The sequence below is a fragment of the Amblyraja radiata genome, chromosome 11 (genome assembly GCF_010909765.2).
Source record: "Amblyraja radiata isolate CabotCenter1 chromosome 11, sAmbRad1.1.pri, whole genome shotgun sequence".
In the NCBI taxonomy this organism is placed as follows: domain Eukaryota; kingdom Metazoa; phylum Chordata; class Chondrichthyes; order Rajiformes; family Rajidae; genus Amblyraja; species Amblyraja radiata.
In genome coordinates, this window is record NC_045966.1 from 15,669,640 (window position 1) to 15,740,880 (window position 71,241).

Consider the following 71,241-nt stretch of genomic DNA (forward strand, 5'->3'; position numbering starts at 1 on the left):
GACATTCCTAGATACATGGAACCCTTTCTTAAAACGTTTTAACTCTCTCAACTTGACCCCGGACTCGGAAGAGGACCGAGTGCTCTCCACCATTGTTCTGCTCTACTGCAGCTGCTCTCCCCTTAACGCCCCCCCCCCCCACCCCACCCCACCCCCCACACACACACACACACACATTTATTTAATTACTTACTTATTTACTGTTATTAGTGACCCCCTTTTTTTAAATTTTTTTTTTAAGTACTTTTTGTTTCGTTTATCTTACCATATTTGTGTGGATGTGTATGTATGTGAGTGTTGTTTGTCCCCGTTTGGTTCCGACCTGATTCGGGTAGGTTGAAGGTGGGTAAGGGTAAGGGCTTTGAGGGTCGCTTACATACTGTTGCACAATTATGCCTTGACTGTCACTGTCTGTTATCATTGTATGTATGCAAATTGCTGTGAAATTCAAATAAAAAGATTTAAATCAAATCGATACAAATACGGATTTTCTTTTAAGCGACAGTGCATTGAGAGCAAACGCATTTTCCCTAGAGTTGGACTCTATAGATGGGAATAATGTAAAGTTTCCCGAACAAGAATAGGCAACTTACCACCCTGGCCACTTTTCGATTCATCGCATCCACAGTTGTCGAAGTCACCAAGACTGCAGTTTCTCGTCAAGGTATACATGACCCCTGCAGAACTTATCGCATGCACAAAAGAAGTTTCTCTCGTGGCTAATGGAAATGGATAGGGGATGAGTTAATTGGAAATTTAAATTATCAGTTGCAAAATAAAAATTCCCGAAAACAACACGGTGGGTGTCAGGTCCTTACCGCTGCGGAGGCCATTGTGGGTCGACAGTTGCAGTGCGCTCTCTGGACAATTCCAGCGTTCCCAAGCGAACTGGTGCTTACATTCGTCAATGCCAGATTCCGCTCCGGCAGCCAAGCTGCTGGAGTAGGTGAGGAACGCCTGAAATCAGAAGTTAGACACAGCCAGTTAGGCAGGTGATTGAGTAGCACTTGCACCCTTCCATAGAAACATAGAAGATAGGTGCAGGAGGAGGCCATTCGGCCCTTCGAGCTAGCACCGCCATTCATTGTGTTCATGGCTGATCGTCCCCAAACAATAACCCGTGCCTGCCTTCTCCCCATATCCCTTGATTCCACTAGCCCCTAGAGCTCTAGCTAACTGCTTTAAATCCATGCAGTGATTTGACCTCCACTGCTCTCTGTGGCAGGGAATTACACAATTTCACAATTCTCTGGGTGAAAAAGTTTTAGGTGGGGCATAGAGCCAGGTGGGGTTGTTGCCAGATAATCACTACTATTGATACTGCATTCCCTTTTAAATCTTTACCTTTGGAAGCTCCCAAAAAGGTTGATGAAAGTTTTTTTTAATCTTATCCCACTAAAAGTATTATGGATAGCAAAGGGAAAGTGCGACCGATTACATTTACCAAGTCTCTGTCCCCTTTGTACAAACAGGCTAGTAATTCCAAAATATTATCTGACTCCAGTTGTTAGTGGAAACGCGAAACACCTGTGAATCGACTACACCAAATACGCACGGAAACGCAAATAATCACTTCCACAATTATTCCGAGATTTAAAAATATTTAAAGTTCAGTTCAGAATGTTCAAAACGGATTTTTAGAAATTTACCAAATTGGTTAAAGAATTATAAATATCACTCACCTTGGGTCCAGTCATCAAAAAGTTGTTTACGGACCTGTGAAGAAAAAAGGTGGAATATTGTAACTTTACATTTAATTTAGAGATGACACTTTTCCCTCACACTTTTGAGCCAAATCCTGTGAAATAAACTTACCAAGACGCGGCTGGAGTAATTATAACGCAGACAAACACAAAACGAGGAAATATTTGGGTGAATTTCATCATAACGGTGTCCATGGCATTCTTGAGTTATTTTAGCACTTTTTATTTCTGCCTCTGGGTTCAAAGACTGGCCGTGGGTTTGAGCTGCGAGGGAGTTGCTCCACTCTTTATACGGGGTGCCCAGCGGTCAGGAAATATACTTTTGTTGTAAATTAACTAGTTCGGGCCCGAGCAACGTGTAAACAGACACTCCAACCAATGGTTGACTAGAAAGGTGGAATAATGAATTTCAAAAGGATTGTTGTTAACACTTATCACCAATAGTAATTTATTGAATACTTCCACAATTAAGTTAATCTATGCCCTTTCCCGCATACCGTGTAATCCTTAATTAAATAACTCACCTTGAGGGACATTTATTTCAACTTTAAAAATTCGGCAGGGAGCTTTGCCCGTATTTTTTGTTGTTGTTAAATATCGTAATGACTTAACCACGACAGTTTGTGGTTCTGGGTTCCTAATTACCTTTGACAGATATATTGTTAATTGGGAATCATCCAACGAACGTGTAGACGGTTGATTTAATTTATATCTGGTGAGTGGAGCTGTGAATTACTTGTTTCAGTTTCGATTGCACCGTAGAGACTTTGTTCCAGCCGAAAAGGATTTGGGAATTTACATTATGTGACATACCACCCGTCTGAGAATTTTGTATATTTCCATGCTTCGTATTTATTCCATCACTGGCGCTCACTTTGAAAGGAAAAACGTAACATTCCAAATACGTGGTGTTTCCAAATGCTATAATACTTAAAGGCAATTTCTGCTCAAATTAGTTCAAAGGCGCCCATTTGGGATGATAGTTTGTGGCTTTTTTTGGAAGTATTCAGTTATTGTACCGAAATGAAAGCGTGATACGAAGAATTCACACAAATCAATTTGTTTATTCAACTGAATATTAATGGTGTCAGAGCACAATTAAAAGATTGTGCTGATCAACACTTATCTCAATCAACAAGTGGCTGTTAAATTAAGGGGCTGTAAAAAGTAGTTTGCGAAAATTGGCCCTTAGCCCCTATAGTATCACTCAATGATGGATCCGATTGCGAGTTTTGGAGCATTGAAACGTTAGGCGTTTACATGAAGAGGTTTGTGTAGGAAGGAACTGCAGGTGCTGGTTTACACCGAAGATAAACACAAACTACTGGAGCAATTCAGCGGGTTAGGATTAGCTGCTCTAACGAATTTGAAAGACTATACGAAACGTGACGTTGAGCGTCGTGTCATGCGCGGTTGTATTTGTTTACATTAATGCCTTACGGTTATGGCAATATGTTGCCAATTTCCCATGAAAGATCGAGCCGAAACGCTGATGTTGCTTCGCTTCTCGGATGCTGCCTGATTTGATTAGTATCTCCAGCACATTTTTTTTACTCGTTCAAATGCGACTTAAAATTTACCAAACGGCGCGAGACTATTCCAAGAAGTTGTCTCACACAATTTGACTTCACGCTGGCTGCGGTACAACTGTGGCACATGTGAAAGCAATTACAACGCTACACTCGATATAATTGGACCACGGTCCAAGTGCTGCTATTAACGAGTAGTGCGGGCGATGAATTTTCAGCAAATTTAGTCAGTTATCGGGGTGGCAGACCAGGTATGTGGGTTCCTATAATATCAGGAATGAAATGGAGTTTGTGGAACTTGGACCCCAGTTGGGCCGCACGTTATTTTCTGGAGAGACGAGTGATGTTTAAATGGGTATTAGGTTAGCAGCGATATACTGCCTCGGGCTGGTCTGGCGGGATCCAGTCACACTGATGAGATAGGTATCCTAGTCCTTCCAAAGATAGAAGCAAAGAACTGCAGGTGTTCGTTTATCAATTCACGCTCCAGCACCATATAGCCTGCCAGCTTGTGATAATATTGATAGCCGGCGTTTCGGGTTCGGACCCTTCTTCAGTATTGACATTCATTATTAAGGAGGAGGTTTCGGGGTACTTGGAAGCACACGATAAAATAGGCCGGTCACCATGGTTTTGATCTTGCCTGACACGTCTGTTTGAATACTTTGAGGAACTAACAAGCAAGATAGACAAAGGAGAGCCATCGTATGTTGTTTACTTGGACTTTCTGAATGCCTTTGATAAGGTGCCGCAGGTGAGGCTGCTAAACAAGATAGGATAGCAATTCTGGATTTAGTATGTAATGAACCGGGTTTGATAAGGGAACTCGAGGTAAATGAACCATTAGGAGGTAGTGACCATAATATGATACGTTTTAATCTGCAATTTGAGAGGGAGAAGGTAATATCGGAAGTGTCAGTATTGCAGTTGAACAAAGGGGACTATGGAGGCATGGAGGAGCTGGCCAAAGTTGACTGGAAAGGGACCCTAGCAGGGATGACGGTGGAACAGCAATGGCAGGGATTTCTGGGAATAATCCAGAAGATGCAGGATAATTTCATTCCAAAGAGGGAGAAAGATTCTAAGGGGAGTAAGAGGCGACCATGGCTGAAAAGGAAAGTCAAGGACAGTATAACAATAAAAGAGAAGACGTATAACGTAGCAAAGATGAGCGGGAAGCCAGCGGATTGGGTAACTTTTAAAGATCAACAGAGGGTGACTAAAAAGGCAACACGAGGAGAAAAGTACAAAGGTAATCTAGCCATGAATATAAAGGAGGATAGTAAAAGCTTATTTTGGTATGTGAAGAGGAAAAAAATAGTTAAGCCAAATGTGGGTCCCTTGAAAACTGAAACAGGTGAATTTATTACGGGGAGCAAGGTAATGGCAGACGAGGTGAACAGGTATTTTGATTCTGTCTTCCTTATTGAAGACAGAACCAATCTCCCAGATGTACTAGGGGGCAGAGGACCTAGGGTGATGGAGGAACTGAAGGAAATTCACATTAGTCAGGAAATGGTGGTGGGTAGACTGATGGGACTGAAGGCTGATAAATCCCCAGGGCCTGATGGTTTGCAGCCCAGGATACTCAAGGTGGTTCTAGACACATTGGTGATCATTTTCCATTGTTCTATAAATTCTGGATGAGTTCCTGTAGATTGGAGGGTAGCTAATGTCATCCCACTTTTTAAGAAAGGATGGAGAGAAAGCAGGGTATTATAGACTAGTTAGCCTGACATCTGTGATGGGGAAGATGCTGGAGTCAATTATTAAAGATGTAGTAGCAGCAGCGCACTTGGATAGCTGTAATAGGATCGGTCCAAGTCAGCATGGATTTACGAAGGGGAAATCATACTTGATTAATTTTCTGGAATTTTTTGAGGACGTAACAAGTAAAATGGACAAGGGGGAGCAAGTGGATGTAGTGTACCTGGACTTTCAGAAAACCTTTGATAAGGTCCCACACAGGAGATTAGTGGACAAAATTAGAGCACATGGTATTGGGGGTAGGGTATTGACATGGATAGAAAATTGGTTGGCAGACAGGAAACAAAGAGCAGGGATTAACGGGTCCCTTTCAGAATGGCAGGCAGTGACTAGTGGGGTGCCGCAAAGCTCGGTGCTGGGACAATAGACAATAGGTGCAGGAGTAGGCCATTCAGCCCTTCGAGCCAGCACCGCCATTCAATGTGATCATGGCTGATAATCCCCAATCAGTACCCCGTTCCTGCCTTCTCCCCATATCCCCGGACTCCGCTACCATTAAGAGCCCTTTCTAGCTCTTTCTTGAAAGTATCCAGAGAACCGGTCTCCACTAGGCAGAGAATTCAACAGATTCACAACTTTCTGTGAGGGAAAGTGTTTCCCCGCCTCCGTTCTAAATGGCTTATCCCTTATTCTTAAACTGTGGCCCCTGGTTCTGGACTCTCCCAACAATCCACATTATAGTAAACAACAAAAAGAAGTTCAATATATAATAACAAGCAAACAATATAGTGCAAAGACAAAATCGAAGCCCCAAGTCCCTAGTGCAATCAAGGCAGTTTATACTTTGGCTTTTAGTTGGAGGTTGTTGCATTTAATAGCCTGATGGTTGTTGCAAGAAGCTGTTTCTGAACCTGGACGTTAGTTTTCAGGCTCCTGTACTTTATTTCCGATGACAGGAGTGAAATGTGAGCGTGGCCAGGGTGGTGTGGGTCTCTGATGATGCTGGATGACGTTCTGAGGCAGCGACTCCTGTAGATCCCTTCGATGGTGGGTAGATCAGAACCCGTGATGGACTGGGCATTGTTCACCACTTTCTGCAATCTTCTTCAATCCTGGTCCTGTTGAGTTGCCGATCCATGGCTTGATACAACCAGTCAATATGTTTTTTACCGTACACTTGTGGAAGTTCCAGAGAGTATTTGTTGACAAACTGAACATCTTCAATCTTCTAAGTAGGTAGCAGTGATGGGTTTTCCTTGTTATCCTATGTTATCCCTCTTTCGCATCCACTTCATACACGCAGGGGGCAATGTACACAGGGCCAATTAACTTGCAGATATGGGGCCCCAAGAGGACCACAGCTATTTATAATATACATTTAATAATTTAGATGAAGGAATTAAAAGTAACATTAGCAAATTTGCAGATGAGACAAAGCTGGGTGGCAGTGTGAACTGTGACGAGGATGCTATGAGAATGCAGAATGATTTGGACAGGTTGGGTGAGTGGGCAGATGTATGGCAGATGCAATATAATGTGGATAAATGTGAGGTCACATTATCACAGAAAGGGGTGTTGATGGGAAGATGTGGCCAGTAGTGGGATCCTGTTGGAGGTGGTGAAAATGTTGGAGGATAACATGCTGCATATGACGGCAGGTTGAGTTGTTAGTAAATATGGCATATTTTTTTTATTTCAAAATATACTTTATTCAATTGGTAAATATATACAATTTCTGAACCATTCAAACAAAATTCATCCGACATTTTCGGAGACTATACAAATTTTTCCAGTACAATTTTTTTACATTTGTCAAATTTCACCAAACAGTCCCCCACCAGTGCCACTCTGTGGCCCCTGTCCAAGTAATAAATATATACAATGTGTACACAGTGCGAAAATTTCCATCTGACATTTCAAGTTCCACAAAAAATGTCCCCCACCCGTGCCACTCATGTGGCCCCCTGGCGTGGGATACCTTCCCTTAATTTAATTTGAGGGGCGTCTCCACCATACCGTGCCCCCCATGTCCAGCAGCGGAAGGACCCTAGACTGTGGTCCTCCCCCACCGAGCCTTGGCGTTGGCTGCACCAAGCTTCAGCGAGTCCCTTAGCACGTACTCCTGCAGTGGGCCAGTCGGCAACATTCCCTGACTGACATCTCGCTCTGCTGGGTGGTGAGCAACGCTCGGGCAGACCAAAGAGCGTCTTTCACCGAGTTGATGACCCTCCAGCAGCACTCGATGTCAGTCTCTGAATGTGTCCCTGGGAACAGTCCGTAAATCACAGAGTCCTCTGTGACGGAGCTGTTCGGGATAAATCGTTCCAGGGACCCTTTCATACCTCTCCAGACTCGTTTTGCAAATCCACACTCTGCAAAGAGGTGGGCAACCGTCTCCTCTCCATAGCAACCGTCCCGGGGGCAGCGTGCGCTGGTAGTGAGGTTCCGACGGTGCAGGAAGGATCTAACTGAGAGGGCTCCCCTCACCACCAGCCAAGCCAGGTCTTGGTGCTTGTTGGTCAGTTCTGGCGATGAGGCATTTTGCCAGACAAGCTGGGCAGTCTGCTCTGGGAACCACGCCACCGGATCCATCGAGTCCTTTCCCTGCAGTGCCTGCAGGACATTCCGTGCTGACCACTGCCCGATGGACTTGTGGTCAAAGGTGTTGGTCCGGAAGAACCTTTCAACAGACGTCAGATGGGGCGGCAATGTCCAGCTGACTGGTACATTGCGTGGCATCTGCGCCAGGCCCGTCCTTCGCAACACCGAGGACAGGTAGAACCTCAGCAGGTAGTGGCACTTAGTGCCCACGTGCCTTGGCTCTACACTCCGCCTGATGCAGCCACACACAAAGGTGGCCATCAGGATGAGGGCGACGTTGGGCACGCTTTTACCCCCGTTGTCTGCCGACTTGTACATTGTGACCCGTCGCACCCGGTCCATCCTTGACCCCCAGATGAACTAGAAGACGGCCCGGGTGATCCCCGTGGCGTAGGAGGGAGGGACAGGCCACACTTGTGCCAAGTACAGCAGACCCGAGAGCACCTCACACCTGATGACCAAATTATTCCCGGTTATGGAGAGGGAGCGTTGCCTCCACAGCTCCAGCTTCCTCCCCACCTTGGCTATCCGCTCCAGCCAATTCTTGTTACTCGACTCAGCCCCCCCGAACCAGATCCCCAGCACCTTCAAGAAGTCAGGCTTGATGGTGAAGGGGATGGAAGATCGGTCGGGCCAGTTGCCAAAGAGCATGGCCTCGCTCTTCCTGCGGTTCACCCTGGCTCCCGTGGCCGACTCAAACTGGTCGCAGATGCTGATCAATCTGCGGACCGACCTTGGATCCGAGCAGAAGACGGTGACATCGTCCATGTACAGGGAGGTCTTGACCTGAATGCCCCCACTGCCTGGCAATGTCACTCCTCTTATGCTCGCATCCTTCCTGATGGACTCGGCAAAAGGTTCAATACAGCAGACAAACAAGACAGGAGAGAGAGGGCAACCCTGCCTGACTCCAGACCTTACAGGGAAACTGTCTGATTCCCACCCATTGATTTGGACTGCACTACGGATGTTGGTGTAGAGCAGTTTGATCCAATTTCGGATTCCCTCCCCAAAACCCATTTTGGAGAGCACGTCCCTCATGTACGTGTGCGATATCCTGTCGAAGGCCTTCTCCTGGTCCAAGCTGACTAGGCAGGCATCCACCCGTCTGTCCTGCACGTAGGCGATGGTATCTCTCAGCAGCGCTAGGCTGTCTGAGATTTTCCTGCCAGGTACAGCACAGGTTTGGTCCGGGTGGATCACCCGTCCCAGAGCAGACTTGACCCGGTTGGCGATGGCCTTAGACAGGATCTTGTAGTCTACATTCAACAATGTTATGGGTCTCCAATTCTTTATATCCTTCATCTCCCCCTTCTGCTTGTAGATTAGGGTGATGCTGCCCTTCCTCATGGAGTCTGACATGCTGCCGGCTAGAAGCATGTCGTTGTACACTTCCAGCAGGTCCGGGCCCACCCAGTCCCACAGAGCCGAATACAACTCGGCCGGTAAGCCATCGCTTCCGGGAGTTTTACTCGAGTCAAAGGAGCGGATGGAGCCAGTCAGCTCCTCTAGGGTCAGTGGTTGGTCCAGACTCTCCTGCTTGCTGTCCTCCAAGACCTCCGTGATAGAGGACAGGAAGTTCTGGGAGGCGGTGCTGTCTGTGGCCTTTTGGTCATACAATTCCGAGTAAAAGGATTTGCAGACCCTCATCATGTCTGTCTGCGAGGATGCTACCGAGCCGTCCTCCTCCCTAAGGCTGTTGATCACAGAGCTCCCCCTGTGAACCTTATGGAAGAAGAAACGTGAGCACGTCTCATCCTGCTCCACATGGCGGACCCTGGATCGGAAGATGATCTTGGAGGATTCAGAGGTAAAGAGCCGAGCTTGCCGGTCCTTCACCTCTCTAAGTTCCTCCCTCACATCCACCCCCCTCGACTGCAGAAGGAGCAGTTGTTGCAATTCTGTCTGGAGTTGGCACAATTCCCTCTGACTCTGTCTTGCTCTCTGAACCCCTTTGGCTATGAAGAACCTCTTAATGTTCTCCTTGGTTGCTTCCCACCAGAGTGTCGGGGAGTCAAAGAGGGGCCTCACCGTTCTCCAACGTGCGTAGTCCCTCTTTAGCTCCTCAACGTTCTCTGGGGTCAACAGCTTCACATTTAACTTCCACGTCCCTCTGCCTGCCTTCCGGTCCTCCTGTAGGTGACAGGAAGCCTGAAGGAGGCAGTGGTCAGAGAAGAACACCGGCGTGAGGTCGGTGTGTCTCACCGTGACGGCCTTCGTGGTGAAGACGAAGTCTATCCGGGATCGGGCTAAACCGTCCGATCTCGACCAGGTGAACCGCGGCTGGGACCCGCCTGCAGGGTCGCTGAAGGCGTCGTGCAGCCTTGCGTCTTTTACCGTTTCCATCAGGAACTTGGACGTGCTGTCCAGTCTGTTGTCGGCACTGCCGGATCGTCCAGCCGCATCAATGATGCAGTTGAAGTCACCGGCCAGAACGAGCTGCCGGGACGTGGCCAACAGCACTGGGAGCTGCCGGAGCGGAGAACCACGGTACATTACATCCACCACGAGGAGACGCCCCGCAACCACCTCCCTGACCTCAGTGATGGCGAAGTTCCCTCCCCGCAGCAAGATCCCCAGGCCGGAAGCACGACAATCGTTGCCCCCCGACCACACCGACAGTCCGTGGGGCCACCATCGCGACCACCTCCGATAACAGCGGAGGTGTGGCAACCCGCACTCCTGTAGAAAAGTCACATCTGCCTTGACCTTGGCCAGGTACTGTAAGGCATTAACACATCGCGCAGTGCTCTTCACACTGCGCACGTTTAAGGATGCCAGTTTGAGCTCCATTGTCCTTTAGAGTCACTGGCCATTTTCCTGTTCCCTCATGCCCACCGCTTCGGTGAATTGCCTCACCTTTCCTGGGCTCAGATACCCGGCCTCCTCAACGGGTTGGGTTTCCCCTGTGGTAACCCGAGGTGTCGTTGGGGGGGGGGCTGCTCGTTTTACCCCCTTCTGGGTGCGCCGCTTCCCCCGTCTCTCGTGGCTGGGGCTCAGTGACAGGCTTACTGCTCCCGGAAACTCGGAGCTGAGGCCCAATGGCCGCTGCACTGCTCCCGGTTGCCCGGAGCTGGGGCCCATCGGCCGCTACAATGCTCCCGGTTGCCCGGAGCTGGGGCCCAACGGCCACTGCACTGCTCCCGATGCCCTGGGGCTGGAGCCCCTCGACCGCTGCACTGCTCCCGATGCCCTGGGGCTGGAGCTCCTCGATCGCTGCACTGTTCCCGTTGTCCTGGGGCTGGAGCCCCTCGACCGCTGCACTGCTCCCGTTGTCCTGGGGCCGGAGCCCCTCGATCGCTGCACTGCTCCCGATGTCCTGGGGCTGGAGCCCCTCGACCGCTCCACTGCTCTCGGTCTCCTGGTGCAGGTGTACAATCGGCCTGCACCTTCTCCTTTCCGCCCCGGTTTTCTTCTTGTGGGGTTTCCCGTTCGCCTCATCCTCCGACGAGGAGGAGAGGTTGCTCCCTTCTGGCAGGGAGAGAGACCGTTTTTTGGGGGGTTTTTTGGGCTTGCCATCCCCCTCTGGCCTCTGCTCCGTGTGCTGACCCTTCTGGTGTTTTTTGTATTTTACTGTAGTCCACATTTGCTCTCCCCCCTCCTCCATCGACTCTCCCTCCTGGGCTTGGTGCTGGAGTTCTCCTGGCACTTGGGGGCTCGAGGTGGTTGAGGTGGTTGGGCTGTCCTCATCCCTGTTTCCCCTTTCTGCTGGGGACTTGGCAGTGGTAGTGGGTGTCTCACCTACCCTGGGGGTGCTGGGAGCCGCCCCTCTTGTTGCCTGTGCATATGTACAGGCTCTTTTTGGGCAGGCCCTGTAAAGGTGGCCTCCCTCCCCACACAGGTTACAGTTCTTGCTGGCTTGACAGTCTTTTGTCTCGTGGCCCTCCGTTTTGCAGTTTTTGCAGACCACTGCATTGCATTGGGCCATCACATGTCCAGGCTTGTTACATTTTCTGCAAACTCTGGGCTGCCCCACGTAAATTAAATATCCTCGGTTTCCTCCAATTGCGAACACCGATGGAGGGTGGAGGAGAGTTCCTTCCTTGTCCACCCTCAGCTTTACCTTGACCTGCCGCTTGCTCGTCCAAATCCCATGCAGATCCTTCACGTCCACGCTGTTCCCTGCTCCGTCGACGTAGCGAGCAAGGAAGGTGAGGACATCCACTACGGGCACATGTGGGTTGAACATATGCACCGTGATCGTCCTTTCTTTTTGGTTTGGGAGGGTGAAGAGTGGCTGCACCTTCAGCAACGACAGCGGAGCTTCATTCCCCTTCTCCTGGAAATCCTTTAACAGTTTTTGCCATCCTGTCGGAAGCACAAATGTAACGTCGAAATAACCGTTACCCGGGAAGTCCTGGAGGCAGTAGATATCCCTGGGCTCGAACTTGCAGGTCTCCAGCAAGACCTTCTTTACAAAGGTATCTCGACTGAAGGGCATCCCCTCACTGAGATCCTTGACACTAATCCTGAGGGTATTGCGGATACCCTGTCCTCTAGCTCCCATTGCAGCTGCCATTGCTACGATTTTTAAATCGCAATCTGCAGCTCCTGTCCTTAATGGACCGCCAGGACTGTTCTAACAAGAACAGATCCCTTTCCCTGTTCTAACAAGAACAGACGCTCTCTTTTAGCACTCTTTTACTGACTGATAAGAACAGATACTACACTTGATCTTAGCCAAAAGGCCGAGAAGCGTCATATATGGCATATGCAATGTTAGCATTCATTTCCAGTGGACTAGAACATAAAAATAAGGATGTAAAGCTGACGCTTTATAAAGAGCTGGTGAGGTCACATTTGGAATATCGTGAGCAGTCTTGGGGCCCCATATCTGAGGAGGTACTGGCATTGGAGAAGGTCTGGAAGAGGTTTACCAGATGATTTCAGGGGATGATTGGGTTAGGTATGAGGAGCCTTTAATAGCTCTGGACTTGTACTCGCTGGAATTTAGAAGGATGAAGGGAATCTCATTGAAACCTCCCAAATAATCGAAGGCCTAGATAGAGTGGATATGGAGAGGATGTTACTACTCCACATCTCCTACCCACAAGTAGAAGAGTCCAGGAGCAGAAGGCACAGCCTCGGAATAAAAGGATGTACGTGCCTTTTGGAATGGAGATGAGGGATTTATTTAGCCAGCGGGTGGTGAATCTGTGGAATTCATTGCCACAGACGACTGGAGGCCAAGTCATTGAGTATTTTTAAAGCGGAAATTGATAGGTTCTTAATTAGTAAGGGCATCGATGGTTACGGGGAGAAGGCAGGAGAATGGGGTTGAGAAAGAATAAATGGATCGCCCATGATCGAATGGCGAAGCAGACTTGGTGGCCCAAATGGAATCATTCAGCTCCTATGTTTCATGTACATTTATTTAAACCGATTTTAAAACAATGTACCCGTTGTTTGAAATTATATCAAACATATTGCTTCAAGCATTATATGAACAAAATGTTTACCAACTGTAACACTTTTTACATTGCTGCCCTCTGAGTTGATTCAAAGGGGTCATTAAGAATGTTAAAAAAAAGGTTTGCATCGAGTGATGAATCATTGCATTTAAAATCAGAAGGGTTGGTCTCTCCGGGAATTTTCTCATTGTAGCCAACTAATTTAAAGTAGTGTAGGAAGGAACTGCAGATGCTGGTTTAAATCGAAGATGGATACAAAATGCTGGAGTAACTCAGCGGGACAGGCATCATCACAAGAGAGAAGGAATGGGTGACGTTTCGGGTCGAGACCCTTCTTCAGACTGATCTTTGTTGGGGTCCATTGCAGATCTGGGTGTGGAGCCTGGAGCGGCGGGAAAGTCAGAGCTGTTAAAATTAAATCCTAAATAAAACTTTTTAGAAAGATAGAAAAATAGGTGCAAGTATAGGCCATTCGGCCGTTCGAGTCGGCACCGCCATTCAATATGATCATGGCTAATCATGTAAAATCAGTACCCCGTTCCTGCTGTTTCTCCATATCCCTTGGTTCCTTCAGCCCGAAGCTAAATCTAGCCCATTCACATTTATATCTTTGCCATATTCAGACACAGATTTTCCAAGAGCTGAATTTATACCGATTAATTAATTCCTCGCCTCTCAATGAGGCTCGGCATTTCCCCTGATACTTTCAGGTCAATTACAAGCCGGCGCTGAACTCGCTGTTGGAAACTAATTAGAGACGCCAAACTTTCGGCGCTTCAAGTGAATCGTAGATCCCGAGAGCCCCCGAGTGTGCCTCAAACAGCACTTTTCTTTAGATGTGTGAATTTCTGATCTAATCCTGTTAAAAGCCAAGAAATTCGCTCGACCTCAACTTGCACCGACGTAAGAGACAAAGGGGCAGATTTGAAACTTTACACCGGCGAGTGAATAAAAGGCAGTGAGTTCCATCGTGGATCAACAGCCGAATTTAAATATAATACCACATCTACCGGATCTTTCCAACCGGAGTGTGTGTGATTGAAGGACGCAAAGTGCTGGAGTAACTCAGCAGGTCAGACAGCATGCTTGTAGAACGTGGAAGACGAAGTTTCAGGTGAGACCAAAGATCATAGAACTAAATACTGAGATAATAACTTATTTACATTCAAAACAGAAACTTTTGGGAGCATTCAGCAGGTAAAGCTACAGAGTTATTTTTTTCAGGTTGAAGTCTCTATCTGAACTGGAGAGATTAATACAGCAAAGTGAAGGATTGGTCGCGGTCGCTGTGGGAATAGGTTGTTGGTGAAGGTCGTCGAGTTGATAGGTTAACGAGGTATTACAGAAACCAGCAAAGATCTTAGAGCGGATCTTTGGGTGAGACCCTTCCGAGATTGCTTACAGATTAGTCATAAAAGTAGATGAATAAATGTTTGATGTTACTGCAATCAGAGAAAAGTAATCTAAATGGAAATTTTAATATGCACTGATCTTTTCAAAATGTTAATTTATAATATGTAAATGCCTATATTTTGTTGAGAAAATAAGCACTGATACAAATTAATAATTCATTACATTTTACATCCATAAAATAAGTTACCAATAGCCACGAACGTATACGCAAATGCAGGAACCGATTATTCGAAATATTAGTCTATCCATTTTATTATAACCATATAATAACCATATAACAATTACAGCATGGAAACAGGTCATCTCGGCCCTTCTAGTCCGTGCCGAACACCTTATTCTCACCTAGTCCCATCTACCTGCACTCAGACCATAACCCTCCATTCATTTCCCGTCCATATACCTATCCAATTTATTTTTAAATGATGAAATCGAACCTGCCTCCACCACTTCCACTGGAAGCTCATTCCACACAGCTACCACTCTCTGAGTAAAGAAGTTCCCCCTCATGTTACCCCTAAACTTCTGTCCCATAATTCTCAAATCGTGTCTTCTTGTTTGAATCTTCCCTACTCTCAATGAAAAAAGCTTATCCACGTCAACTCTGTCTACCCCTCTCATCATTTTAAAGACTCTATCAATCCATTATAATATTGTTATAAATATAGATTCGAAATATTATTCCTATCCATTTTCTCCAGGGATGCTTCCTGACCAGCCGAGTCCCGATGTTGGGGGAGTCCAGAACCAAGGGCCACAGTTTAAGAATAAGGAGTAAGCCATTTAGAACGGAGACGAGGAAACACTTTTTCTCACAGAGATTGGTGAGTCTGTGGAATTCTCTGCCTCAGAGGGCGGTGGAGGCAGGTTCTCTGGATGCTTTCAAGAGAGAGCTAGATAGGGCTCTTAAAAATAGCGGAGTCAGGGGATATGGAGAGAAGGCAGGAACGGGGTACTGATTGGAGATGATCAGCCATGATCACATTGAATGGCGGTGCTGGCTCGAAGGGCCAAATGACCTACTCCTGCACCTATTGACTATTGTCTATTGTGTTACTCCAGCATTTTGTGTGTATCTTTGGTGTAAAGCAGTATTCTCAGTTCTTTTTTTAAAATTATATTACGAAATATTAGCCATTGTTTTTGTAATACAGAAACACTGTTATTTTCTCTGCAGCTGGTGGTGGCTTTGACTTAGTTCTAAAGGTGTCAGTGACCTTATCTAGTGCTCGCCGCTTATTGGATCGGGGATCCCACAAGGCTGCGTGTCCAAGACCATGTCTCCTTTTAATTGTATCCCAGAAATGTTCGCCGTCTTGAGAGATCAGGGTGCAGTCGTGCAAAAGTATGCGTTACACGAATGGTCCCGAGTCCCGAACCGAAATGTAACCTATCCGGAGATGCTGTCTGACCCGCTGAGTTACTCCAGCGCTGGCTTTGTGTCTATTTTATGCATTACGCAATGCTGTTGAGAGGACAATGCATTGCTGCGCAGCGCCATGCATGAAACAGATGATCGACACAAAGTGCTGAAGTCCGCCGGTCAGGCAGCATCTCTGCGTGACGTTTCGGGTCGGGACCCTTCTTCAGACTGGTGGTGACAGAATCGGGTGTATTTTGGCGAGGACAAGGTTACAGGAGCGATAGGTTCCCAACATCATCGCCGACTGGGGCTTGTGACGATTTGGAGGAACCAGATTTGGAGTGTTTATTCAGCCAATGTATCGATTCGGCTGATTTTACAGGCGTAGTGTCAGTCCAGACTCGGAGATTTACACCCAGTCAACATATTGCTGGTAGCCACAAGGAACTGCAAAATAAGACACAGTGCTGGAGCAGCTTAACCGCTCAGGCAGCATCTCAACAGAGCTTGGATAGGTGACGTTTCGGGTCGGGACCTTTCTTCAGATGAAGGGTCTGGAAAAAGGGTCCCGAGTCGCGACCTATACGTAACGTTGGAGGTACTTTCTTTTGGATAAGATGTTAAACAGCGGCACCATGTGGTAACTCGGATGATTATGCTCCAACTCCGATCGACACAGCATCAGTGGAGGGAACGGACTGACGTCGTTTCTTCAGATAGACCTGACCCGCCGAGCTCCTCAAAGCACTTTGTGTTTTGCTCAAGATCCCAGCATCTGCAGTTTCTTGCGCCTCCGGGGACTACATCCAGAAGTGAGCGGTGTCAAGGTGAGGTTACCTTTCCAAGTTCCCAATTCTTATCATTTTTAAGGCGAGTCTTGTTTCACCTGGAAAACCGATACAGAAAAAGAATACTAACAACCGGAGTGTCAAAATTGCCATGGTGGGAATTTTAAACAAAAGTAAGGAAATGTGTTTTATAAACACAAATAATAAAGCAAAATGCGAATTGGACCAATAAAATACAAGTAAAGGAAACTTCAATGTAATAACAGAAATGGGAGAAATAACCAATGACTACTTTACTTTGTAATTTCTCCAAAAGAGAACAAAATATACACTTTAAAGCATGCAGAAAAACGTAATATTGATAGAATGGGAATAGAATGGGGGAAAAAAGTAGGCCAACTAGAACCATCATAAGATGCAATTGAAATGCACTTTCACACGCTCAGAGGTCAGGAAGAAATAAGGGTGTATAGCATTGCATTCTTTAGATTGGGTCAAGTCTATTGTCATATGCATAAGTACATAAGGTGCATGCAATGAAAATCTTGCTTGCAGCAGCATCAAGGCACACAGACTCAGACAAACAAATCCAAAATTATACATACATAATTCATAAATTACACATAAATTCTACAAGACAGTGAAAAGAAAAGGACTGCTAAATAAAAACAAAACATTGGTGCAAAAAGACACAATTAGAAAACGAGTCAATGGTAGTGCAAACGGTATTTTGTGGTGTTCCATGGCCAAGGTAGACAGGGTTGTGCAGGTCAGTCCATGAACCTGATAACTGGAGAAAAGTAACTGTTCCTGAACCTGGTGGTGTGGGACTTCAGGCTTCTATACCTCATGCCCGACGGTAGTATCAAGATGAGGCCATGGTTTGGATGGTGGGGATCCTTGATGATAGATGTTCCATAATAGAAACATAGAAACATAGAAATTAGGTGCAGGAGTAGGCCATTCGGCCCTTCGAGCCTGCACCGCCATTCAATATGATCATGGCTGATCATCCAACTCAGTATCCCGTACCTGCCTTCTCTCCATACCCTCTGATCCCTTTAGCCACAAGGGCCACATCTAACTCCCTCTTAAATATTGCCAATGAACTGGCCTCAACTACCCTCTATGGCAGAGAGTTCCAGAGATTCACCACTCTCTGTGTGAAAAAAGTTTTTCTCATCTCGGTTTTAAAGGATTTCCCCCTTATCCTTAAGCTGTGACCCCTTGTCCTGGACCTCCCCAACATCGGGAACAATCTTCCTGCATCTAGCCTGTCCAATCCCTTAAGAATTTTGTAAGTTTCTATAAGATCCCCTCTCAATCTCCTAAATTCTAGAGAGTACAAACCAAGTCTATCCAGTCTTTCTTCATAAGACAGTCCTGACATCCCAGGAATCAGTCTGGTGATCCTTCTCTGCACCCCCTCTATGGCAATAATGTCCTTCCTCAGATTTGGAGACCAAAACTGTACGCAATACTCCAGGTGTGGTCTCACCAAGACCCTGTACAACTGCAGTAGAACCTACCTGCTCCTATACTCAAATCCTTTTGCTATGAAAGCTAACATACCATGTGAATGATGTTTCTATCTTTCATCTCAAGGTGTATTGGGTCACATTTTCACATGTGGAAGTTGATTTGCATGGTTTACAAGGATTAATGCTGAGAGCGTTGTTATTAAATAAGACCAAAAATTAAATAGAAAAAATAGAGCATTAAACAGAAACTCTTAAAGTTGAAGGCCACTCTACAGGAAAAATCTGATGAAACTGGAGAGATTGCAGAGAAGTATTTTGCTTGGATTGGAGGCCTTACGTTATAAAAAGAGATTGGATAGTTTGGGTCTATTTTCCCTGTAGAGGTAACCTGATAAAATAAATAATCTTAATTATCAATTTCCATATCATTGGTATCTTCCGTGCATATGACTTTGTTAGTAAAGAATCCTATAGTGCAATGCAGAGTAAATGATGTAAAGGACACATTTACAGCATGCCCTCTGCTCCCTTTTTCATCCTAAATTATCTCCACCTTTGATTATATTTTATCATTAATATATCTAGACTTTGAGTTCCATTTAATGATTAGTCTGGACATTTTAGTCATTACTGTTCCATTACTATCTTGACTACCAGTTTTTTCAACGTGGCTGATTTTTTGACTAATTCATTTTTCTGCTTAATTAATATTTTCCTGATTCCTTTGGTGTCAAAAAATCTTTAAATATCAGCCTTCTGCAATCTGCCCTCAAAGCTTGTTTTCATACATGGCTTTACTGTCATTAGCAAACTTCACCATTTTACCAACCTTTTTAAGTTTTGTCCATTATATATGTCATCAGCAGCGGTGAGCCCATTACTGAAACTTGCAAAACTGCAAAAAAAAAGTTACTGTGTAGAAAGGAAATGCAGATGCTGGTACATACCAAAGATACACAGAAAGCTGGAGTAACTCAGTGGGTCAGGTAGCATCTCTGGAGAAAAGGGATGAGTGATGTTTTGGGTCAGGACCCTTCTTCACATTGAAAGTGAGTCTGAAGAAGGGTCCTGACCCAAAACGTCACTCATCCATTTGTTCCAGAGTTGCTACCTGACCTGCTGAGTTACTCCATCACTTTGTATATATCTTTTAAAAAATTGTATATATCTTCAAATAACTGTATATATCTTCAAAAAAACTTCCTACTCTTTGTTTCTATCATTTAACCAAAACCTCTATCCATGCTGCAAATTCTACATAGCTTTATTATGTAGCACCTTATAAAATGATTTTTGAACATTCAGATGTATTGCATCAACTTGATTTGCCCTTAAGTAAACTTCTAGTTACATCATCAAGAGCATTCATAACTTTATTTTCCTTGAGGCCACTGTTTATTAAAGCTCAGGATGCTGAATGCTTTGTGGACACTTCTATGCATATGTGCCTCTTGAATCACTTTTAGAATTGTCTTCTAGTTTATGCTGCCTCTTATTCTTCCTGCCAAAATGTAATGCTTAACTTTTTTTCTTCATTAAATTTCATTTGTCACCTGTCCATCCATTCACCAACCTGGCCTCCGAATGCATTCCTATCCTCCACGCAGTTCACAATGTTCCAAAGTTTGGTGTTAAGGTCATAAGGTCTCAAGGAATAGGAGTAGAATTAGGCCATTCGGCCCATCATGTCTACTCCGCCATTCAATCATGGCTGATCTATCTCTCTCTCCTTACCCTATTCTCCTGCCCTCTCCCCATAACCACTTACACCTGTACAAATCAAGATTCTATCTATCTCTGCCTTAAAAAATATCCACTAACTTGGCCTCCGCAGCCTTCTGTGGCAAAGATTTCCACAGTTTCACAACCCTATGACTAAAGACATTCCTTATCTCCTTCCTAAAAGAATGTCTTTTAACTCTGAGGCTGACCTCTAGTCCTAGACTCTCCAACTAGTGGAAACATCCTCTCCACGTCCACTCTATCCAACCCTTTCACTATTCTGTAGGTTTCAATTAGGTCACCCCTCATTCTTCCAAACTCCAGGGAGTACAGGCCCAGTGTTGACAAACACTCATCATAGGTTAACCTACTCATTCCTGGGATCATTCTTGTAGACCTCCTCAGGACCGTCTCCAGAGCCAGCAACCCAATCCTCTGATATGGTGCCTGTAGATTGGCTATTTCATACTAGCCAATGATAGTGTTTGTTAGTAGTAACTCTGCCTAGTATGTGCTTCATGTTATAAAGAGCCTGCTTACGTTAGTTAGAATGAGTAGCAGCTCGGAGATGTGATGACTGCAGATATTTGCTGTTGCAGATTTAATAAATATGTGTTGTATCTTGATGTATGATCGAGTCGACTCGTTACAGTGCCCAATATTGCTCACAATATTCCAGATGCGGCCTTACCAGCGTCTTATAGAGCCTCAACATTACAGCCCTGTTTTTGTATACAAGCCCTCTTGAAATAAATGTTATACGGAAACATATAAGTTGTGCTCTGCACATCTAATTCCAAATCATTAATGTACTTTAAGAAAAGCAGTGGTCATAATATTAACCTATGGGAAATTCAATTATACATTTCCTTGACATACTAGATGTTTTTAAACAGTCCATTTACAAAGCATCACATATGTGCTGAATATAGGAACACAACATCAATGAAGCAATCCACTTTGATAGCCAAGAGTCATACAGCACAGAAAGAGGCACTTTGGCACACTGACGAAGATGCCCCATCTACACTAGTCCCACCTGCCCTCGTTTGGTCTGTATCCCTCTGAACCTTTCCTATCCATGTATGAGTTTTTATTTTCTTATTTCATATTAACATCATGACTCTGGTTTCTGAGGTAGAATTTATCCAGGATCATTGGACTTACAATACAATGCAATACAATTTATTTGTTGTCATTTGAACCTCATTGAACCTCAAACGAAATTTGGTTTCTGCAGTCATACACACAAGAAAAAGAACCAAGACACAACACAATTTACACAAACATCCATCACAGTGAATCTCCTCCTCACTGTGATGGAAGGCAAAGTCTTATCTCTCCCCTGCACTCCTCATTCTCCTCCCGATGTCAGAGTCAAAGACTTCAATGGAACCAAGTTTCAGATGTGGAGTACTGTTACTGTGTGTATGTCATTAGTACAACCTATCCCACTGTGGATTAATTTCTGCCCATTGCATATAAAATGCATGAAAGAAAAGACTGCTAGACTAGGTAATCTGGCAAAATGTGGAGACAACAGACTGCAAATGGTGGGAAATTGAGCAAACAGACAGCTGGAGGAACTCAGTGGGTTAGGCAGCACCTGCGGAAGGAAATGGACAGATGATGTTTTGTGTCAGGATAAACTTATGAAGTAGAGGGGAGGTAGAAAGAGGTGAGGGGAAGGGATGGAACAGGAACTGGCAAGTGATAAGTGAGTCCAAGTGGAAAGGTTGGTTGGCAGATGAGTCAAGTAGGGGAAAGAATAGGATGGAGATGGTAATTAAGGCGGGAGGTGATTGGCAGAGAAGACAAATGGGCGCAAATAATGGAATCTGATTTTTAAAAAACGATGGGGAGTAAAATAGAGAAACAGGGAGGGATGTGAGGTAAACGGAGAGAAGAAAAATGGGAGAAGCAGAGTAGAAATGAATGGTTGGAGGAGGTGGAATAAGGGAATAGTAGTGGGGGACGGAAGAGCAGAAAGATGTGTGGGATGGGGCTGGGTAGAGAAGGGGGAGGTGTTTCCTCACAACTAGGTTTACAAGTTTAATTCCCGGGATGGCGGGACTGTCATATGCTGAGAGAATGAAGCAGCTGGGCTTGTACACTCTGGAGTTTAGAAGGATGAGAGGTGACCTCATTGAAACATATAAGATTGTTAAGGGTTTGGACTCGCTAGAGGCAGGAAACATGTTCCCGATGTTGGGGGAGTCCAGAACCAGGGCCCACTGTTTAAGAATAAGGAGTAAGCCATTTAGAACGGAGACAAGGAAACACCTTTTCCCCACAGAGAGTGGTGAGTCTGTGGAATTCTCTGCCTCAGAGGGCGGTGGAGGCAGGTTCTCTGGATGCTTTTAAGAGAGCTAGAAAGGGCTCTTAAAAATAGCGGAGTCAGGGGATATGGGGAGAAGGCAGGAACGGGGTACTGGAATGATCAGCCATGATCACATTGAATGGTGGTGCTGGCTCGAAGGGCCTACTCCTGCACCTATTGTCTATTGTGTAATCTATAATAACTGAAAATTTCATTCAGTTCTCTTAACTTTTAAGAAAGTTATGGGCTTTTGACTGTCCTCGATCACAGCTTTTGCGTTAAGTCAATGGAAAAGCAATAGGGAACAAGATGCTAATTTCAGCGTATGAAAATGGCCATAACTTTTTTTAATACTGAAGATATGAAAGTGAATTAGGTACCAAATTAAACTTATTTTTATGCTTTATCTGATGGGATAAATTGCAGCCCTGATTTTTTTAATCTCAACATTGTGTAACATTGCTACCACAAGTCCCACTTCCACAGAGTGATTCTGAAACTCCAAGAAACTTTACCCAGTGACTGGAAGCGGGAGCTCCCTGAACAAATGGAAGGCACCGATATTGAATCATTGACAGGCTGAAGCAATGAGAGCTCGGTTTACAGCGCAGTGGAATGCACCGCCCCTATAAAAAGGCCGCAAAGCGCGCCGGCTCCACAGTGCGAGGTGGCGGCGACGACGAGGCGCGGTTCTTTCGCCAACCACTCCGATTAAAACTATAATCCTATTCTATTCCCGAGGTAGGCCGGCCAGGTTGAAAATGACTGACGTGGAGCAGCAGCAGCAGCACCCGAAGGGTCCCCAGAACGGTCATTACGAGGAGGGAGAGGGGCTGGATGGCGGCGAGGAGATGGTGGCGGACGGAGCGGAGGCCCCGGTCAACCCCGACACCGAGGGCTCCAAGATCAACGCCAGCAAGAACGAGGAAGACGCCGGGTAAGGAGGCCGAGGCTTAACGACACCACCATCCTCCTCCCCTCCCCTCCCGCCGGCTGGGATTGGAGCGGGAAGCCGAGCGCATGCGGCCTAGTGGCGGGTCGGGGCCTCCGGCGCTACTTTAGGCCGCCATTCGGCCCAAGTCGCCGCGCTCCCCGGCTGTTTACATCCCGTCTATCCCCGTGAACGAGCTTCTAGACGGGTTGAAGCGGAGATGAGGGAGGGAGGGGAGGGGGTTTCCAGACCTACAGGAGCGGCGGTGCGTGGCCGGGGGCTCGGCCGCCGCTCCTTTGTTCCCTCGCCGATCCGCCGCCGCCGCCTCTGCGGCTTCAGCTTTGTTCGCGCCATGTGCTCCCCTGGCCGGGGGGAGGGGAGCAGCACACGCTGACAAAAGGTTCGACTTTTCTCCCTCTCGCAGGAAAATGTTCGTGGGCGGTTTGAGCTGGGACACCAGCAAAAAAGACCTGAAAGATTATTTTTCCAAATTTGGCGAAGTTGTGGATTGTACGATTAAGATGGATCCCGCCACAGGCCGGTCGAGGGGGTTTGGATTTATCCTCTTCAAAGATTCTTCATGTGCCGACAGGGTAAGTTTGAGACGGGCTTTGCTTCTATTTTACATTTGCTCCAACCTCCCGAGCACGTCGGTGAAAGGATCGTGGTGAAATGCAATAGATCTGCCAAGGAAATTGGATTTGGGTCGTGTCGTGGCAGAAATCAAGTGTTATACGCGTGCAGAATGATGCAAGCGTTAAAATAAAGTTGGCGTACAATTCTTAAGATACAACATAGGATGTTAATGGAAAGATAAAATGCAGTGTCATAGACTCAATGACAATTTATTATGCAGAACATCCATGCTTGTTTAATAAAAGTCATTTGACCCAATCCCACGTTTCAGCAATAGATCTATAACATTACAGGTCGTGGCTGTGCTGTTACATGTCCAGGTATGCTAAATTGTAAGTACACAAAAATGCTGGAGAAACTCAGCGGGTGCAACAACATCTATGGAGCGAAGGAAATAGGCAACGTTTCGGGCCGAAACCCTTCTTCAGACTAAAATGCTAAATTGTAATGAAGGTTTTTGCCTCTACCACTGTTGGCAATATGTTCCGGATTCCTATTGGTGTTTGAACTATTTTCCCTACGATCTTTCTACCAGTTAGTTGAAATCTGTGCTCTTGATATTTGGCTTCTGTTAAAGGAACGAAGACGAGGGTGAAGGATCTGTCAAGTTGTTCCATTTTCCAAAGTGAACTTCTCTAACCTTAATAATAAAACATTTCCAATGAGGCAAAATTCTTGTAAAATAATGATTGTCTTGTAATGTCATGACCAGAACTGTACACAGTACTCTGACTGTGAACTAGCACAAAATTTGCACTTGTATTCTGTGCCTTGACTAAAGGAGGGTATCAACCTGTAGATTTGTCATGCTGCCTTTAAAGATCTTCAGGACTCGAGGGTCTGAGCTATAGGGAGAGGTTCAGTATAATACAATACAATACCATTTATTTGTCATTTGAACCTCACATGAAGTTCAAACAAAATTTGGTTTCTGCAGTCATACAACAAGAAAAGAACCAAGACACACACCAACACAATTTACACAAACATCCATCACAGTGAATCTCCTCCTCACTGTGATGGAAGGCAAAGTCTTGTCTCTCCCCTGCCCTCCATTCTTCTCCCGATGTCAAAGTCCAAGTCCGCGGCCATTTAAAGCCGCGCGGGGCGATGTAAGGCCCTGCTCCGGGTCTTGATGTTGGTGCCCCCGCGGGCGCTGGCAAGTCCCGCGGCTGTTTAAGCTGCGCCGAGCAATGTAAGGCCCTGCTCCAGGTCACTTTCAACCCCGCATTTCGGGCGGGAGAAGTTACTGTTGCTGGTGCTCCATAAAGCGGTCTCCCACCGGGGTCCCGCGAGCTCCCGGTGTCACCATCCACCGGAGTCGGGTCGCAGTGGCGCGCCACCACAGCTCTCCACGCTCTGAAGCCGGCCAGCTCCATGATGGTAGGTCCGCAGCTCCGCCGGCTCCGTGACTTGAGCCCCCAGGTCGTTCCAGCTGGAAGCCGCTCCACGGTGCTAGGCCCCAACGACAAACGAGACCCGACAGGGAAAAGGTCGGGTCCCCGTACAGGGAAGAGATTTAAAAGTTCCCCCCCAGCCCCACACACATACACAGTTAAAAACCCACTACAAACAATACCCTCAACGGGACAAAAAAAAGAAAAAAAGACAGACGGACTGCAGAGGCCGCTGCAACGTCAGTCGTGCCGCTCACTTGTGCTGTGCAGTAGGCTGTGATTCTATTCCTTAGAGCGCAGGAGGATGAGAGGTGATCTTATAGAGGCGTCTTAACATCACCAGATTAATAGATCAGTAGATGCAGAGTATCTTGCCCAGAGTAGGGGAATTGAGGACCAGAGGACATAGGTTTAAGATGAAGGGGGAAAGATTTAATAGGAATCTGAGAGGTAACTTTTTCACACAAATGGTTGGGTGTATGGAACGAGCTGCCAGAGGAGGTAGTTGAGGCAGGGACTATCAAAGTTTAAGAAACAGATGGGTACACGAATAGGACACCTTCAGAGGGATGTGGGACTAGTGTAGCTGGGACATGTTAGCCAGTGTGGTCAAGTTGGGCGAAGAGCCTGTTTCCATGCAGTATGACTCTTATGAGTGGACACATCATTGGCTTTGTTCGCAACTCCAGGAATTTCAATGAGAATACACCAATAGTTTAAACAATAGCCATAAAAATGATGTGTACATGGATGTTACGTATAACTCTTCTGTAGACTTGATAAAATTCACTCTGGAGAGACTTGGCTAAAGATATTGGGGTTGAAAGGAACACGGGCTTTTATTCCTTTGTGGAGGGCAATGGGTTGCTAGATGTTTATTGCTGTACTTGATGCAAGAGACAACACTAGATATTATTGGAAGTATAACTATCCATTTCCTTAATGTTACTTAATGCTTGATAGCATTTTGGAGATCCATTGAATGTGATTGTCAAGCTTATGTCTTGTCATTTGAGCAAACACTGGTTACACTTCTCTCCTTCGTTAAATAAACTTTAACTGCCACCTCTTATAATGCACAAAATGCCACATTCTGATTGACTAGACTTTCAATCATTTTTGTTGTGCAAAAATTCTGGCCTGTCTAATATTGATATCAGATTATTATCGTCACATATGCTGGGATACAGTGGAAAAATACACGTTTGTCTGGGCAAATCATATCATACCCGAGTACATCTGGTAGGGAAAAATAGACAATAAAATGCAGAATATAGTGTTACAGCTACAGTATAGATTTAACAAGTGCAAGGATTGCAATGAGGTAGATTGGAAGTTCATCCATAGCATATGAGTTCCCTTCAAGTATCTGATAATAGCAGGGAAGAAGCTGTTTTTAAGTCTGGTGTACATGCTTTCAAGCTTTTGTATCTTCTGTCTCATGAGGGAAATTGAATAATAGAGATGTGACTGACACTTAATTATGTTGGCTTAGATGGTTAATTTGTGGGGAGACGGGTTTGTGTGACTGACTGGGCAGTGTTCACAACTCTGCCATTTCTTGCAGTCCTGGGCATGGCAGTTGTTGTCACATGCTATGATGAATCCAGATTAGATGCTTTCTATGGTGCACCTGTAGACATTGGTAGTAGTTGGAGACATGCTAATTTCCTTGGTTTTCTGGGGAAGTAGTGTTGTTGGTGTGCTTTCTTGTCTAGAGCATTAATATGGTTGGACAAGGACAGCTCTTGTCCATCTACTCTTAACCACCGTTGATGTAGACGTGTGTGTGTGTGGGCCCTCTTCCCCACTTTCTGAAGTTGATGACTAGTTCCTCTGTAGGGAGGTAAAGGGAGACATTACTAAGCTCCCTTATCTTCATGTATTCTGTCTCATCGTTCTTTGAGGTCTGTACCACTGTGATGGTGTCATCTTCAAACTTCGAAATTGAGTTCGAGCAGTCTGTGCAATTGTGAACGTATAAGGAGGATGGCATGGGGCTGAATGAATCTCTTGTTAATGAGATTACTAGAATATTGGCCATGCAGACTAATTTCAACTTTAATATTACTTTGATAATGTTGATCCCGCCATGTTTATATCTGAATCATAAGGGTAGGCAATTGTATACCACTTCACAACAGAGTAATGGATCTATAGGTCATGCTGCACATAAGCTTTCTGCCCTGCTTCATGCAACTGAAATATAATGGGATAGACATGGTGTTCATTATATCAGTTGTTATTTTTTGAGATTGTATTGTCCAGTCACATAATTCAGATTTATTAATTGTAATCTTATGCAAAAAGGTTGTGACTTGTAGGTCACCTGATTTTATGAGGTGTAACAAAGTATTGTCATTGTGTACAGTCGAGTAGAAAATGGTCAATGCTCCTTCAGCTAAAACACCTCTCCTCTCATGGATACAGCCTAACCTGTTTAGTGCTTTCAGCATATTTTGATTTTCATTCGTATTCAATTTTAAAATTTCAATTATGGGTAGAAGTGATTCTAATTTTTTTTTTAAATGAACAAAATTTATTACATATTTATCTCAGGTGTTGGACCAAAAAGAACATAAATTAGATGGCCGGGTGGTTGATCCAAAAAGGGCAATGGCAATGAAGAAAGAACCTGTAAGGAAAATCTTTGTTGGAGGCCTTCATCCAGATACTCCAGAGGATAAGATCAGAGAGTACTTTGGAAGCTTTGGTGAGGTTGGTATTTTGACGTGATTTTAAATGTTTTGTGTTGTCTTGAGAAGACCTTACGGTAGATAGACAACTTGGTAAGACTGACTAAAAATGTACCTCCCAATGCCATTAGAAGTACACATTAACGGTGAAGAAACATATTTCGGCACTAAGGCACTGGAGGTATCATGGAAGAGGTCCCAGCTATTCACAACACATAATCAATAATTTCAACAAGATGTAGTATTTCTAAGTTTTGGGATGACGCTTGGGTGGGATGTGGGAGAACAATGTGAGCTGTGTTTAGAGATGCAGCATAGGGACAACCGCTTAGTCCACACTGACCATCGATCATGTGTTCACACTAGTTCTATGTTATACTACTTTCGCATACACTCCATTTAACATACAAACCTGTAGATATTTGGGATGCTGGAAGAAACCCGTCGTCACAGGGAGAAACTCCACACAGACTATACCCAATGTCAGGATCGAACCTGGATCTCTCGCTCTGAGGCTATGTTGTACTGTGATCAATAGAAAATGGCTCCAGTGTGATTTAGGGGTAGATATCATTTAACAATTAGGTCATCCTCTGATTGCAGAATAGAAAGGCAGGTTACTATCTGAACAACTGGGTAAAAGAAATGGGTAAGGAGACCTGGATTTCATCCACTCAATTCTAGCAGTTAGGAATGCAAAATAATGCATTGGCTGTTATTTCAAGATGAATATAGGAACAAGATTATCTTGCTGGCCTTGGTAATCCTATCATTTCAGGTAAGGAGTGTGAGAGTTTCCCATATGATGTTGCATTCTCTAGCAGAGTCGGCAGTGGGGCTGAGTTAAATATAATCACGGTAGACACAGTTCTTAATGCTAAAGAAGCATCACGAAAGGTACTTGTGATTGCAATCAATCATGTTTGATGGTTTGGGTCTATATAGACTAAATCTATTTTCTGTATTTCCAAAATCATATTTTGTATACATCTTTGGCACGGATTTTATTCTTGACCCAAGTTAGCATTGATAAACTAAACTAATACAACCATGTTTCCCTATCTGAGAAGATCAGTGTGCTGTCCTAACTGGGCCTGATTTGAAGTCTAGCTTTTGTACACTTAAGAAATTAATTGCAACATATGTGTATATTTCTCAAATTCGCTATCCACTCGTCTTAATGTTTGGGCCAATAAGTTCAAATGAATATGATGAATATAAAATGAATATGCACTAGTTATGCCGTCAAAGATTTATTGGAATGTTTATTTAGGTGGAATCAATCGAGCTTCCAATGGATAGCAAGACCAACAAGAGAAGAGGGTTTTGTTTCATCTCGTTTAAAGAAGAGGAGCCAGTGAAAAAGATCTTGGAGAAGAAGTACCATGATATTGGAAATAGCAAGGTAGTGACAAGAAAGTGTATTTCTTTCCAGGTACATTGTGTGGCATTTTGGGCATTAGTAATGTGTATTTCTTTTAAAATATAGTGTGAAATTAAAGTGGCTCAGCCTAAAGAAGTTTATCAACAGCAACAGCAGTGGGGAGGCAGAGGCACCCTTACGACAAGGGGCAGAGGTGGTGGTCGTGGAACTGGTGAGTTGCATGCTTACAATAATTTAAATGAGGGATAAAGCCATCTGTGGAATGGGTTTTTCTCTTAGCGCTTACCTGTGTCTCTTACTAAATTTTAAGGTCAAAGTCAGAACTGGAGTCAAGGATACAGCAATAATTACTGGAGTCCAAGCTATGGCAGCAGTTATGGTTACAGCGGGCAAAGTGGCTATGGTGCATATGGAGGCTATGATTATACTGGCTATAATTACAATAGTGGTTACTATGGTGGATATGGACAAGGATATGACTACAGTAAGTACATTCATAGCAGCACTGATGAAAAGGTTAAAGCTCATGTTGCAGAAATTGGTGCATTTTCCTTTTCTGGGAATTAGCTAAAAATGTCCTCCCTATGTTCTATTGTTATTTCTGCACAGAAAGATTGCATGCTGTGAATAAAATTCTTTAATTATGTTACTGGCTTTCTGAGGAAAGGGCATTTATTTTTCAAACTTGGCACTATCTTTTTTGCCCTGTAGATCAGAGCAATGGTAGCTATGGGAAAGCGCCAAGGCGTGGGGCAGCTCATCAAGGGAGCTACAAACCGTATTAGTATGGAATATGAATGCAGGTATGTAAGCATTAGTAAAGGAATACATTGAGTCCCATTATTAAAACAGGGTTTCTTCTAGAACTTTGAAATGTGTTTATGTTAGAACATTTTTATGTAACAATGAATCTTGAAACTCCTGATAATAAGGATGACAATGTGAGCAACTGGTCACTACTGGATTAGGCTGTTGTAGAATTCCAGAGAAGAGGAACGTTAGTTGATGTGCATTTTTGTTTTCCCAAATCTGTTTGGGTAAATTAATTGTGTACTTTAAGGTGGTTAATTATTATTAATCCTACCAGGGTTACATAACATTTGGCAGAAATTCACTTTTGTAAAACAATATTCTGATATGCACAATTTTTTATGGACCTGCATTGCTACTATTTGCAGCCACGGATCGATTTTCTTGCTACACTTTGCGTTGCAGTCTATTTAATCCATGATTCTTTTTTCATTTTATTGCAGAATACTGTGTATTCATGCAGTGCATAGAACATGATAGGATAGGAGCATACAACCACCAAAGTGTAAAATAGTAAGCGTGCATATGGCTCCAGTGAAATCCGACTTACGTAATATTCGCCTTGCGGAACGGCTTCCGGAACCGAACTCTTACGTAAGTCGGGGACTTTCTGTACTAGGTATAGTGTAGCGACAAACTTAAGGGTGCATTGCAATATATTATTGACTATAGATTTTAAGAATGTTTTGGTATGAATTAAATGCTCTACATTTGTGTGTGTTGCCCAATTTCAATGTCTCGGCAGTAAACAGTGCTCATAGACACATCAGTGACACCGTTTTGATTTTTTTCATGACTAAAATTCAAGTAGACCGCACGCACACTTTGTTCCTGTACTGATAAGCACAGTAAGAAGTTATTCTGAACCTTTTTTAGCTATATAAAGTCAGTTCGGAGTGCAGGAAAGCAGTCGAACTGCCAAAAATACGGGTCACTTTAAGAATTTGGATAGTTTGTTTGCCTATATTGATTTGTAACACCTTTTTTATTGGGTAAACTCAACAACCAAACTAAATCTAAAATCATTGCAGTTTAGATCTATTAATTATGACTGTATTCCAGCTTGATAACAGTTGGAACTCTATGTATCTGAGAAATTTGGTCTGTCAATAAAACTTTCCTTGAATTGAGATGAGAACAGAAAGATTCATCTTCGGATGTGTAGATATACTGAAATGCATGTTTTCAAATATTGCTGCTTTTAAGAAGAGATACTATTAGGATACAACTATTAATCTGATGTATTTAGATGCATCAGGCTGTTTTACTGGAATAATTTACAGATTGCACTTGGGTCCATATTGTTCAAAAGGTATTTTATAATTTCTGGCATGATGTGCATTCTGAAATGATGTGAGAAATAAGTTATGCGGTTAGTATTTGAATTTGGGCATATGGTGAGTTTGTGGTCACGGGAGAGAATAGTTTCAATTTTTCAATCAATATTAATGTAGACCAAAGCCATATGAAGCCATAAACTTGACATCTCATTGTATGCACCTGGATTTATTAATTTGTAGGCACTGATGGTGTTTGTTCATGCTCTTTCAGGTCATCAACTTGGCAAATGCTTACACGGGTCCTCTGATGCAACTGTGTTGCTATTGGACCGCTTTCTTTGAACTGTTTTCTGGATGACTCCCCAAATGTACAGAACAGATTGTTTTAGGGAAGTTTTACAACTTTTTAATTTTGTAGTCTGTCTTTATGTCGTACATTTCCTGTGATGGAAGTGTTTTTTTACTATACTTTTTGGTACCCAATGGATGCTGATAATGTATTATGTAAGTTTGTATTTTACATAAAATTACTGGATTTGCATTAATGACTTGTTTATTGAAGCAATCCAAGTTCCTGAAATAAAGTTCCTTTTGTGTATTTTGGGTTGAATGAGTTTTCAAATTTGTTAGTTTGTTTTGGTTCTGAGCTGTCATTGCCATTTAAGTAAATTAAAGGCATTAGATATTAACTCAAAGCTTGTGAATGCAGCATCTTGAAGTAGTTATCTCTTCCTGAAGTTTGAGGAAACTCGTGATTAATTGTTTTGATTGAATATGACTGATCTGGAGCTGCCTGCAGATATCAGTTGTGCATATTAATGTCAAAATGACAGTGCTGGAGTTACGCAGCAGAGCAGATTGAGCAACATATGGATAGGTGAAGATTAGAGTCTGGTCCCTCCTTCAGACTCCAGATTAATATCAAAACATCCAATCATTATTAAAACATTAGACATTGCAGACTGACAGAGGTTACAGTTAGACTGTTTTTCTTATACTTTCAAAGTATATAACTTTGACACTTTACACTGCAGTAGAATCGGAGCACAGGGGTAATGAGAAGAGATAACTAAATAAGCTGCGAATACAAAAACCATGGTCAAAATGTAAGTATTGAAAGGATATGGAAAATACTTAAACAAAATTTAGACTTTAATTACTAAATACCATTAGGACTGGTGAATCCACTTCTGATGTTGCAGTTTTCATGTGGTTTGGAACTATTGGCTCCACAGGTTTGGCCATTTCAACTTATTCAAGTCGTGCACGTTTTATTCATCTCCATTTCTACGACAAATTCAATAATTGTTAAAGCACAATTACTGTAATCAGCTTTAGTAGAATTAACATTGCTTTTTAAAAGAAAATCAATTTGAGTTTTATCCCTGGGTGGATTGCAATTATTCACTGGAATACTTACCAGTAAGTACACTGTCAACTTTTTCAACAATAAATTGAGCATCCTCCATGTTGAAGCACATGGGGGGTTTAATCTTGAGAACATTTCCATCTGGTCCATCGCTACTAATTACAATAAATTCTTTCTTCAACCTAAGTGTTTAAAGAAAACAATTTAGCTTAGTAGATGCAGTGCAGTCAGAAAGTATTCAGACCCCTTCACTTTTTCCACATTTTGTTACGTTGCAGCCTTATTGTAAAATTGATTAAATTCATGTTTTTAATCATTAATCTACACACAATACCCCTTAATTAAAAAAAAGAAGAAGCAAAAACAGGTATTTAGAAATGTTTGCAAAATAATTCAAAATAAATAAATAAGTATTCAGACCCTTTACTCAGTACTTTGTTGAGGCACCTTTGACAGTGATTACTTCTATCCACCAGAGTTTTGCAGAGCTGCACGCATCATTGAATTGCTATCCCTATTCCACTTCCCTTTCAGATTTTACTCTCGTTAGAAGCCAGCACAGAGTTGTGAACTTTGTCATTGTGGGAAAAATTGAAGGGCCAGGTGCGTTTCCAATCAATATCCAGACTTACTAAGACAAACTTTGCGGACAGGAACAAATAACAATGGTATTGAATCAAAAGAATGAAGTTGTAAAGTTGCTGGAAATACCAGTGTGCATGAGGACACAAGCATTTTAGAAGTAAAACCAAGAAACTGGCCTAGAAAGGGACAATGGTGATTTCTTATTTCTCAACCTTGTTCACAAAATGCAAAAAGAATAGTGAGGGCACATGTGGATTCCTTAAGGCATAGGTGGGAGAATTTATATTACCAAGTAAGAGGATAGAGGAATTAAACACCAACCACCACAGAAAAGATTTTAAAACCTCCCAGAAATTACACATAGAGAAGGAAGGTAGGAGTTTAGATTAGAGACACAGCCCGAAAAAACAGGCCCTTCAGCCCACCAAGTCCGCACTGACCAGTGATCCCGGCACATTAACACAACCCTGCACACACTAGGGACAATTTACACTTATACCAAGTATACAAACCCAAGCCAATTAACTTACAACCTATGTCTTTGGAATGTGGGAGGAAACCGAAGATTTTAAATCCACACAGTCACAGGGAGAACGTACAAACTCTGTACATATGGCTCCCATAGACAGCATCGAACCTGGGTCTCGCGTTATATGGCAGCAACTCTACTGCTGCGCCTCTGTGCTGTAGGTTGCTGACTGCGTTATTGTAAATAAATTTCCAGGTTGTGGTAAGCTATGTACTCTTACATAGGTATGGAGAGAAAGCAGCTTCTGTCACATCCAATGATGAAAGACAACAGTGTACTGAGGAACTCCTATTCACAAGTATAACGGTGTGTAAAATACCCGTCGAATGTTGTTGAGAAGGTCCTGGCCTGAAAGGTCACCTATCTATTTCCTCCACAGATGCTACCTGACCCACTATAGTTTAATTAAAGTTATGAGTTTGTAGCAGGCTGATGGGAGTGTTTCATCACCTTGGTTTTTACTATGGCAGCTGCAAAGTTGGTTTCACTTCAGACATTTGAAACATGGGTTTTGAATTATATTCTTGTAATTTGTAGACATCTCCATAGATAAATTTACAATACCTTGCAACTACATATTCAGCTTCTTCCGTGGCAGGCGTCCTCTGCTGTCGATCTTTTACAAGCTCTACTCCGATAAATAAGCCAACACCCCTTTCAGATATAACGAAAAGTTTAACTAATATTAAATCAAACTTAGTTAATCAAACAATGATTTTATTGAAGATAGACACCAAATGCTGGAGTAGCTCAGCGGGACAGGCAGCATCTCTGGAGAGAAGAAATGAGTGACGTTTCAGACCGATGTTGGGGGAGTGGGCGGTACAGAGATAAAATGTAGTTGGAGATAGTAAGACTGGTAGGAGAACTGGGAAGGTGGAGGGGATGGAGAGAGAGGGAAAGCAAGGGCTACTTGAAGTAGAGAAGTCAATGTTCTTACTTCTGGGGTGTAAGCTACCCAAGCAAAACACACTGCCCTCCATAATGTTTGGGACAAAGACCCTTCATTTATTTATTTGCCTCTGTACTCCACAATTTGAGTTTGTAATAGAAAAAATCACATGTAGTTAAAGTGCCATTGTCAGATTTTAATAAAGGCCATTTTTATACATTTGGTTTCACCATGTAGAAATTACATAGTCCCCCCCCCCCCATTTCAGGGCGCCATAATGTTTGGGACACATGACATCACAGGCATTTGTAATTGCTCAGGTGTGTTTAACTGCCTCCTTAATGCAGATATGATTTTTTCTATTACAAATCTCAAAATAAACGAAGGGTCTTTGTCCCAAACATTATGGATGGCACTGTATCAGGTGCTAATTTGCACTGGGCCTCAATCTGAGAATGGAGGAGGCCCAGGACAGAAGGGTCAGTGGGAATGGGAGGGGGAGTTAAAGTGTTGAGCAACCGGGAGATCGGGTCAGTTTTGACGGACTGAGCAGAAGTGTTCAGCAAAACGGCCGAGCTTGTGCTTGGCCTTGCAGGAATCCACACCAGGAACAATGGATACAGTAGATGAGGTTGGAGGAGGTACAAGTGAACCTCTGACTCACCTGGAAAGAATGTTGAGGTCCTTGGACGGAGTCGAGGGGGAAGGTATAGGGACAGGTGTTGCATCTCCTGCGGTTGCAGGGGAAAGTAACTGGGGAGGTGGTGGTTTGGGTGGGAAGGGTCGAGTTGACCAGGGAGTTGCAGAGGGAAGGGGTGGAGATGGAAAGATGTGAGTGGTGGAGGTGGCGAAAATGTCAAGAGATTTATGTGCTGTATGCGATGGCTGATGGGGTGGAAGGTGAGGGCAAGAGGGATTATGTCCTTGTTATGAATGGGGAGAGGAGGAACAAGAGCGGAGCTGCAGGATATTGAGAACCCAGTGAGAGCCTCATCTATAATCGAAGAGGGGAACCCCCGTTCCCAAAAGAATGAAGACATCTCCAATGACCTGGTATGAAATGTCTCATCCTGGGCGCAGAAGCGGCATAGACGGAGGAATTGGGAGGAGGGGATAGTTTTGTGGTCTAGGTAGCTGTGGGAGTCAGTGGGTTTTTAATAGATGCCAGTCTATAGTCTGTCTCCTGTGATGGAGACAAATCTAGAAACAGTAGGGAGTTGTTGGAGATGGTCAAGTGAATATGAGTGCAGGATGGAAATTAGTCATGAAGTTGATGAAGTCAACGAGTTCTGCATGGGTACAGAAGGTAACACCGATGCAGTCGTCAATGAAGCAAAGTTCGGTGATGGGGCCAGTGTTTGCCTGGAACAGTGATTGTTCGACGTACCGTTCAAGGAGGCAGGCATAGCTGGGGCCCATGAGAGGGCACATTGTTATGCCTTGGATTTGGAGGAAGTGGGAGGAGTAGAAGGAGAAGTTGTTAAGGACCAGCTCTGCTAGGCAGAGAAGAGTCTTAGTAGATGGAAATTGGCTGGTTGAGTTTATTGACCAGTTTCAGTACCTGACATCACCGATGATTGGATGTTTGGATTTTTGCTCATTGAACAAATTCATCATGTAGGTACCCACTCTTGTTGCATTTCCACGCAGGTCTTCCTTTTCAATTACCTCTAAAACAGCGAGCCCGATCGCACAAGATACAGGACTTCCTCCAAACTGTAATAAAACAGTAACAATGTGTTAAAAAGATATCTTAGAAAATGTAATTCCAGCAAATCAAAAAACAGCTCTGCCATTGTATATCAATTATTTTAATAAACTAATTTAGACAATAGGTGCAGGAGTAGGCCATTCGGCCCTTCGAGCCAACACCGCCATTCAGTGTGATCATGGCTGATCATCCCCAATCAGTACCCGTTCCTGGATTCTCCCGATATCCTGACTCCGCTATCTTTAAGAGCCCTATCTAGCTCCCTCTTGAAAGTATCTAGAGAACCGGCCTCCACGCCCTCTGAGGCAGAGAATTCCACGGACTCACAACTCTCTGTGTGAAAAAGTGTTTCCTCATCTCCATTCTAAATGGCTTACCCCTTATTCTTAAACTATGGCCCCTGGTTCTGGACTCCCCCAGCATCGGGAACATGTTTCCTGCCTCTAGCGTGTCCAAACCCTTAATAATCTTATGTGTTACAATAAGATATCCTCTCATCCTTCTAAACTCCAGAGTATACAAGTCCCGCCATCCCGGGAATTAACCTTGTAAATCTACGCTGCTCTCCCTCAATAGCAAGAATATCCTTCCTCAAAGTAGGGAACCAAAACTGCACACTTTTCCATTAGATTTAACCAGAATGGGGGACCCAAAGGGTGGGATCAAATGCAGATGTGTGAATCACTTTTCTTCAGGTTACAGGTGTGACCCTGAGTTTCCTGGTCTCTGTCCCTAACTGGACAGAGTGTTGAGTCTTTTAGTCGGACAAAACTGATTATTAATAACCACTTTCTGTTATTTGCACTTTACCAGTTTATTTATTCATGTGTGTGTATATTTATATCATGGTATATGGACACATTTATCTGTTTTGTAGTAAATGCCTACTATTTTCTGTGTGCTTAAGCAAAGCAAGAATTTCATTGTCCTATACAGGGACACATGACAATAAACTCACTTGAACTTGTTCCAATGAAACTGAACAATTTCTCTTGATGTCTGAACTCACAAGGAATTTTATAAGATGAATGCGACTTTCCTTCTCTGCATGGCTCAGCTAAACTGGATAAACTCAACATACTGGATTGGCAGCTCATGGTCTTTGATTAATTCTGTTTTAGTTAAATGGAACATAATTCAGGGATAGACACAAAATGCTGAAGTAACTCAGTGGGACAGACAGCATCTCTGGAGAGAAGAAATGGGTGACGTTTAGGGTCGAGACCCTTCAGACTGAACAACTAATTCAGGGGTTGTTGCAACATGCAAAAACTAGTTTCATTTTCATTTGATGCTTAGTTTGCAGATATGTAGAAATTGTTTTTGTGGATGGCCCAGTGTTGCAGTTGGTATGCTGCTGTTGCATGGTACCAGGCACCTCAGTTAAATCCGGAACTTAAATGCTGTTTGTGTGGAGTTTGCATGTTGTCCCTGTGACCACAGGAATTTCCTCCAGGTACCCTGGTTTCTTCCCACATCCAAAAGATGTGCGGGTTTATAGCCTCTAAATTGCCGTATATGTGTCGGAAGTGGATGAGAAAGTGGTGAAGTATACAATAAATGTGAATGGCTGATCAAATGGTTGGTGAATAATAAATGTAGGCACAGCATACTTACTGTGTTAAAATACTCTACTCCTGTTGCTGCAAATGCACCTGCTATTTCTTTGGTTGTAGCAACACAGGCTAAAGGATGTCCATTTCCAATGGGTTTCCCCATGGTAACAATGTCTGGTACAAAGTCCTCGCCTTGCAACTGGAATGCCCAAAAGTGCTTGCCAACTCTTCCAAATCCAACTTGGATTTCATCAGCAACAAACAATCCCCCAGCATTCCGAATATGCCTGTAAGAGAGAAATTGATAGAAGACACTGTCTTCAAAACACCTAGCCTGCACATTGTTGTACAACAGGAAGAAAATGAGCAACTTCTGCCTGGTTCCTCAGAGCAGGAAACGAGAAGAAAGGTTTTCATCTGATGTGGATTCCCACCTGCTGCCAGTAAGAATAAGACTTACCGCATCTAGAACTGTCAGCCGGCTTGTAAATAAAATTTTAATGCATGATAGATTAAATGCATTTTAATCAGTGGGTAGAATTGAAATTTAAAAATTAGTTGGCAGATATTATCCAAAGAATGGGATGTAAAATGCACGCTTTAGAACATCATCACATTTAAGGAAAATAAAAATCTAAAAATATTTTTCGATATATATTTAATATTTCTAGAAAGAAAGCTTTAAAGAGACCAAAATAAAATTTGAATACAATTAAAACAAACAATGCGAGACCCATTTCGGCAAAAATATTTAGTACATACTCTGCTACCTTCTGGAAATATCCTGCAGGTGGAATTATCTGACCTGCAACACTTGGTAAAGATTCCGCAAAAAATGCAGCAACCTGGATTGGTGGAAATTAAAAGACACACAGTCAGTCTGGAATTCAAAAAAAAGTCAATTAAATAACTTAGTTCAAGAGCACTTTCAAGTGTCATATTTCTGCAGGGATAGACTTGTTTATTTCTCCAGTAGCTCAATGTGTGGTGTGCGCTGAGCCGATAATACATCCAAGTATTTGCTGAGTTTGTTGGTATCAATTGGGTGCAGTGTGGAGCACTATCAAATATCTCAAAGATCGTGACAAATATGAAGGAGTTTCCATTGCACATTCCACTATCCTGACCTCTGCTGGAGAATGAGTGAACAGCCCTCAAAGGACAGGATAATTCTCAACTCAATGGGACATGTGGGGATATTTTTGCAGATCCTCCTGGGTCCTGTCCTTTGCCTCTTTGGTAACAGTACCAGTACTATTTTCTAGATTTTGCTTCCCATTTCCACTCTCCTGCCTACAGATAATCAACCTCCAATGTTTCCCTCCATCTGCGGAGATAGATGCTACCTTTAACTACCCTTTTCAACAAGAGAAAAGAAGGAAATGAGTGGGAAATGAAAACTTGCTGAAATACACTCGGGTGCCGTTAGGGTTGTGTTTGACATATTGGTTATGGAACAGAAATATTCAACTGAGGGTGTGGCCTTTACTGTGCTGTAATCACACTTAGGTTCTAGAAGTCCAGCAAAATCTTCATGAATTCATGGGTTTCTGGGGCTGCCCGATCTTGCTTCCCCAGACATTTACGATGATAAAACACACAGACAATCCACAAAGACTTGGTGATTCTCTTAGTCACTGTTTACTTTCTTAGGAACCCCTTGGACAGAAATCCAAGTTCCCGAGAGGAATGATTGAGGAGTAGCCTGGAGGAAGGTGTGGGGTAAAACCACCATCGACCTCCAGAATTAATGTCTTATTTCTGACCTCAGAAAAACTCCCTCATTTTGAACCACACGCAGTAAACATGGAAGACTTTTCAAGGAAGCTGGATGGGATGTGTTTGCTGCATTTACAATTTACAAATGAACCATAAAGAGTATCTAGGCTGATACTGTGGCAAACCTGATGAAAGCACACTCCACAAACAAAATTGGTGACATGTTTGGTGACATTGTTGAGATATTGCCACCGGGTGGCACCCGCAATGGCTGCCCTGCCAACAGTATGTCCTTTCCTTGTTTAAATAGTATGTGTTAAATGCATGTTTTTAGTGTTTAGTTTGTTTTTTGTGGGGTGGGGGGGGGGGGGGGGGGGGGGGGGGGGGGGGAGGGGGAGGAGTTGGAAACTTTCTAATCTCTTACCTCGACGGAGATGCGATTTTGTTTTCCATATCGTATCTCCGTCCGCACTGCGGCCTAACATCGTGCGGCGTTTGCTGGAGACCGATTTGCCAACTGTCGGTGCCTGTAGGCTTTAACATCGTAGCACTCGCAGTCTCTGGTTAGAGACCGACTTTCGGGAACTCCAAGCTGCAGGAGCTTTGACCGCCCCGAAGTGGGAGCTTCGACCGTTGGCTGCGGGAGCTTCGACCTCCGGCTGCGGGAGCTTCGACCGCCGGCTGTGGGAGCTTTGATCGCCCCGACGTATGGTTCGTCTGCCCCGACCCCGGGAGAATAAAGAGAAAGAAGATTGGACTTCTTTGCCTTCCATCACAGTGAGAAATGTGGGGAATCCACTGTGGTGGATGTTTATGTTAACTTTTGTGTAGTTGTGTGTCTTGTTGCTTTTTTTATCGTAAGGACTGTATGGTAATTTGCATATCACTACCTTAGTTGGTACACGTGACAATAAAAGACCTTTGAAATCCTTTGAAAACTTTGAAGAAAGATTATACTTATCTTTGTTGACTACATCAGCCATACAAACAAAAAACATCTGCAATGTAACACCACCACTTCTAACGCTCCTCATGGACAATTTAGGGCCTGTCCTACTGACACGACTTTTCAGCGACTGTCTTCGACCTTCAAGCTCGAGGACACTCTGCTGAAAAACCTCAAGCTGGATCGACTGTCAGCGATGAAACCGCGAGCCGGATCGACCGTCTGCACACACACAAACATCGCAAAGGCGGGGGCCAGGGATAGCAGGGGAGCGCTGTCTGAAATTCAAATCCGCGATGAACAGGATGGTAAAAGACGGCTGGCACAGTTCGGTAAGTCCTTTGGAGAGCGCGGAGGGGGGGGGGGAAGAAGGAGTGGTGACACTTTTAAGAAGCCAGGCAACGTTTAATAAAGTTTAGCGGGCATTTAACAATACCCGCTGTTTATTTACCTTTTTTTTCCTCAACGGGCTTTACCTTCGACTACCTTTGATTAACTTCGATTGACTTAGACTACTTATAAATAGCATTATGACATATTAGGACCTACCTCGACTAAACCCACGAGTAAAAAAATATTGATTTTTTTCCATGGCAACCTTTTTCACTCGCGGGCATTTTTCAGCACGCCTAGACCTAGCTGAGGCCTCGAGTACGCGGGGACTATTGAGCATGAAGGAGAATTACAAAGACCTAGGACCTCGTGTCGAGCATGCTGTGAGTATGAGTCGAGGGCAAACTCGTCTGAACTCGCGGATTAGGTGGCCGCAGTGGGACAGCCCCTTAACTTCTCATCACACCAATCCATTCTTCAGTCACTTCCAACCTTCCTCCTTTCCTGGCCAACCAAGGAGATTCAACATCTGCACCTTCTCCTTCAACATCTTATTACAGCAATGAGGGACGTGTGGGCAGAGCCACATTATGCCCCATGAATAATAGAAAACCCCATGAGCAGCACATGGCCAAGGACTGAGCTAATGGTATAATTTTATAATGAATTTAAATTAAGTGGGTAACAAGATGAAAACAAAAAGAGCTGCTAGTTATGTGCCCAAAACTGTGGCCTTTCTATCAAAGCACAGCAATCCTCAAAGTGTGTCCTTTTGCAGACATAGACTCTAATCTATTCGGAAAAATGCATAAAAATTAAGTGCTTTATTTAAAAGCCGGCTGCTCACATGTTCATTTTAGGAGGGAAAACATTTTCCACTTCCCTCCATCAAGAGGTAGGATTCATTTCCTCTGTGCCCAATTGTACTCCAGAACATTGGCTTCATACTGGAATCCCTCAGGTCTGCACACTGTTCGTGTGATCGCCCTTGGGTAGTGGTGTTACTTTCCAAGTTACAGATGCGCTGGTGAGTTAACTGGTTGTATAGAATCCTTTGTACAATCGAGTGTCAAAAAGAATCAAGAGGAGTTGATGAGCATGAAAGCGAGAAGTAGTTGGAGTTCTACAAGAATACAGTGTGTAAAAGATGGACTGCTAAAAAGAAAAAGGGTGGGCAAGTTTGGTCTGTCGCTGGTTGGCGAAATTCAATGAGTGGTGAACTATAGGGATCGGTACAGGAATCACACATTGCAACTTATGTAAATGACTTGAATGAATGCACCAAATCAAAGGCACAGTTTTTTAATTTGTGGATGATCCAAAAAAAGGTAATAAATTAAGTTAGATAATAGACAATAGGTGCAGGAGTAGGCCATTCGGACCTTCGAGCCAGCACCGCCATTCACTGTGATCATGGCTGACCATCCAAGTTGTGAAGAAGACAGTGAGAAACTACAGAAGAATATAGATTTGTTGAGAGGGATGAAATCTGATAAAAGAAATACAGTGTGGTAAAATTGCCCATCTTGGCAGAAAGAATTTGAAAGTCGTATACAGTAAACCTCAGTTAAAATGGGCCATGGGAGGGGTGGGGTGTCCGTTATTGCCGATTGTGCGCTATTTCCGAGTAAGGCATTATTATTGTATGTAATAGAAACAAACAACTTCAGTTGCTGGTTAATACGCAAAAGGACACAAGTACTGGAGTAAATCAGCAGGTCAAGCAGTATCTCTGGAGAAGATGGGTAGGTGACGTTTCAGATCGAGACCCTTCTTCAGACTCTCGGTCTGGAATCCAGGTGAATTGGGGGTGCTCTTGACGATTCTGTTGTCTACACCTCCCACTTGTTTCCTTCCCTGTACCGTTACTGCTCACTATTCCCTCAAACCCCAGCCTTTCTCTCATTTACTCAGTCTTTTCTTCCGCCCTTCATCACAATCGGCACCTCTGCGCTGACCCAAAAATCCATAACATTTCCGTGTATAATGCAAAAATAGCAAAATGCTACTTTTCTCCCAAAATGCTTCCTGACCCGAGTATTTCTGCCTTTTCCTGTTTCTTTTTTGTTACATGTAATAGTGATAACAGTGGGTATTTGTAGCTGAAATCACCACTTGCTTACCAAGCCATTACGAGAACAACTAGATGGTAATCACGAGTAGTCAGGAAACGCCGGTCCTTTCAGAATTGGCAATGTACCGCTTTCATTTTGGCAAAGACAAACACAAGCTGCCGGAGATAAATGAAGCACACCAAAACACCCAGCCCTCTCAGTGAAAACCAATTTCTCTACACATGCAATCTAACCTTAAAGTGAGCATGCAACATGCAAATACTACTGAAATATCTGTGCTCCTTTATTCCCAAGTACCTTCATTAAAGAAAGAGATTAGTTAAAACAAATGTAGGTCCCTTGCAGTCAGAAACAGGTGAGTTGATCATGGGGAACAGGGATATGGCGGACCAATTGAATAACTATGGTTCCGTCTTCACTAAGGAAGACATAAATAATCTGCCGGAAATAGCAGGGGACCGCGGGTCAAAGGAGTTGGAGGAATTGAGTGAAATCCAGGTTAGCCGGGAAGTGGTGTTGGGTAAATTGAATGGATTAAAGGCCGATAAATCCCCAGGGCCAGATAGGCTGCATCCCAGAGTACTTAAGGAAGTAGCTCCAGAAATAGTGGATGCATTAGTAATAATCTTTCAAAACTCTTTAGATTCTGGAGTAGTTCCTGAGGATTGGCGGGTAGCAAACGTAACCCCACTTTTTAAGAAGGGAGGGAGAGAGAAAACGGGGAATTACAGACCAGTTAGTCTAACATCGGTAGTGGGGAAACTGCTAGAGTCAGTTATTAAAGATGGGATAGCAGCACATTTGGAAAGTGGTGAAATCATTGGACAAAGTCAGCATGGATTTACAAAAGGTAAATCATGTCTGACGAATCTTATAGAATTTTTCGTGGATGTAACTAGTAGCGTGGATAGGGGAGAACCAGTGGATGTGGTGTATCTGGACTTCCAGAAGGCTTTTGACAAGGTCCCACATAAGAGATTAGTATACAAACTTAAAGCACACGGCATTGGGGGTTCAGTATTGATGTGGATAGAGAACTGGCTGGCAAACAGGAAGCAAAGAGTAGGAGTAAACGGGTCCTTTTCACAATGGCGGGCAGTGACTAGTGGGGTACCGCAAGGCTCAGTGCTGGGACCGCAGCTATTTACAATATATATTAATGATCTGGATGAGGGAATTGAAGGCAATATCTCCAAGTTTGCTGATGACACTAAGCTGGGTGGCAGTGTTAGCTGTAAGGAGGATGCTAGGAGACTGCAAGGTGACTTGGATAGGCTGGGTGAGTGGGCAAATGTTTGGGAGGCAGTATAATGTGGATAAATGTGAGGTTATCCATTTTGGTGGCAAAAACAGGAAAGCAGACTATTATCTAAATGGTGGCCGACTAGGAAAAGGGGAGATGCAGCGAGACCTGGGTGTCATGGTACACCAGTCATTGAAAGTAGGCATGCAGGTGCAGCAGGCAGTGAAGAAAGCGAATGGTATGTTAGCATTCATAGCAAAAGGATTTGAGTATAGGAGCAGGGAGGTTCTACTGCAGTTGTACAGGGTCTTGGTGAGACCACACCTGGAGTATTGCGTACAGTTTTGGTCTCCAAATCTGAGGAAGGACATTATTGCCCTAGAGGAGTGCAGAGAAGGTTCACCAGACTGATTCCTGGGATGTCAGGACTGTCTTATGAAGAAAGACTGGATAGACTTGGTTTATACTCTCTAGAATTTAGGAGATTGAGAGGGGATCTTATAGAAACTTATAAAATTCTTAAGGGGTTGGACAGGCTAGATGCAGGAAGATTGCTCCCGATGTTGGGGAAGTCCAGGACAAGGGGTCACAGCTTAAGGACAAGGGGGAAATCCTTTAAAACCGAGATGAGAAGAACCTATTTTCACACAGAGAGTGGTGAAACTCTGGAACTCTCTGCCACAGAGGGTAGTCGAGGCCAGTTCATTGGCTATATTTAAGAGGGAGTTAGATGTGGCCCTTGTGGCTAAGGGGATCAGAGGGTATGGAGAGAAGGCAGGTGCGGGATACTGAGTTGGATGATCAGCCATGATCATATTGAATGGTGGTGCAGGCTCGAAGGGCCGAATGGCCTACTCCTGCACCTAATTTCTATGTTTCTATGAGCACCCTATGTGCTTTTGACCAGAGCACACGCTCTATATTTTGTCTGGAATTTGGATTGGGGAAAATATGTAGTAATAATTCAATGGGAGTTTTAACCCCAGTTTTTATCTTGCGAAAATAAAAATATTAGTCTCCGTGCCGCCGCGCGGCGGAGGCCACGGAACTGGGAACCTGCTGGAGGGTCCCGAAGGCTTGTTGGGCTGGGGAACGGGGGACCTGCCCCGAGGACCCGACGGCTCAGAGGACCATGGAACCACGAGAGATCCGCTGGAGATGACGGACGCGAGAGTAAGGGCCGGTAGGAGGGTGAACCGGGGGTAGGGCGGGTGGGAATGGCACTGTGGAAATGGCACCAAAACATGGCGACGCCCGCATGTGGAAATGTGCAAATAGAATTTCACTCTGCAGTTGCACATGTGACAAATAATGTGCAATTTCCTGTAGGAGTACCTTGCGATTTTTCTTTTCTATTTCATCAATAACAGTCTTCACCTCACTTGCATAGGCCGACGATGGATCTGGATGATCCTCCCTGTATATTCCTCTGTAGGTGTCTGGAATAGGCACCTGATCAGAAATAAATATTTATTATAACTGGGGACAAAAGAAAAGATCACCACATAAATGCGCTGATAAATATTATAACTTAGTTACCAAGCTTCAACATACCACATGAACCCAATCCTTTTGCGGCCTTAGTTTCTTGAACTTGTAAGGACTAATATCTATCAATGAATTAAGATGTCCATGGTAGGCGCTTGAACACAAGAACGTAGAGATTGGCGTCAGTGATATGCACGTGATATCAGAGCAGAAACAAAGTTCAATGCATTGCATTAACACACAGCCCAGTAGAGGGAGTTGGCTAATTAGCCCCTTGCAGTTGCTCTACCACTTAATAAGATCCCGATTGATCTTCAACTCCACATTCAATGTAAACTTTCACCATCTTGCTTATTAAATGTCCATCTCCCTTCTATCTTAAATACAGCATTATCTTTGAATAAATGTAATAGCCCCGCACTGCAAATGTACTTCCATTAGAGGGATAACAGCTAAAGCTGAGAACTCACTGAAATAAACACATTTGTATATCTATGTTTGCATATATGTTTACTTACATTTATTTAAGACTACTTACCTCTCCAGCACAACGATGTCTTCATGCTGCGTGTATCGTTGGGCTAGCTGGAGTGCAAGATCATTTGCCTCTGAACTGTAATGACATTTAAAAAATAAAGTTCATACTCACTTATAATGTTTATTCATAAGTTCTAGGAGATGAATTAGGCCATTCAGCCCATCAAGTTCAATCATGGCTGATTTATCTTTCCCTCTCAACCCCATTCTCCTGCCTTCTCCCCATAGCCCCTGACATCTGTACTAATCAAGAATCTGTCAATTGGCCTTAAAAATATCCATTGGCCTCCACAGCAGTCTGTGGCAATGAATTCCACAGATTCACCACCCTCTGACTAAAGAAATTCCTCCTCGTCTCCTTTCCAAAAGTACGTCCATTTATTCTGAGGCTATGGCCTCTGGTCTTAAACTCTCCCACTAGTGGAAAGCCACATCCACTTTATCGAGGCCTTTCACTATTTGGTAAGTTCCAATGAGATTCCCCCTCTTCCTTCTAAGCTCCAGCGAGTACAGGCCCAGTGCCTTTAAACACTTATCATATGTTAACCCAATCATTCTTGGGATCATTTTTGTAAACCTACCCTGGACCCTCTCCAATGCCAGCACATCCTTTGGATATGTGGTCCTAAACTGTTCACAATACTCCCAATGCAGTCTGACCAGTGCCTTATAAAGCCTCAGTATTGCATCCCTGTTTTGCATTCCAATCCTCTCAACATAAATTGCCTTTGCCTTACTACCGATTTGTCACTGGATGTCATATTGGCACTTGTGGGCGGAGCACCAAGGCAAATTCCTTGTATGTGAATAATTGGCCAATAACCTTATTCATTCGCTTGCAAATTAACTTTTTGGAAACATGCACCAGCGCACCGAAGTCCCATTGCACCTCCGATTTCTAAATTCTCTCCCCATTTAGAAATTAGTCTATGCCTTTATTCCTACTACCAAAACGCATGGCTCCACACTTTGCTAGGGTATATTCCATCTGCCACTTCTTAGCTCACTCTCCCAACCTGCCCAAATCTTGCTGACCCCGTTTTCTCTTCACCACCTGCACCTCCACCTATCATCTGCAAACTTTGCCACAAAGCCCTCAATTAATTTGTTCCAGTTACATATATGAGAAAAAGTTAGCATCATGACAAATAATTATCTCAGCGATCATCATAACCGGTTAAATAAATTAGCACTGGATTTAAAAAAAATGTTAACTTACTTCATTGCATAATTGTTAACATTGACTTCACTGCTACGCTTATTTTGCCATTTTTCTTGGTAAAGATCGAGAAACGTCTCTCTTTAAAAAAATATATATCTTGGACAGAAGTCTAAAGCTCACAGCTAAAGCACACAGATGAACAGCCCTTAGCCAAGGTATCGAACTTGGTGCTACAGGAAAGCGGGAATCATTAAAACATACCCGCAAAATATTTTGGAAATGTATTTGACTGTAATGTCACAAAAATATTTGTGTAAAATACTTCGAAAAGAAGCGAAGTATCAGGTAATACTGATAAAATAATGTGTTAGCATATTGTGGATAAATTTAATACAAACTAAATTTAAAGACTCCAGAATTGATACACATTTAATCTAGCTATCAACTGAAACAATCGATTAGTGATATTTTCATCATTTTTTAAAAAGAATACATTCAACAAATTGCAAGAGATAAATTTTACCCCGAGTTCACGAAATAGAAATTTGATAGTTTCTCTGGCAGCGTCTCCGATAACTTCTTGGCATATTGGACTATATGGTCGTGCAGAAAACGTGAATTTATGTTCAATGTTGCCATCTGTAATGATCCAGCTTTCACAACATCTGGGTGACAATGTCCAACTATAAAAAGGAAATTAGATTTAAAGGCTGGTATTCTCAGTGATTTTTCTGTGATGGTTCGCGCTGGTCTGGCAAGCAGCAGCTCTAAGCTGGACCCTGAACTAGACCCTGTAGAGCTGCCTATACCCCTGTGTGAACTATTACCTGCGTACTGATAACTTTTTGCCCATTAATAAAAAAAGCACCGGGCATATCGATTCATGTTCAATATGAATAGTAGATAGGAGGCGAAGGTTAGAATTTGCATTTCTAGTTCCTCACCACATATTGTGGCCTCCAATGTACCTCCACTGCTATATAAGGACCTTCAAGTTTAATAAGATTTTGGCTGATCTGTCTACAACCTCAACTATATATACCCAACCACTTGAGGTAACTTCTTCATCTCAAGGCTTATCATTATGTTTCTGCCTCATCTTTAAAAATGTTCAGACACCACCTTCACTGTACATGGAGGAAGGTAGTTCCAAAGATTCACAACTCTGAGAGAAAATGTTTCAACTTTTCTGGGACTTACATAAGTGGCCGTAGATTTTAAACAAAGACTTCTAGTTCCAGATTGTCTCTTTTGGGAAAATATGCACCCTGCCAGGACAAGGTGTCCAGACATTCCCCACCCCTGAATCTTATTCACGGTTGTGGGTAGGTGCCCTTGTTGTAAATCTACCTGAACAATTTGGCTAACGACACATGGTGCACAATTTTGACTTTTCGATGTCCCCTGAAATGAACAAGCAAGCCCCTGAGTTATATTATTACAGTAATGTTGAAACAGAGAATCTAAATGTAATAGCGAGGAACTGCAGATGCTCGTTTATACCAAAGACGTGCACAAAATGCTGGAGTAACTCAGCAGGTCAGGCAGCATCTCTGGAGAAAATGGATAGGTATCGTTTAGGGTTGGGATCCTTCTTCATTACCAAAGATAAACCCAAAATGCTGGAAACATAGAGAAACATAGAAATTAGGTGCAGGAGTAGGCCATTCGGCCCTTCGAGCCTGCACCGCCATTCAATATGATCATGGCTGATCATCCAACTCAGTATCCCGTACCTGCCTTCTCTCCATACCCTCTGATCCCTTTAGCCACAAGGGCCACATCTAACTCCCTCTTAAATATAGCCAATGAACTGGCCTCAACTACCCTCTGTGGCAGAGAGTTCCAGAGATTCACCACTCTCTGTGAAAAAAGTTTTTCTCATCTCGGTTTTAAAGGATTTCCCCCTTATCCTTAAGCTGTGACCCCTTGTCCTGGACCTCCCCAACATCGGGAACAATCATCCTGCATATAGCCTGTCCAATCCCTTAAGAATTTTGTAAGTTTCTATAAGATCCCCTCTCAATCTCCTAAATTCTAGAGAGTACAAACCAAGTCTATCCAGTCTTTCTTCATAAGACAGTCCTGACATCCCAGAAATCAGTCTGGTGAACCTTCTCTGCACTCCCTCTATGGCAATAATGTCCTTCCTCAGATTTGGAGACCAAAACTGTACGCAATACTCCAGGTGTGGTCTCACCAAGACCCTGTACAACTGCAGTAGAACCTACCTGCTCCTATACTCAAATCCTTTTGCTATGAAAGCTAACATACCATTCGCTTTCTTCACTGCCTGCTGCACCTTCATGCCTACTTTCAATGACTGGTGTACCATGACACCCAGGTCTCGCTGCATCTCCCCTTTTCCTAACCGGCCACCATTTAGATAATAGTCTGCTTTCCTGTTTTTGCCACCAAAATGGATAACCTCACATTTATCCACATTATACTGCATCTGCCAAACATTTGCCCACTCACCCAGCCTATCCAAGTCACCTTGCAGTCTCCTAGCATCCTCCTCACAGCTAACACTGCTCCCCAGCTTAGTGTCATCCGCAAACTTGGAGATATTGCCTTCAATTCCCTCATCCAGATCATTAATATATATTGTAAATAGCTGGGGTCCCAGCACTGAGCCTTGCGGTACCCCACTAGTCACTGCCCACCATTGTGAAAAGGACCCGTTTATTCCTACTCTTTGCTTCCTGTTTGCCAGCCAGTTCTCTATCCACATCAATACTGAACCCCCAATGCCGTGTGCTTTAAGTTTGTATACTAATCTCTTATGTGGGACCTTGTCGAAAGCCTTCTGGAAGTCCAGATACACCACATCCACTGGTTCTCCCCTATCCACGCTACTAGTTACATCCTCGAAAAATTCTATAAGATTCGTCAGACATGATTTACCTTTCGTAAATCCATGCTGACTTTGTCCAATAATTTCACCACTTTCCAAATGTGCTGCTATCCCATCTTTAATAACTGACTCTAGCAGTTTCCCCACTACCGATGTTAGACTAACTGGTCTGTAATTCCCCGTTTTTCTCTCTCCCTCCCTTCTTAAAAAGTGGGGTTACGTTTGCTACCCGCCAATCCTCAGGAACTACTCCAGAATCTAAAGAGTTTTGAAAGATTATTACTAATGCATCCACTATTTCTGGAGCTACTTCCTTAAGTACTCTGGGATGCAGCCTATCTGGCCCTGGGGATTTATCGGCCTTTAATCCATTCAATTTACCCAACACCACTTCCCGACTAACCTGGATTTCACTCAATTCCTCCAACTCCTTTGACCCGCTGTCCCCTGCTATTTCCGGCATATTATTTATGTCTTCCTTAGTGAAGACGGAACCAAAGTAGTTATTCAATTGGTCCGCCATATCCTTGCTCCCCATGATCAAATCACCTGTTTCTGACTGCAAGGGACCTACATTTGTTTTAACTAATCTCTTTCTTTTCACATATCTATAAAAACTTTTGCAGTCAGTTTTTATGTTCCCTGCCAGTTTTCTTTCATAATCTATTTTTCCTTTCCTAATTAAGCCCTTTGTCCTCCTCTGCTGGTGTCTGAATTTCTCCCAGTCCTCTGGTATGCTGCTTTTTCTGGCTAATTTGTACGCATCATCCTTTGCTTTGATACTATCCCTGATTTCCCTTGTTATCCACGGATGCACTACCTTCCCTGATTTATTCTTTTGCCAAACTGGGATGAACAATTTTTGTAGTTCATCCATGCAGTCTTTAAATGTCTTCCATTGCATATCCACCGTCAACCCTTTTAGAATTAATTGCCAGTCAATCTTGGCCAATTCACGTCTCATACCCTCAAAGTTACCCTTTTTTAAGTTCAGAACCATTGTTTCTGAATTAACAATGTCACTCTCCATCCTAATGAAGAACTCAACCATATTATTGTCACTCTTGCCCAAGGGGGCACGTACAACAAGACTGCTAACTAACCCTTCCTCATTACTCAATACCCAGTCTAAAATAGCCTGCTCTCTCATTGGTTCCTCTACATGTTGATTTAGATAACTATCCCGCATACATTCCAAGAAATCCTCTTCCTCAGCACCCCTGCCAATTTGATTCACCCAATCTATATATAGATTGAAGTCACCCATTATAACTGTTTTGCCTTTGTCGCACGCATTTCTAATTTCCTGTTTGATACCGTCTCCAACTTCACTACTACTGTTAGGTGGCCTGTACACAACACCCACCAGCGTTTTCTGCCCCTTAGTGTTTCGCAGCTCTACCCATACCGATTCCACATCCTCCAAACTAATGTCCTTCCTTTCCATTGCGTTAATCTCCTCTCTGACCAGCAACGCTACCCCACCTCCTTTTCCTTTCTCTCTAGCCCTCCTGAATATTGAATATCCCTGGATGTTCAGCTCCCAGCCTTGGTCACCCTGGAGCCATGTCTCCGTGATCCCAACAATATCATAATCATTAATGGCTATCTGCAAGTTCAACTCATCCACCTTATTACGAATACTCCTTGCATTGAGACACAAAGCCTTCAGGCTTGTTTTTACAACGCTCTTACCCCTTATACAATTATGTTGAAAAGTGGCCCTTTTTGATTTTTGCCCTGGTTTTGTCTGCCTGCCACTTTTACTTTTCACCTTGCTACCTCTTGCTTCTACCCTCATTTTACACCCCCCTGCCTCTCTGCTCTTGTACCCATCCCCCTGCCACATTAATTTAAATCCTCCCCGACAGCACTAGCAAACACTCCCCCAAGGACATTGGTTCCATTCCAGCCCAGGTGCAGACCGTCCTGTTGGAGTAACTCAGCAGGTCTAGTATGGAGTAACTCAGCAGGTCTAGTATGTCACTACCCGACTCGAAACGTCACTTTTCCATGTTCTCCAAAGATGCTGCCTGACCTGCTGAGTTCCTCCAGCATTTTGTGTCTATCTAAGGAATAAAACTAGACAAACTACCCAGCTGGGGCACAAGCACCAAATCCAGACACAGCAAAGTCACCCCGAGTTCAGCACCTCACACAACTGTGGACTGATGTCTAAACTGGGTGAGCTGTCCCGTTGAATATAGCAACAGCCAAGCACAGGTGTACTGACAGAATTATACCGTACGACAATGCTCCAAACCTCCACAATCCTCGTCCATCCTGTCCGATTCAGATTCAGATTCTACTTGAATTGTCATTGTCAGTGTACAATACAGAGACAACGAAATGCAGTTAGCATCTCCCTGGAAGAGCGACATAGAATATGATTTCAATAAATAAATCTTTTTACATGTATACAGACATAGTGTTGTTCCTGTGGGAGGAGTGTCCGGGGGGGGGGGGGGGGTGATTGGCAGTCACCGAGGTACATTGTTGAGTAGAGTGACAGCCGCAGGGAAGAAGCTGTTCCTGGACCTGCTGGTCCGGCAACAGAGAGACCGGTAGCACCGGCAAGACAGACTCACTAGGGGTGGTGCACAGAGGAGGAATCGTCAATATTGGCTCCAGAACGCATGAAGTCTCATGGCACCAGATCAAACGCTGGCAAGGAATCCTGCTCTCAATTATCAATCACCATCCTCCCTCAACCGATCAATCAGTGCTCCTTCACGTTGAACGACACTTGGAAGATCCAGTGAAAGTACCAAAGGGACTACTTTTGTGTCACCAAAAAAGGTTTGGTAACACCACAACAGACTGATCTGACCAAGTGCTGAAGGACGTAGGATCCATTACTGGTAGTGAGAAAACCAATGAGATGGATAAATGTACCTAGTTTGGTTTAGTTTAATGTCACGTTTACCTAGGTACGACAAAAAGCTGTTTGTTGCATGCTGTCCAGTCAGCTGAAAGATTATCCATGATTACAATCGAGCTGCCAATAGTCTCCAGCTACAGGATAAAGGGAATAATGTGTAGTGTGATTGTAATGAGTGATTGCAGATCCGTTGCCATCTCGTCTCACCATCATGCCCTCATCTTCACCAACATACTTGGGGCAGATGTGACTGTGATAACATTGATAGAAGTGACCATCGCACCATCCTTGAGTGGACAAAGTCCTGTATTCACACCAAGGCAACCTTCCATCACAATACAAATGTACTAACTGGATGAGATTTATTCTGACCATTATTGTTTTTGATGGCAATATCAAAAAGGATTGTACTTCCCCAATTATCAAATGCAGGCAGCGATTTATACATAAGTGTGCCCTACAGCCAACTGTCAGTACTCAATGAGCAGGAAGGAACTGATGCTGATTTATACCAAAGATAGACACAAAGTGCTGGACAAACTGCGAGTCAGGCAGCATCCCGAAATAGGATGGGTGATGTTTCGGGACGGGATGCTTCTTCCGACCCGAAACGTCACCCATCCTTTTTCTCCAACGAAGCTGCCTGACCCGCCGAGTTACTCCAGCACTTTGTGTCTTTCTTCGGTATAAATCAGCAGCTGCAATTCCTTCCTCCGTACTGCATTGGGAATGAATATGCAATCTTTTACAGATGTGCCACATTGCCACTGAACAAAGTATTTTTGTTACCGTGAGCAACATTGGTAATACAGTCCAGGTATCTTCTTTCCATCTCATCAAACAGGTATTGGCCTTGGGCTCTGACAATTTTGATCGGATCATCTGGGAAAAATAGCCTACAAAAAGGTCTGTAAAGATAAACGAAGAGAAAGGGTATGCAAAAAAATATAATTTGGGCATATACTATAATTAAACAATTAAATTCCTGATATATTTATACAGAAATTTTATAAATGTTGCTTTCTTTAAAAACAAAGTAGTGATATTCCTTTAAAAATGTAAGCAAAAAAGAACATTAGAGGGAAGGAAAAAAATGGAAGTGTTTAGAATGTGATTGCAGAATTTAGTGCCTTGCCAGTTGAAGGGTCAACTCATCATGGTGGGAGCTGGGCAATAAATTTAATGACCGCCTTGAGTACAGAATTTGAAACTGCAAATAACTCAGAGGAGTTTACAACGGGAGCAGGTTACAGAGAAAGGGAAGGCTGGGGCCGTAGAGAGAGGCGAAAACAAGGATGAGAAACTTTAATCTGAGCTATTGCTTTACTGGGAGCCAGTATAGACCAGGGGTGATGGGTAAAGAAGCTCAGTGTTAGAGCAGGGGCAGTAGAGAGCTTTGGGTATTTCAGGTCTATACAGTGGATGCAGGTAGCTGAGATATCAGAGGTAGAGCATGACAGTTTAAGGTGCCAACAATCGTTCAGTTTCATGCAGTTGCCAAGAGGAGGGATGATGAAAGTACAGAATGTCCAAGGCATCAATCAACTTGGCAGGAGGACATTTCTCCTCATTTAGCATTGGCTATTTGGCAAGCAGCCTGATGATATAGAGAGAAAGGAGAGGTTGAGAGGCTGGACTAAGATTCAATGTTGTACACATGGTAACTGATGTAGTTGCCATGGCCAAGCACAATGGTCAAGAGATGTCCAAGTTAGAAGGTGCAGCTAGGGTAAGAATGGAACCAGGCAAGCCCAGCTTCAGTTCAGTTGGACAACAGTGGACAGGCTTAGACAGGTCATGTGGTTTGGACAGGTGATTCAAACCTGAATGTGGTTGGAGAGGTTTAGAAAATCAATCCCCTTTGACAATCAGGTAGAAATGAACAGTGAGGATCATATTACCTTTATTACATTCCCATGGGCAACATGTGTGATATAAACAATTTTAATACTGTGTCAAGAGTGTAAGCCGGATCAGAGGGATTTGAACAAATAATTTAAGTTAAGTATTTGGGAAGCTACAGTGGATTCAAGGACTTGAGAGGAAAGATGGAATGAGAATAGGCAGAAAGAGGTGGGTCAATTTTTGTAATCACTTTTACTCGTGGGTGGGGGGGTCAATAGAATGAGTAACTTCTATTTCACTGCTGTGGATTGAGGTGGCTGGTGTTGTCTACATGGTGCCTGCCACTGGGGGTAAGGGTGCTCGAGAGTGGGTAACAATGTTGCACACTCCGTCCTATGTCTATTCCAGGAGAATGTGCGTGCCCTCTGCATGCGCTCGAAACTTTTAATCCCACTCTGAATTCGGTATTCTGAGCAATGGGTAGGCTTGATGAAGATGTTGCACTATTTTTCCCTCCAGACTTCGGAGATGTGTTTCTTTGTCCTCCTGGTAAATTCTTGCCATGACCAAACTCAAAGTATCTGTTTCAGGAGTGTGGTGTCAAACTAAATGTCTGCTCATCAGAAACAGCCAAGTGCCATTATGGACCTGAGAGCTGATGATGGAAGCTTGGCACAGGCCAGCATTAAAGGGAGGAATGTGAGGTCGGAGATTAAGGTGTTTAGGGTGCGATTACAGAGTGTAAAGTTTTGCATGACAAAACCACGGCTATATATGGTGGAGGAATTAAACTTATCCAGAGTTCAGTAGTATAGGATTGTAGATGACACTGTATAGGGTGATTTCACGAAAGGTCACTGGAGCATAGATCCGCACCCACGTGACCGAAAATTTTAACTGGAGTACATGCGTCACTTCCGGTACATGTTAGTGAATGGGAAAACACGCACTTTCACACCCGTTAAAAACATCGAAAACGGCCCGTTTTTGAGCTGCAATTAACTGTGCCAGTCAGGGTGACCGTGAGGAACAGCTACCTAAATTTACAGTCCAAAAAAAAGATAGAAACTAAGGTAAATTCAAGAGGGAGCTGAAGGTGTCAAAACAGCGGAAGTTGTTAGCGGACATTTAACGTGGAGATTTAAAGATCGAAAATATCGGGAATTATCGCGTTTGCTCGCTGCATTTCATCAAAAGTAAGGCATTATTGACTTTTTATCTTTATTTATTTGTTATATGAAAAGTATTAAAAGTTAAGAATCCGTCAGTAAATTGCAAAATCGCCCATGGTTCTCAGGTGGGTTTTAACATGCAAAATGAAAATGCTTCTGAAGCTCCATTTACCATTTAAATAATCGTAAACTATCAATGCGTTTTGAAATACATTTTACTGAGATGCAAGCTAAGGAATGGGATAATTGTCAGCTGTTAGTTGGACAAAAGCAGGACATTTTATTATTTGCCAAAATATATTTCTCAATGTTTCTTGTTTAAAGCCTGCACAATCACCCAAACTACTTATTTATTTATTTATCATCTAATAACAGACAAGCCTGCAGCATGGAATGATGTCGACAATCCTGATTGGGCACCCACTGTGAGCAGGATAGACAATGTGCACAAGAACGCCATCAACTTGCAGAGCTATAGATGCTTGAGCTGCAACCAAATCTGCTTTAATACTCTCTTCTTGTTGCACGTGCATGGCGTTCTTGTGCACATTGTCTATCCTGCTCACAGTGGGTGCCCAATCAGGATTGTTGACATCATTCCATGCTACAGGCTTGTCTGTTATTAGATGATAAATAAATAAATAAGTAGTTTGGGTGATTGTGCAGGCTTTAAACAAGAAATATTGAGAAATATATTTTGGCAAATAATAAAATGTCCTGCTTTTGTCCAACTAACAGCTGACAGCTTGCATCTCAGTAAAATTTATTTCAAAACGCATTGGTAGTTTACGATTATTTAAATGGTAAATGGAGCTTCAGAAGCGTTTTCATTTTGCATGTTAAAACCCACCTGAGAACCATGGGCGATTTTGCAATTTTACTGACGGATTTTTAACTTTTAATACTTTTCATATAACAAATGAATAAAGATAAAAAGTCGATAATGCCTTACTTTTGATGAAATGCAGCGAGCAAACGCGATAATTCCCGATATTTTGGATCTTTAAATCTCCACGGCAAATGTCCGCTAACAACTTCCGCTGTTTTGACACCTTCAGCTCCCTCTTGAATTTACCTTAGTTTCTATCTTTTTTTTGGACTGTAAATTTAGGTAGCTGTTCCTCACGGTCACCGCGACTGGCACAGTTAATTGCAGCTCAAAAACGGGCCGTTTTCGATGTTTTTAACGGGTGTGAAAGTGCGTGTTTTCCCATTCACTAACATGTAACAAGTGACGCATGTACTCCAGTTAAAAATTTCGGTCACGTGGGTGCGGATCTACGCTCCAGTGACCTTTAGTGAAATCACCCTATAGGATTGCAGATGACACCCTATACGCATGGAGGAGATTCTAGAGAGAGCGCAGAATTTGAAAGCAGTTTAGCAGGCTAGGATGATGCGGTGAGGTGTACAAAATCATGAGAGGAATAGATCGGGTAAATGCAGAGTGTCTTGCCGTGAGTAGGGGAATCACGAACCAGAGGACATAGGTTTAAAGTGAAGGGGGGAAAGGTAGGAACCTGAGGAGTAACTTTTTCACACAAAGGGCTGTGGGTGTATGGAATGAGCTGCCAATGGAGGTAGTTGACACAGGTACTATTGCAATGTTTAAGAAACATTTGGACAGGTACATGGATAGGACAGCTTTAGAGGGATATGGGCCAAATGCAAGCAGGTGCGACTAATGTAGATGGGACATGCTGGTCGGTGTGGGCAAGTTGGGCCGATGTGCCAGTTTCCACGCTGTATCACTCTTTGACATTCCAGACACTTAAGTTAAGCGGCCAATTAACCTACAAACCAGCGGCGCTACTCCCTGACTGAATCGATTCGCCGCCACTCAATCAGCGACGCCGACTCCTCCACCTCTGCTTCACATTACAAACCCCGTCCCTGGAATCCATGTCATGCAGTTTCAGAGGCGCCGGCGCCGGTGCCGTGCGGGCAGTGAGTTACAAACAGCAGACGTGGTCACAGCAGCAGCCGGGCCTTGGTGTCACCGACACGTCAAAGCTAGAGATCGGCAGAAACCCGCGCTGGGAGAATCGGACTTACGCGACAAACTTCTGGCGAAGAGACAAAGTTTCGCTTTTTTGATACACTTCTAAATCCATGAGGGGCCGCAGAGCTCGTCAGCGAGACACCTCTCCCCCTCCACTGCCGCTCCTAGCGACAACACCACCAAGCTGAACAGGGAGGAGCGGGAGCGTAGCAACCAGGGATCATAGAGCGGATGATATTTGGTGGCAACGACCAAAGATCTTATAGCAGAGCAAGGTGGGTTACTGTCACGCTAACGTGTAGTACGCTCATGGGCGGATTCATGGGTGATTATATGACTCATTTTAGCAACCTGCTCCCGCCATCTTGTTCCGGCCAAAGATTGGATCCGCAGCGGGGAGAGGGAGTGTGGGGCCCGGGGAGAGGGAGTGTGGGGCCCGGGGAGAGGGAGTGTGGGGCCCGGGGAGAGGGAGTGTGGGGCCCGGGGAGAGGGAGTGTGGGGCCCGGGGCAGCGGGGGGGGGGGTGTGGGGCCCGGGGCAGCGGGAGTGTGGGGCCCGGGGCAGCGGCAGAGGGGGTGTGGGTCCCGGGGAGAGGGAGTGTGGGGCCCGGGGCAGCGGGAGAGGGGGTGTGGGGCCCGGGGAGAGGGAGTGTGGGGCCCGGGGCAGCGGGAGAGGGAGTGTGGGGTCCGGGGAGAGGGAGTGTGGGGCCCGGGGCAGCGGGAGAGGGAGTGTGGGGTCCGGGGAGAGGGAGTGTGGGGCCCGGGGAGAGGGAGTGTGGGGCCCGGGGAGAGGGAGTGTGGGGCCCGGGGCAGCGGGAGAGGGAGTGTGGGGCCCGGGGAGAGGGAGTGTGGGGCCCGGGGAGAGGGAGTGTGGGGCCCGGGGAGAGGGAGTGTGGGGCCCGGGGAGAGGGAGTGTGGGGTCCGGGGCAGCGGGAGAGGGAGTGTGGGGTCCGGGGAGAGGGAGTGTGGGGCCCGGGGAGAGGGAGTGTGGGGCCCGGGGAGAGGGAGTGTGGGGCCCTGGGCAGCGGGAGAGGGAGTGTGGGGCCCGGGGAGAGGGAGTGTGGGGCCCGGGGAGAGGGAGTGTGGGGCCCGGGGCAGCGGGGAGAGGGAGTGTGGGGCCCGGGGCAGCGAGGAGAGGGAGTGTGCGGCTCGGGGAGAGGGAGTGTGGGGCCCGGGGCAGCGGGGAGAGGGAGTGTGGGGCCCGGGGAGAGGGGCATAGGAGGGGGGGAGACATTGCAGTGAGTGGGCAGGCGAGGGAGTGCCGGTGGGGGGGGGGGGGGAGATAAGGCCTAGTGTGTGTGAAGTTGCGGGGAGGTTTACAATGTTTCTTATTTACAATGTTTCTTATTTAATGTCCCTTGTCTAGTCTGAAATAAAGTTCATTATTGGATCAGAAGAAATATAATTGTGTGTGTTATATGATTATATACATTTATATAATTTTCATGTATGTGTGTTTATAAACATTTTATTCTTTAACAAGAATTAACAGAATTATGAATCTAACCCTATATCACACACAAAAAGTTCCCCCGCAATGTCAATTACCCTGCGAGTCGGGTCGGTTCCGGATACTACAAAATCAACTCAAACACTGCTTGTGAGCCATTTAAAAAGAAATGATTTAAAAAACATAAAAAAAGACAATTACCAGAGTCAAATTTTATTGTTGACAAGAATCATGAACTGACAGATTTATGAATCTAACCCACACAAACTCTTGCCCCGCAACATTGATTACACTGCGAGTCGGGTCGGGTCTCTTATTTATTTTCTCCAGAGATGCTGCCTCACCGCTGAGCTACTCCAGCTTTTTGTGTCAATATGTAGGAAGGAACTGCAGATGCTGGTTTACACCGAAGATAGACGCAAAATGCTGGAGTAACTCCCGCTGTTTTATGTTCTGAACCTTTTGAATTCGGTTTAAACCAGCATGGCAGGTACAGGATACTGAGTTGGATGATCAGCCATGATCATATTGAATGGCGGGGCAGGCTCGAAGGGCCGAATGGCCTACTCCTGCACCTATTGTATATGTTTCTATCTGCAGTTCATGCCTACATATTTAAGAGCACCATCCTTGGTACACATGACAATAAACGAAACAATGGCAAACGGGAATGTTATTGTTGGAGGACCAGAGTCTAGGGTCCACCCCACTGCTGGTTTGGGGGGGGGGGGGGGGGGGGAGGGGAGGGAGAGCGGGGGGAGCAGGGTGTGGTGGAGACACCTGAGTGGTTATGGTGTTTACTATAAGGATACACTAGCGAAAATAACACTAATCAATGTATTGTCTTTCCGCTGGCTAGTTAGCACGCAACAAAAGCTTTTCACTGTACCTCGGCGTATGTGACAATAAATTAAATTGATAAAACTGATGAATGTGTAAACGCTAAGAATGTTGGAAGTGTTTTCTTGCACTGTTCTTGTTTTGTATTTATTTTTTAAATTCTGAAATAGTTTTTTGGGGGGGGGGGGGGGGGGGGATGTTCACCTCCCTGCAACTTAACAAACATCTGACTCCTACCCAGTTCTGAATGTTGACTTTTCATTTTCCACGAACGCGGTTTCACCTGCTGAGTATTTCCGCAGTTTCTGTTTTCACATTATTATTTTCTTATGTAGTTATTTTCTTGCTAGGGAAGCTATTCAGTATATTGAGTCTCTGCTGGCTGAGAGCATCCCCTTCATTTTGTATCCTTTTAGTTTGTAAACCAGCGTCTGCTGTTCCTTGTCTGTATGTTTCCCCATCAGTTCTATTCCCACTTATGTGGAAACTAGATTTGGTAGACTAGCTTTGCATGAGAAGTCACTACTCAATTGACCAATTCCCTAGATTGGTGCAAGAAGATGGGGCTTATTTGTATATTTTTGTGAGTAAAATATTCCTGATGGGAACCATTACTAAAATTCTATGTATTCCAAGACCCCAGTACATCATCTAGACTAGAGGGAAGTCAGAGATCACGACAGAAGCCTCCTCATGGCGATCTCTGGAAGCGACGACGCGATGCACTCATGTTGGACGACGACAGAAGCCAACAGCGAGCTACATCGTCTGACACACGAGCGAGCGAACGAACGAACGAGAGCCCAGCATGTTTGGGAAGGGTGCATATAGGATTGGGAAGGCCAGCATGTTGTGAAGAGAGATTGAAAGCAGAGGGTGACGTGAGGCAGCATGTATAGCAGACTGGAGATGTTAGAGCTATTTTTGGGGGGAGACATTGATTTGGGTGGGGGTAATCAAGGATATGGGCATAATATACTTACCACCTAACCCAAAGGTGTTGAACTCCTGTTCTTCGAATCTGAGCCAAAAATATTCAAGGCAAAGAAATATTGGTGTTCACTCAAGATAGTTTCATTCTACTAGTTCCTGCATTCCGAGGCCCAGACGTGCAAACTGCTTTGCTGTCGTCTACTCTAATGTATAATTTTCTTGATTTGCATACTTATATAAAGTACCATACAAAATTTTAAATACTGCCTCGGTTTTACAAGAATGAACACACATCCCCTTCCCTCTGAATCGAAATCCCATTTACCTTTATTCGTAAATTATTTTTTTTCTAATTATATTATTTACAGTGTACTGTGTTTATATATTCTGTTTTGCTTGCTGCTGCAGGTAAGAATGTCATTGTTCTATGTGGGACACATAGAAACATAGAAAATAGGTGCAGGAGGAGGCCATTCGGCCCTTCAAGCCAGCACCGCCATTCATTGTGATCATGGCTGATCATCCTCAATCAATAACCCGTGCCTGCCTTCTCCCCATATCCCTGGACTCCACTAGCCCCATAGAGCTCTATCTAACTCTCTCTTAAATCCATCCAGTGACTTGGCCTCCACTGCCCTCTGTGGTAGGGAATTCCACAAATTCACAACTCTCTGGGTGAAAATGTTTTTTCTCACCTCAGTCTTAAATGCTTCCGCTTTATTCTAAGACTGGCCCCTGGTTCTGGAATCGCCCAACATTGGGAACATTTTTCCTGCATCTAGCTTGTCCAGTCCTTTTATAATTTTATGTTTCTATAAGATACCCCCTCATCCTTCTAAACTCCAGTGAATACAAGCCTAGTATTTTCAATCTTTCCTCACATGACAGTCCCACCATCCCAGGGATCAATCTCATGAACCTACGCTGCATGGCCTCAATCACAAGGATGTCCTTCCTCAAATTAGGAGACCAAAACTGGACACAATACTCCAGATGTGGTCTCACCAGAGCCCTATACAACTGCAGAAGAACCTCTTTCCTCCTATACTGAAATCCTCTTGTTATGAAGGCCAACATTCCATTAGCTTACTTCACTGCCTGCTGTACCAGAAGATTAGTCAAGCATGATTTCCCTTTCATAAAATCCATGTTGACTTGGACTAATCCTTTTACTGCTATCCAAATGCCCCATTATTACATGACAATAAAACACTTGATTCTTGAAACACAAGAGTCTGTAGCTGCTGGGATCTGGAGTGTAAAAAAACAACAGCAGGTGGAGCAAGTCAAGAAGCACCTGTGGGACTGGTGCCGGGTCTTTACCTGAAACAATGACAATTCATTTTCCCTTCTTGACCAGCTGAGTTTCTCCAGCAGTTTGCACATTTTTTAAAATGCAGATTTCATAATGGCTTAGCAGAAATTGATTACTTTTGTAACATTTTAAAGCCAAAATTATTGGGGTTCAGGATGTTCCTATTCAGTAATTACTACTGATTACTTACAGCTGATAGACAATTAACCATTAACTCCCACATCCAAGCATTTTGTTAAATATTAACACTGCGATTTTCATTAGATTTTATTGTCTTTTTAACAAGAAAATTAATTCCATTGTGGGGGGTGCATTAGGTCTTTCTAAGTAAAATTGCTGGCATTGTAGGAAATAACAAGAACATTAATGAATATTTGTGGCCATCAGCCCTGCAGTCTTCATTGATATATACTTTAGCTATATATCTGCAGTTCATATGGTATTGACTAGATAAGTCCTTTTTTTAAATTGCAGTACTCTCAGTGTTTGTAATCTCCTTTCCTATTTTCTGATCGTACACTTCGTTATTACAATATAACTGATTGTAACTGATTTCTGATAGCTCACATAGAAACATAGAAAAATAGGTGCAGGAGTAGGCCATTTGGCCCTTCGAGCCTGCACCGCCCTTCAATATGATCATGGCTGATCATCCAACTCAGTATCCTGTACCTGCCTTCTCTCCATACCCCCTGATCCCTTTAGCCACAAGGGCCACATCTAACTACCTCTTAAATATAGCCTTCTGTGGCAGAGAGTTCCAGAGATTCACCACTCTCTGTGTGAAAAATGCTTTTCTCATCTCGGTCCCAAAGGACCGAGATATTTCCCTTTTATCCTTAAACTGTGACCCCTTGTCCTGGACTTCCCCAACATCGGGAACAATCTTCCTGCATCTAGCCTGTCCAACCCCTTAAGAATTTTGTAAGTTTCTATAAAATCCCCCCTCAATCTCCTAAATTCTAACGAGTACAAGCCGAGTCTATCCAGTCTTTCTTCATATGAAAGTCCTGACATCCCAGGAATCAGTCTGGTGAACCTTCTCTGTACTCCCTCTATGGCAAAAATGTCTTTCCTCAGATTTGGAGACCAAAACTGTACGCAATACTCCAGGTGTGGTCTCACCAAGACCCTGTACAACTGCAGTAGAACTTCCCTGCTCCTGTCCTCACATATTATAATTGTTCCACATTTTTAAATCTCTACTCCTACAGCAACATTTCTTAATTTTACTGGCTTTACCTTGCACTAAACATTAATCCCTTATCATGACATATACACTGTAAATTGCTCAATTGTAATCATGTATTGTCTTTCCACTGACTGGTTAGCACACAACAAAAGCTTTTCACTGTAACTCGATACACATGACAATAAATTAAACTGAAACTAAATCTTGTTAAATTTAATTTGTCTGAAAAGGATCTATGGTGGAAGCAGAGTCTTTGAACCTTTTACAGGGAAGAAATATGATAAGCAAGTTGGTTATAGATACCCATGGATGTAAAGGAAATGTTAATCAAATCAGCTATGATCTTATTAAATGGCAGGGCAGGCTTGAAGGACCAGTGACTTAATCAGATGTTTATAGGTTTTCCATTGCTTTATTTTAAAAAATTGATTCTGTTTGTACTTAACAAAAAATTAAACTGCAATTAACACATTTTTTTTAACTGCACAATTAATTACATTTTTAGTTAATACATTTAAAACTAATTACTATATACTTTTTCATGGTATAGAAAAGTCTAAATATTTTTCATAAAAATCAATTGCTTTGTAAACAAGGTAATTATTGTAAATGCTTTTCCTGGGAAAGTAGTTTATCTTAATTTTAGCTATTTCAGTTTATAATTTAAGTCTATCGGTAATCAAATCCAAAAACTATTACTTTACATTTTTAAGATTTTTAAATGTATAACATATGATGAAAAACAATGATGTATATTTTTAAAACTTCAAATGAAGAAACAAGCAACAAGATGTAACATAAAAATAGACTGTACAATATACCAAAATTGACATATTATAAGACGCGGGATTTGTGCAAGCAATGTCAATGTGTGCACTGTTTGCAAGACTACATTGTAATTATACAGATAAGAAGATGCAAGATATCATCTGGTGGGGAGGAGGGGATGCAGATTGAGTATTATCTGAATGTGTGCAGCATCCCTGTTTTGTGGGTTATAAAATACATGCTCATCTTTAACATTTTTTTTCCAGTGAATTCCACTGTGGCAAATCAGACATATAATAGTTGATTACAGAGACATCAAGTTGGATATCTTTATTTCAGAAGTGAGACTTCCTAAACAAATCAATATCTCCAAATCTGAGGAAGGACATTATTGCCATAGAGGAACAGCTCCATCCAAGATCGTAAGAAATTCATAGCAAGAGGATTTGAGTATAGGAGCAGGGAGGTTCTACTGCAGTTGTACAGGGTCTTGGTGAGACCACACCTGGAGTATTGTGTACAGTTTTGGTCTCCTAATCTGAGGAAAGACATTCTTGCCATAGAGGGAGTGCAGAGAAGGTTCACCAGACTGATTCCTGGGATGTCAGGACTTTCATATGAAGAAAGACTGGATAGACTCGGCTTGTACTTGCTAGAATTTAGGAGATTGAGGGGGGGATCTTATAGAAACTTACCAGATGTAATACCATTGTGGATGGGTGGTTATCTTGTGTAGGAAAGAACTGCAGATGCTGGTTTAAATCGAAGGTAGACACAAAGTGCTGGAGTAACTCAGCGGGACAGGCAGCATCTCTGGAGAGAAGGAATGGGTGACGTTTCGGGTCGAGACCCTTCAGACTGATGTCAGGGGAGTGGGCGGAACAGAGATAGAATGTAGTCTGATACAGTTAGACTGGTGGGAGAACTGGGAAGGGGGTGGGATGGAGAGAGAGGGAAAGCAAGGGCCATTTGAAATTAGAGAAGTCAATGTTCATACAGCTGAGGTGTAAGCTGCCCAATTGAAATATGAGGTGCTGTTCCTCCAATTTACGCTGGGCCTCAATCTGACGATAGCAGGACCCAGGACAGAAAGGTCAGATTGGGAATGGGAGGAGGAGTTAAAGTGCTGAGCAATCGGGAGATCAGGTAGGTTAAGGCAGACTGTTCACAGAAACGATCGCTGAGCCTGCACTTGGTCTCGCCGATGTACAATAGTTGACACATGGAACAGTGGATACAGTAGATGAGTTTGGAGAGGGTGCAAGTGAATCTCTGCCTCACCTGGAAAGACTGTTGGAGTCCTTGGATGGAGTCGAAGGGGGAGGTAAAGGGACAGGTGTTGCATCTCCTGCGGCTGCAGGGAAAAGTACCTGGGGAGGAGGTGGTTTGGGTTGGAAGGGATGAGTTGACCAGGGAGTTGCGGAGGGAACGGTCACTGCGGAAAGCAGAAAGGGGTGGAGATGGGAAGATGTGACCAGAAGTGGGATCCCGTTGGTGGTGGTGAAAATGTTGGAGGATTATATGCATGTATGCGATGGCTGATGGGGTGGAAGGTGAGGACAAGGGGGACTCTGTCCTTGTTACGAATGGGGGGAGGAGGAGCAAGAGCGGAGCTGCAGGATATTGAGGAGACCCTAGTGAGAGCCTCATCTATAATGGAAGAGGGGAACCCCCATTTCCTAAAGAATGAGAACAACTCCGATGCCCTGGTATGGAAAACCTCATCCTGGGCACAGATGCGGCGTAGACGGAGGAATTGGGTGTTGGGGATAGTCTTTACGGAAAGCAGGGTGGGAAGAAGTGTAGTCTAGATAGCTATGGGAGTCAGTGGGTTTGTAGTAGATGTCGGTCAATAGTCTGTCTCCTGTGATGGAGACGGTGAGATCTAGAAACGGTAGGGAGATGTCGGAGATGGTCCTAGTGAATTTGAGTACAGGATGGAAATTGATGAAGCTAGTGAGTTCTGCATGGGTGCAGGAGGTAGCACCGATACAGCCGTCAATGTAGCTGAGGTAGAGTTCGGGGATAGGGCCAGTGTACGCCTGGAACAGTGATTGTGCGACGTACCCTACAAAGAGGCAGGCATAGCTGGGGCCCATGCGAGTGCCCATAGCTATGCCTTGGATTTGGAGGAAGTGGGAGGAGTCAGAGGAGAAGTTGTTGAGGATAAGGACCAGTTTTCCTAGGCGGAGGAGAGTATTAGTAGACGGTAATTGGCTGGTTCTGCGGTCGAGGTGTGGTTTGTTATCTTGTTTTCTTGTCTTGTGCAAGTTGTTTCCTCGATAGATACCTGCCGATCTATTTTAATGCCATTTAGAAGTTATCAGGTTTGTTTTGCTGACCAGAACAAAATGTCTTCCAAGTTGTCAAAATGCTATAAAGATCCTCTTAGGTATTTGATAATTAAACAATCTTTATCTGACTTGATCGCCATTGTACCTTGATGGGCAGAAGCTTATCAGGTGAGCTTTGTAAAGCACTTCATTGTCACCCATCTTTAATCTTCGTCATAGCACCTTAGGTGAAAGTGTTTTTAATTTTTAGCATGATGACTATTTTGTTAAATGTTTCATAGGAATTTAGAAGGCTTGCAAGACCAACAGTCTGAATAATACTGTAACTGTGAAAGAAAATATGAATAATTTAATCTTCTCCTCTACTAAGTACAGGATATTACAAAGTACGTCAGGATATAGCTTGTTCCCGATTCATTACCTTTTGTTTAAATTTGTTCCTATTGTAATTACATTTCAATGAAATTGATGCAAAACTGAAGAAAGTTTAAACCTTGCTAGACTTCGAGCTAAAGCTAAAGAACATGTTCATAAACAGTGTTGGCTGATTATTGTGGCCTACTCCAAATAGGATATGTATAATTGAGAACTCTCACTTATGCCAGTGGACTTTTATGAAGACAACCAGTGGCTGATATTCTCACATCTTCAGTGCTGATAATTCCATGATTAATTTTCTTCTAATTCCCATGGAGCAATATTCTTGAGCAATTGCCGAGATTAACAATGAGGCAGGATTGATTGAGGTGCAGTATATCCAGTGTTTATCTGAAAGGTTTCATGTGTGAGATGCTGAAACTATCACAGCTAGCGCCAATATTAGTGCTATTAATTAATGTATTTACCTCTGCAAAAAATCTGCGTTTAAAACAGGAATCTGAATTAATTTTGATAACATGTACAAAATACTAGCACTAACTGCAGTTGATGTAATATCCCTGGAATAGGCCCAAATTTTGATTAGATGTGGCTTGATCAAGTTGATCAAGTAGAACAAGATTTTATACTCTTCAATAGAAGTCTCCAGGCATTCCTGGATTGACCAAGTTGGTACAAGTGAGAGAAAATTGAATATATTACTTTTGGCCTTGCAGCCTGAAAGATTTCAGGTCAGCTAAATGCAAAATGATGTCACTAAAAGTATCAATACTTATTTTCATTATTAGAGACCAACTATCACAATGCGGAATTTAGACGTTATCTTCAATAGTTACCAACCCAGTATTCTATTGAAGTTACCTGTCACACACTAGTGCTTTGACATCCCCAATTGAGATTTTGGGATATATTTATTTTATATCAGAGCTAATTTATGTTGCTTTCTTCCACTTTTGGTAAAAATTGATACAAAATTAAATGGAATAATATTCTGTTCCATCAAGCTCAGTCCTTGTCCATTATACCAGGCTTAACATGTTCTCAGTTGAGTTTCTTTATATTATGGTGAATCACAAATAGTGTGTACACACATGTTGCTTGCTGATTAGCAATCACTGGAAAAGAGCACAAAACAATCGGTTATAAATGCAAATTCCGGAAGGTATTAGTGTCATCCGAAATTCAGAGCAAGTCTGAAAAACCTGTTGATATTTCTATTGAGCAGAGAATCTGAATCATATTCACAACACTAAACAAAATAAACTGGGTCTTGGTCCAATTTCTGGATGTGCTGAAACTTAGCCAATTTCAGAAGCTATTGTTTCAGATTCAGATTCAGATTCAATTTTAATTGTCATTGTCAGTGTACAGTACAGAGACAACGAAATGCATTTAGCATCTCCCTGGAAGAGCGACATAGCAAATGATTTGAATAAATAATAATAATAAGTGATAATAAGTGTCCGGGGGGTGGGGGGGGTGATTGGCAGTCACCGAGGTACGTTGTTGAGTAGAGTGACAGCCGCCGGGAAGAAGCTGTTCCTGGACCTGCTGGTTCGGCAACGGAGAGACCTGTAGCGCCTCCCGGATGGTAGGAGGGTAAACAGTCCATGGTTGGGGTGAGAGCAGTCCTTGGCGATGCTGAGCGCCCTCCGCAGACAACGCTTGCTTTGGACAGACTCAATGGAGGGGAGCGAGGAACCGGTGATGCGTTGGGCAATTTTCACCACCCTCTGCAATGCCTTCCGGTCGGAGACAGAGCAGTTGCCATACCATACTGTGATGCAGTTGGTAAGGATGCTCTCGATGGTGCAGCGGTAGAAGTTCACCAGGATCTGAGGAGACAGGTGGACCTTCTTCAGTCTCCTCAGGAAGAAGAGACGCTGGTGAGCCTTCTTGATCAGAGTTGAGGTATTGTGGGTCTAAGAGAGGTCATCGGAGATGTTGACTCCCAGGAACCTGAAGCTAGAAACACGTTCCACCTCCGTCCCGTTAATGTGGATGGGGGTGTGCATGCCGCCCCTGGACTTCCTGAAGTCTACAATGAGCTCCTTGGTCTTCTTGGAGTTAAGGGCCAGGTTGTTGTCAGCGCACCATGCTGCTAAGTGCTGGACCTCCTCCCTGTAGGCCGACTCATCGTTGTTGCTGATGAGGCCAATCACCGTTGTATCATCTGCATACTTGATGATGGTGTTAGTACCATGTACAGGTGTGCAGTCATAGGTGAAGAGGGAGTAGAGGAGGGGGCTCAGCACACAGCCCTGTGGAACGCCGGTGTTCAGGGTGAGGGTTGAAGAGGTGTGCTTGTCTAACCTAACAGACTGGGGTCTGTTGGTTAGAAAGTCCAGTATCCAGTTGCAGAGGGAGGGGTCGATGCCCAGGTTACCGAGTTTGGTGATCAGTTTTGATGGTATAATGGTGTTGAATTTCTTTCGCATTCCTTCAGAATATCATTGAGCACTTTACACCTATTGAAGTATCTTTGACTTGCAGTCACTGTTGTAGCAGTGGCTGCAAATCGAAAATAGAGCAACACACACCAGCAATATATTGACCAGGTAATCTATGTATAGAAATACTGATTGAAGAATAAATAATCCCAGCACCAGTTCATCCTTAAAGTAATGTCATGATATATTTATAAAACATCTCTACCTTAAATCAGATTTAATATCTGACTAGAGAGATGTCATCGACACATGCATCCCGCCCTTGTACAGCACCGGACCGAAAACCTACGTTTCCCTAAAATTGGGACGGGACACATAATTGGGGTTGCAGTCCAGCAGAGGATGCTTAAATGCTACATTATAATGAAGATTATCCTTTAAGACCTGAAATTAAATCGGTGAAGATTTGAATAAATAATCCATGATCAGCAGCAGGGGTGAAAGCACAGAAGATAATAATGTTGGACTACTAATCCTCCTTGCAAGATTCCACATTCCTTCCGTCCACAATCTCTTCTGATTTACAAATTGCAAGCAGTGTATAGATTAACCCCTTATTTCCACTCATTCCAACCGTTAGGACTTTTGGATTCAGCTTTCTATTCAATAGTGGCTGATGTAGGACTAGAGGCCATAGCCTCATAATTAACAGATGTTCCTTTAGGAAGTTCATGAGGTGGAATTTCTTTAGTCAGAGGTGGTGAATCTGTGGAATTCTTTGCCACAGAAGGATGTGGAGGCTGTCAATGGATATTTTTAATGCCGAGTTAGATAGATTCTTGATTAGTACGGTGTCGGAGTTATGAGGAGAAGGCAGGAGAATGGTGTTAGGAGGGAGAGATAGATCAGCCATGATTGAATGGCGGAATAGACTTGATAGGCCGAATGGCCTAATTCTGCTCCTATCACATATGACCTTTTGATTGCATCAGTCATATTATGAAATTTATATGGGGTTGTAATGTCAATATAAAAATAAACAGATTGTATAAGTTTAAAACACAGCCTGAATTAAATCTGTGCTGCTTCATTGCACTTCAAATCCAAGATGGTCAGCACTTCTACTATCTATATAACTGAAAGTCTTATCTTGACCACTTCCTGTCTGCGCTGTATATTGATATTAGAAATAACGTTACCATATATCGCTATGATTTTTGGCCATCTTACTCATAGTCCTCCTCCGCTGAGGCAGCCCTGAGGATTTTTCCAATCGATGAAAAATAAAAAAGTTATGAGTGTTTAAAAAATCTTGAGATCAGCTTATTGGTCCTCTCGCCTGTCAATCAGGACGATGATGGTCACACCCCTTCTGGGGTGGGGGGGGGGGGGGGAGGGGGTAGGACTATAAAACCCTGGGTGCCTGGGCGTGAGTCAGTCACTCTGGAAGATCGCGAGGGAGAGTTCACAACTGTGATTCTAAGCTGTGAATCAATTAAACTGTGAGTCTGCAATGTACTTACAATAAATGACTTGTTAGCCCTTAATGACAATGTAATGAACTGTTTGCCAATTTGGTGGCCTGCACTCTGCTTGAAATGCTATGAAATTG

General features: G+C 43.7%; 4 protein-coding genes and 1 pseudogene across 7 annotated transcripts in view; 1 reads left to right on the forward strand and 4 right to left on the reverse strand.

Annotated features, from left to right (window-relative positions):
• Positions 1 to 1,898, reverse strand: part of LOC116978777 (protein Wnt-8-like) — a 5,204-nt gene extending 3,306 nt beyond the window's left edge. The window contains exons 1-4 of the mRNA XM_033030075.1: positions 1,816 to 1,898; positions 1,683 to 1,716; positions 819 to 957; positions 594 to 719 (exon numbers count right to left, since the gene is read on the reverse strand). Of these exons, the coding sequence (XP_032885966.1) occupies positions 594 to 719; positions 819 to 957; positions 1,683 to 1,716; positions 1,816 to 1,898 (382 nt within the window). The remainder of the gene's footprint in view (positions 1 to 593; positions 720 to 818; positions 958 to 1,682; positions 1,717 to 1,815) is intronic.
• Positions 1,899 to 12,077: 10,179 nt separating this feature from the next.
• Positions 12,078 to 12,240, reverse strand: LOC116978829 (annotated as a pseudogene).
• Positions 12,241 to 22,647: 10,407 nt separating this feature from the next.
• Positions 22,648 to 31,767, forward strand: LOC116978323 (heterogeneous nuclear ribonucleoprotein D-like). 2 transcript variants are annotated; one of them, XM_033029397.1, is made up of 8 exons: positions 22,648 to 22,972; positions 23,391 to 23,559; positions 27,559 to 27,717; positions 28,969 to 29,100; positions 29,185 to 29,290; positions 29,390 to 29,563; positions 29,791 to 29,882; positions 31,441 to 31,767. In XM_033029397.1, the coding sequence occupies exons 1-7, from the start codon at positions 22,797 to 22,799 to the stop codon at positions 29,862 to 29,864; spliced, it is 990 nt and encodes a 329-aa protein (XP_032885288.1). In that variant the 5' UTR covers positions 22,648 to 22,796; the 3' UTR covers positions 29,865 to 29,882; positions 31,441 to 31,767. The 2 variants fall into 2 exon arrangements, with proteins under 2 accessions (XP_032885288.1, XP_032885289.1); XM_033029398.1 differs by lacking the exon at positions 31,441 to 31,767 and adding an exon at positions 30,333 to 30,766 and having other exon boundaries at positions 22,659 to 22,972.
• Positions 30,856 to 58,306, reverse strand: LOC116978322 (5-phosphohydroxy-L-lysine phospho-lyase-like). 2 transcript variants are annotated; one of them, XM_033029395.1, is made up of 12 exons: positions 58,125 to 58,306; positions 53,842 to 53,960; positions 47,838 to 47,997; positions 46,154 to 46,228; positions 45,682 to 45,769; positions 45,463 to 45,579; positions 38,574 to 38,656; positions 37,873 to 38,098; positions 36,106 to 36,260; positions 34,217 to 34,306; positions 32,590 to 32,720; positions 30,856 to 32,456 (listed from the first exon to the last, which is right to left on the reverse strand). In XM_033029395.1, exons 1-12 carry the CDS (start codon positions 58,181 to 58,183, stop codon positions 32,425 to 32,427), a joined length of 1,335 nt encoding a protein of 444 aa, XP_032885286.1. In that variant the 5' UTR covers positions 58,184 to 58,306; the 3' UTR covers positions 30,856 to 32,424. The 2 variants fall into 2 exon arrangements, with proteins under 2 accessions (XP_032885286.1, XP_032885287.1); XM_033029396.1 differs by lacking the exon at positions 58,125 to 58,306 and adding an exon at positions 56,525 to 56,529 and having other exon boundaries at positions 31,759 to 32,456.
• An 8,391-nt stretch (positions 58,307 to 66,697) lies between these two features.
• The window catches only part of LOC116978324 (collagen alpha-1(XXIII) chain-like), a 166,096-nt gene continuing 161,552 nt past the window's right edge, over positions 66,698 to 71,241 (reverse strand). For both annotated transcript variants that reach the window (XM_033029401.1, XM_033029399.1), the window contains one exon: positions 66,698 to 68,354. In XM_033029401.1, coding sequence (XP_032885292.1) covers positions 68,352 to 68,354 — 3 coding nt within the window. In that variant the 3' untranslated portion in view covers positions 66,698 to 68,351. The remainder of the gene's footprint in view (positions 68,355 to 71,241) is intronic.

Coding starts and splice junctions, on each gene's coding strand:
- LOC116978323 (XM_033029397.1), top strand. CDS start 22,797: ATGACTGACGTGGAGCAGCAGCAGCAGCACCCGAAGGGTCCCCAGAAC. Junction 23,560..27,558: donor ATTCTTCATGTGCCGACAGG/GTAAGTTTGAGA, acceptor TATTTATCTCAG/GTGTTGGACCAAAAAGAACA. Junction 29,291..29,389: donor AGGTGGTGGTCGTGGAACTG/GTGAGTTGCATG, acceptor CTAAATTTTAAG/GTCAAAGTCAGAACTGGAGT.
- LOC116978322 (XM_033029395.1), bottom strand. CDS start 58,183: ATGGATTTAGAAGTGTATCAAAAAAGCGAAACTTTGTCTCTTCGCCAG. Junction 47,998..53,841: donor TATTACCAATGTTGCTCACG/GTAACAAAAATA, acceptor TCCTTTTTATAG/TTGGACATTGTCACCCAGAT. Junction 32,457..32,589: donor AGTTGACAGTGTACTTACTG/GTAAGTATTCCA, acceptor AATTTGTCGTAG/AAATGGAGATGAATAAAACG.